Source organism: Eretmochelys imbricata, chromosome 8 (genome assembly GCF_965152235.1).
Source record: "Eretmochelys imbricata isolate rEreImb1 chromosome 8, rEreImb1.hap1, whole genome shotgun sequence".
In the NCBI taxonomy this organism is placed as follows: Eukaryota; Metazoa; Chordata; order Testudines; family Cheloniidae; genus Eretmochelys; species Eretmochelys imbricata.
Genome location: NC_135579.1, coordinates 82,817,666 through 82,878,613, shown reverse-complemented (window position 1 = coordinate 82,878,613; position 60,948 = coordinate 82,817,666). Strand labels below are relative to the sequence as shown.

Here is a 60,948-nt window from a genome sequence, read left to right as displayed (position 1 = left end):
AGCTCCCTGCTACTCATCACTAGCAGCCTGACCTTAAGTCAGGTGACTGGCCTGCCGTTGTTATTAGGGATGAGCATTGAATACTCAAGGCTCTGCCCTTCCCAGTTTTCTGTATGAGGCCATCACTGGGGATAAGCATTTATCGTTTCAGGCAGTACAGCGTAGTGTGCCTAATTTGGTTAATTTTATTTAAGAGGGTGCTATACACAGGGAAATGCATTTTTACTGTCTTCTCCTTGTTGCTCTTGTAGATCTGAGGCTGCCACCCCTGAGACAGGAACATAACACTCTCTGCATTTGCCGTAATTTATGGCATTATTGTGTTCCCATTATATAATACACTGGCTTGTATATTTGATTGTGTTTCCGCTCTTGAGGTTGATTCCACTGACTATAAACAGCCTGTGTCTTACTTCCAAGGGAAGGAATTCTCTTTTAGCTGACATAACAGGGGCTTATATTTTTGGATACTGCAGGTACCAGCTTGATCAGTGCTGATTACTGAGGTATCTATAGGTAGAGGGCATGGTCTATTAAAAATAGAATTAATTCATAATGGTAAAGAGTATTTGGCTTGATCAGTTTTCCATAGTAGTACCTTTTGAGCAGTAAAGCTCCTGTTAACATTTCTCTTCACTATCATTGTTTTATTTGAACTGGTTTACTGGAGGAAGGTTTCCCTTTCATAAACAGGTGGCTTAAGAGGCAAGAAGATTTGTCAAAGCTGCCTCAAATGGCAGTGGGAAGTGGCCCAGGCCCAGTGGTGAGCTGGAGCCGGTTCACACCTGTTCGCATGAACCATTTGTTAAATTTTGAAGCAGTTTTAGAACCGGTTGTTAACCCGCTTCCCTGCAGGGGGCGCTGAGGCTTTGATGGGCTCCAGCTGGGAAGTGATGTAATTCCTCCTCCGGCCGCCGGGGGCGCTGCACTGCGGGAGTCATGTGGGCTGCCGCCTGGCCCTGGGCACGAGCCCTGGTGCTGCTGCTGCTCCCCCCGACCCCTGGCCTTGGGGCTCCCAATGCTGCCTGGTGGGTCCCCGGCTGCTCTGCTGGACCTGGGCTGCGTCCTGCTGCTCTCCCCATGAGTACCCATCACCCTGCCCGCAGCCAGCCCCCGTCTCCAGCCACCCCCTGCCCTGCCTCTAGCCACCCCCGCACCCTCTGCCGGCAGCCAGCCCCTGCCTCCAGCCACCCCCTCACCTCCTGCCTGCAGCCAGCCCCCATCTCCAGCTACCCCCTGCCCTGTCTCCAGCCACACCTGCACCCCCTGCCCGCAGCCAGCCCCTGCTGCACCCCCTGCTCTGCCTGCAGCCAGCCCATCTCCAGCCACCCCCGCACCCCCTGCCCGCAGCCAGCCCCCGTCTCCAGCCACCCCCTGCCCTGCCTCCAGCCACCCCCGCACCCTCTGCCTGCAGCCAGCCCCTGCCTCCAGCCACCCCCTGCCCTGCCTCCAGCCACTCCCGCACCTCCTGCCCGCAGCCAGCCCCTGCTGCACCCCCTGCTCTGCCTGCAGCCAGCCCATCTCCAGCCACCCCCGCACCCCCTGCCCGCAGCCAGCCCCCGTCTCCAGCCACCCCCTGCCCTGCCTCCAGCCACCCCCGCACCCTCTGCCTGCAGCCAGCCCCTGCCTCCAGCCACCCCCTGCCCTGCCTCCAGCCACTCCCTCACCTCCTGCCTGCAGCCAGCCCCCATCTCCAGCCACCCCCGCGCCCCCTGCCCGCAGCCAGCCCCTGCCTCACCCCCTGCCCTGCCTGCAGCCAGCCCGTCTCCAGCCAGCCCCTGCTGCACCCCCTGCCCTGCCTCAGCCACCCCTGCACCCCCTGCCTGCAGCCAGCCCCTGTCTCCAGCCAACCCCTGTCCTGCCCGCAGCCAGCCCGTCTCCAGCCACCCCCGCACCCCCTGCCCTGCCCGCAGCCAGCCCCTGCCACACCCACTGCCCTGCCCGCAGCCAGCCCGGCTCCAGCCAGCCCTGCACCCGCTGACCTGCCTGCAGTCAGCCCCTACCTCCAGTCAGCCCCTGCCCTGTCTCCAGCCAACCCTGCACCCTCCTGTCTCCAGCCAGCTCCGCACCCCCTGCCCTGCCCTGCCCGCAGCCAGCCCTGCACCCCCTGCCTCCAGCTAGCCCTGCCCCACGCCCCTGTCTGCAGCTGGCCCCACATCCACTGGTGCCCTGCAGTTCCCAGGGCAGTAACCCTGCACACCTTCTTCAATGAGGGGTGCAGGGAGCAGCTGGGACCCACACATGTGCACACCCTAGGGTGACCAGACAGCAAGTGTGAAAAATCAGGACAGGTAATAGGAGCCTATATAAGAAAAAGACCCCAAAATCTGGACTGTCCCTATAAAATTGGGACATCTGGTCACCCTAGCACACCCCCCAGGGGGTGGCAGGGACCCACACATGTGAAATGGAGCTCATTTCTATTTCAGGCCCATCTTTTTAAAAAAGAACTTTAGGCAGGGTTAACATACACCTGTATTTTCCTGGGCAGGTCAGGCTTTTTGGTTCTTAAATCGCCATCCGGGAGAAATTTTTAAATTTTAAAAATTCCTCCCAGGAAAATACGGACATATGGTAACCCCGTTGGTACAAAAAATACATACTGGGGCACATCCCTTAAATCAGAACTTTTTATAGGGAACCAGTTGAAAAGATTTTGGCAGCTCATCACTGCCCAGGCCCAATAGAGGAGCTGACAGTAGCTCAGCTTGTACTTTGTCATTTTAATGGGAGGAGGTGTGTAAGATGCTTCATCTACCCTTTTGCAGTGCAACTCTACTGAGGAACTAGCAAGTAACATGGATTTGGCCTGAAGAAGAGGTTCTTCAAGGAAGAATAAGGAGCATCTTGTGAACACTGTATTACAAATAAAAATGTAGCAGGAGAACTGATGTTATTGTTCCTAGACTGAATGGAGTTGATGGGAAAACTGAGGATCAATATTAAACAGTTGTCTGAACAAATTTTTTGGTTACTACTACCACACGCCAGACAGAATCTGGCCCTTACTGTTGGACTTTATTTTAGATATGTAATGTATGGGTATTGTTATTTGTATCATATTTTTCTGTCATTCTTTTGGTAATTTTACTCAGTGTTTTACTAATTGTTTTCTAAAGTTTTTCTAGGCATGAATTTCATGGATGTACAATAGAAAACGATCAACCAAAAAAGTTCCTTTTTATTCTGGTAGCCTTTGAACTAACATCCCATCCTTTTAAATTCAAATCAAAATGGGCACTGCGTCACACACACTGGCTCTCTGGAAAGCTACTGTGGGAGCCTAGCAGTTCAAATCATTCTTTCATACTGTACACTAAGGCTAATGCTTTCGTTGGGAGTGAATTTTTTTTTTTCCAGAACAGTTCCGAAGCACTGGATTTTCCTTTATACTGGAAAACATAAATGAAAACAATTGTGTACTGTATCTTTAGTATGCTAAATTATGAAATCCTTTATACAATAGAATGTTAGAGATAGCCATAATCATGTTTGCCTCTCATCACCCAGTGAAAATACTTTTAAGAGAGGACCAGTGTAATTATATTCCAGATAAAAGGAACCAGAATATTATACTTGGCTTGATTGCTTTGTTGATAAGAAGCAGGGGGTGGGGGGAAGAGATCTGGATACTTATTTAATGAGCAACATATTTATTAAGCAGCATGTATTGTACATAATGCATTTGACTTTGTACGTAATGCATTAAGCTTACCTATTTTTAAAGCATATATTTTTTAATATTTTACTGCAGCTATTGCATTCCCTTTGCAGCTGTCCAACTATTCAATCATTTGGGAGAGTACATCTATGGCATATTGCTAAAGCATTAAGATGAACTACAGTCGTCAGTGCAGGAACAGTCAGTGTCAGCATCCACAGACGCCACAATGTCTTCGGCTGCATATTTCCTGTGACTGCTCCTATGCCAGTCAGACAGGCTCACAGCAGAATCTGTCAGAAGAGCAAAGCCACATTAACTAACATCAAGCAAATTAACACTTGAAAACATTTCAAGGCAATATTATTTTGATGGCTGCCAACTCTTTCACCAGACAAAGAATATGGGTCCAATCCTGCCTTCACCATTAACATCTGACTGACCTATTGACTTGGAGCAGGATTTTCATTCGTGGAGTAATTACTATAATACTTCCCTAAAACAAAATGAATTGCATTTCATGATGCACAAATATAGAAAGCAGGAGCTTGTAAAAGTGCTGGATGTGACCGCCCTTTAAATAAGAGCACTCTGTAGAAAAGCACATTAGCCATCTCTTTTCATATTATCACTGCCTGTGAGGCTGGAGTGGGTGGGTGGATATTTCATCTCTCTGTTTAAGTTCATTCTGAAAGATAAGCCCTTTGGAGAATTTTCAGAGGTTCATAAACTTCTAATTAAAGTTTTCCATATATTCTCAAAACTGGCAGAGCAATGTCAGTTTCAGTATTAACCTTACCAGGTTGCTTTATCAACAGCAGCTTTAATATATCATAAACCCCTACTGCTGAAATAATCGAAATGGAATAATATTCATCCTCCCAATAAATATTCTGAGCTGGTTGGAGGTTTAACATTGCATATGGAAGAATATTAGAACCCACATTTAGATTGTTTGCCTAAGTAGAATGTGCCAACCTTTCATAATTTTATCTCTAGTTGTTTTGTCAGACATATGGGCAATATATTTACAACATGCTATATTATATACCAAGAGAAAACCCAGAACTGTTTGTATGGGTTTTGGCTGTATCAGTCATTCATACTCAATGAATGAAATGTTAATGCACTATTTGGTGGAATTACACTTCTCTGACCAACTTGACACACAGGTTTTGCATAATAAACTATAAAATATATTATCCCAGCATGATGCTTGAGCTGTTTGTTATTAAAGATTTAATATTTTAAAGCTAGAAAATGAGAAACCCTAAAGTGCCTGGTTTTGATTTGCTTTTGCTTAGCTTTTTCTCATGCCTTGGTCTTCTAAATTGTTGCATACTAAGGGCCCAATCGTGCGACCCTTAGCCCCATAAGTAGTCCTCTCTTCTGCGAACAGTCTCAGTGGCATCAATGGAACTGCGTACCTGAGCAACTACGATGCAAGTGAGTCAGAGGTTGTAGGATCTGGCCCATCAGGCAAACTTGCCTGAAGTATAAACTGCAGTATTTGGCCATAGATGTCTAGGGCAATAGGGGAAAATTTTCCCCTCAGTTCTGCACAGCAGTAACTTCCCTGATATTATGCTCACCCTACATGTGTGGGCCTCCCATTGCTGTCAGTGATGTGGGCTCCCACTTCGTGAGGAGCAGAGTATCAGAGCTGAGTTCTCCCTGTGTGGATCTGAGAGAAGAATTCTGCCCTCATATATAGGTGTTCATTTTATGAACCTGCTTCTCCTGCTACTCATCTGGTTCATCAAACAAAAACAACAAAAAAAGGACATCTCTTAAAGAGTTCCACTGTAATGCTGTTGATTCCCAGCCTGAGGAAAAGCAATCATGTTACTGAAGAACACCAATGGCATCCTCTACCTTCTTCCTCCTCCTCAGGAAAATAATAATAATTAATAATATTAAAAAAACCCTTGATAAAAGAGCAAGAAGCAGAGGTGGTAGTGGGCTCTTTTGTCTGAGGTTCAATAAATGAACCAGAGAAACCAGCAGCTGCTGTGCAAGCATCAGTGACTACGATGACTGATTTGGCTGATTTTCTTCTTTTCATTTTGTGTGAGAATGAGACAAGTTTATTATAGTGTAGTATTCGGAAGCAGTGAGTGGCCTAGGGTGATGACACTTCACAGATATGGAACATGGACACAAAAGAAAATCTGTGGAACACGGATATGACAAGATTTTAGAGATAGCTTGGCACTGAAGGTCTTTTCTTTTCTGAAAAGGATTCATCTAGTCACATCACATGGTGCTGTCCATATGCTATTAGCTCACTGTGTTAGTTTTCTTATTGGTTGTGTGAGCTGGGATGCAGACTGAAGAGATATGTTTTGGTGAACTGCTTCGGCACATTGGGTATTCTAATAATATGAGCAAAGCATGATGATCTTCAGGAACATTGTTTAAAATCAGTCAGAGAACACTAGGTTCTTCTTCTGGTGTAAACTGAGTTCTATGGAGCTATGTCAGTTTACACCAACTGAGGCGCTGGCCCAGAAGTTTATCGTGCAGAACAGAGCTGTACTGTTGTAAATTGTGTTTACTTCTATGGTACATGTGAGTTGTGTGATCAATTCCTGTATATTTAAGGATTTGGAAGTAATGCACCAGAATAGAAGAAACTCTGTAGACATGAGGCCTGATTCTCCTCTCAAACTTGTGTGAATGCAGAGTATCTACTTTGTAGACAACGGAGTTGCACTAGTGTCAAGTTGATATAAGTGAAAACAGAATCAGGTCCATGCTTTTTAAAAATTTGATGTGTCTGAGAGTTAAATACCTTCAAAAACAATCTGTTTTCTGAAATAATCTGGAGAACACTTTAGCAATATGTTTTTTGTTGATGCATTGCACATGGGCAGAGCATGGCAGCCTAATCACACTGTAGTCATGTCACATTACGTGACTGACTTTCAGTTTTTTTACTCATCTTGGTCTATATGAAATAGCAGATTGCAATGTGACTAAAAGGACTTTTTGTTGCTTATCACAACTCAGTGAAACATCTGGAAGGCATGACACATTTTTATTGGTCACTGCTGACCCTTTTACCATGGCTAAGATTTTTTTCAGACAATACCATCCGCAAGATAATCCACTTTGGCTTCTAGCTACCCATGATTGTAATTGCTTATGTAAAATATTAATGGGGTTAGGAAATAACAGCTCTGAAAGCCAGGTGGGTAGTTGGGGGTCTGCGTGATGCTGTGCTATATCTTGACTAACTGATCTGACAGAGCTCCTCTGGTATGTGACAAAGAAAGTAAAACAAAACAAAACAAAACAAAAATCCTACCTTTTGGGAAACAGGAGAAGCCAACTTTAACTGAGGTTTTCTCAGTTGGAGTACAGCCTCTCATACACTGCAGTATCCTGTCAACAGAGTAACATGTAGATTCCTTTCCATCAATAACAGGATGTCCCTTCAGTTTCACATAGCGGCGTTGCAGTTTACACCCTAAGAGGAAAAAGAAAAATGTAGTTAAACCCTAAGGAATACAGAGGCTCTAATCTTTCCTTACAATAAGAAAAGTCCATATTTTCTCCTCAGGTTTTAAGTACAACTCCCCAGTGACCCATTTTCACAGCAGTAAAGGTGGCAAGAGCAGGACCATAGTTAGTGGGGAAAACTGATTTTTGAAAAGGGAGTTGTGTTTAAAAACTGATGGCACAGTATGGCCCAAATGAAATCCTGTAGTCCACTCTTTTAGAAATAGCACCTCTTAGGTCTGAAAGCTATTAAGAATAGGTACAGTGTAAGAATAGGGACTACTGAATTGCATTAGGAAAAATGGCAGTTGTTTGTGAGTAGATATGTTATGGCAGTGTTTAATGATGTCAAGACCAATTGTTGTATTGGATGATTTTTATAATGCTGCAATTATCAGCACTAAAAGGATAATTAACATTCACAGGATGCCATCTTGTTTCCTGACATGCTTATGGGTATGATCCAGCTGCCACTGAAATCAATAGAAAAAGCCCATTTGACTCTATTGAGACTCTTTACAGGACCAAAGTAAATGAAAAATACTGCACTGTTGGAGGGAGAGTAGTATTATTATAAATACATGCAAGGAGACACACTTATACAGAAAGAGTATTTCCCATTGTGGACCCCCCCTCACCCACGCTTTCTATCAAGATCCTCCGATGGGGTAAGATGGAATTGAAGTCAATGGTGCTATGACAGTTTACCCAGCTGAAGATCTGGCCCAATGTACTAAAATTCTCTGTGTGCTGTTTATAACATATGTAGTTTGTTTGATTAAATTAAGTCTACAGAGAGCGAGCTGATTTAGTGCCCACTACTGCTCCGAAGCAAATCAGTGGTGAAACTTCCACTGACTTCAGTGGGAGCAAGACTGGGTCTGATTTTGCCAGTCATAGAGTAAGGAACTACTTAATATGAGTAAATGTGGCAGAATCAAGCCTCTAATAGTAAACTGAATGTGAGAAACAGATGTCTTTCACTTGAACACAAAGTATTCAACGCTTCAGATTCATTGGGAGAGTTCTAAATAACAATTAGTTATATAAACAGAAAATGAATGATAACAATGGTCCTTTTTATTAACAGGTAAATGTTTCTCTTTTATTTTTTGCATTTTTAGGGGGAAAATAAAATAAAAATGACATTTTCTCTAAGTAGAAATTGTGTTCAAATCTACTGACCTTCGGCGCAGGTTTCTTCTACCAATACCCATGAATGGACAAAAGCTGAGCAGCTGTGTGCCAGCCTATGATTGGGCATGAGTAGTTCATTTTGCTTTTGTCCATCATTATTTCCACAAATACCACAGGTCCTTCCTCTCATCCATGAAACAACAGTAACCTATAAACATAACACATTTTTGCTGTCGATGCCGATGTGTTGGCCCATTACAGTGCCAAGGTGTAAAAGAGAAGAAAGCTAGTAATATAACAGATTCAGAAGTACCTTAAGTGTCGAGCCATCAAAAGTCACATTCGCCAGCCCTTGGTCTGGAGCTTCTACTACAACTGTTGTTTCATTTCTATAAATTTTAATGTTTTCTGTAAAAAGATACGACCGTTTATGACGTTCCTCTAATTTTGAAATGAAATGATCTAATCTCAGGGATAATGTAAATAATTATTAATTTACTATTTCCATCTGAATACATTTTTTGTGGAGAAGTAAGGTCAGAAATAAGAGTTTTTTCTTTTTATTTGAAAAATGCTTCTTCTCTAAATCTATATAGCTACCATTGACTTTTCTGTCTAGTCAACAGAGCTAGCCTGATTTACACCAGCTGAAGATCTGGTCCTAAATATTTAGCTTCCTCTATGATGTTCATCATCATGGCATTGCACCTACATATAAACAAGTACCAACATATTCAAGCAGCTTTGAATGCAAAATGCTTCACATTTCAGTAAGAAGATTAATCCTCATGCTTTACAGTGGCAAGCACACAATACAAATCAATATAATAATTGGCCGGATTCACTTATTAGTGAAAATTAACAGTATGTCAGTTGAAGTCATGTATGTAAAACCAAAATAAGTCACAGGAGTATCAGGCCCACAGCTTTTCTTAGTATTGAATTATTTTTTACATCTAGAAGTCCTCAGTAAGCTTGTCAAATATTTTGGTCTAGATAATACTTAGTCCTGCCATGAGTGCAGGGGGCTAGACTAGATGACCTCTCGAGGACCCTTCCAATCCTACAATTCTATGATTCTATGTTCCTGTAAATATGTAATTTCTAAATAATTCCTGGAAAGGTGGGTAACACACTGTACCTCTTTTATTTTGATACACCTTGCTGCGTGTTAACACTGGTCCATCATTGTATGACACGAGGATAGAAGAAGACGCAGAAAGATAGAGTCTGATGCTTCTTGAAAGAAGAAAACAAACATGTTTAACTGTGGGAACATTGATGTAAATGACCAACACAGACACAGCCCCAACTTCAGCATCCAGATTTTGAATATGCCCCCAAAGTTCAACATCGCTTGAGCTTAGGGCTCTGGTTCAACACTTTCCTCAAAATGAGAAGCGCAAGGAGGTAGCTGTGTGGGGGCTGTTGATAAGCATTACCTGAGAAATTGAAGATAGAGGCTGGAAGGCAGAAGAGGATTGCTGGTATTATGATTTAAAAAGTACCCAGCATTTTCCCCAATGCAATAAAATTTAAACGAACTGCCTAAAATTCTATACAGCAACTCAAGAATTATTACACTTACGATGAACTAATATTGATGTACACCTCCCTGGAGGAAGAGCGGGGATCGACTTTTCTCGTCATGACGATGAATTTGGGGTGAGCAGTGCAGTCTTGAGCTACCACGAGGTTGCAGTCTTTACTGAATGAACATCTGTACTTCACTTTGTCAAATGTTTTGAAGTTTTCTTCCTTCACTTCACATGTGGCTGAAAAATAACAATAAAAATAAATGGCAGATGCAACTGTGCTGTCGAGATTGTCAGGGAGATTTTGAAAGCTGCCCAAGAGGTCTGAATGGTCAGTTCCCATTAAAATCAATGGGAATTGGACAGCCAAAACTCCTTGGCAGCGTTCAAGATCTCAGCCTAAGTATACATACTTAAGAAAGGCATGGCAGCAACATAAAATGATCAATCTATGTAGAATTATACTGCTGTGTATCCATCACTTATTTTGATAAGCAGCTGAAAACAAACCATCTAGTGATAGTCTAATTTTAAAGACACTGTTACTATCACATTCCTGAGAAGCTAAAAGCTGAACCCCTGACAAAAACTAGTAGCATCTCCCCAAATTTTGCCACTGTTTGTAATAAGTATCATTAGAATTAGACAGACCCAGTCCTACTAAAAATCATGAAATCCCCCTTCTAAGGAAAATAAATAGGATTGGAAAACTCATGTCCCTGCCCTATATCCACCATGTCATCCCTCTTGTGGTGGGTATGACAGACTCTTGGAAGGGACAAAGAACAGGGCTTACAGTGCTTGTAGCCACTTGGGATCTCTGTGTGAAACCCATGCATTCCTAAGCATGTATATAGACCTGAACTCCCTACGCCCCTCTTCCAACAACTGCTGAGAAGGCATCGCCTATGGTTGGGGTAAGCGTAAAGATAAGGGTTACCAAGTTTCCCCAGAAGAACACTGCTGGGAAAGACAAAGCCCAAAGCTGACGGGAGACAGAGTCACTGGAGGGGCCAAGTGTTAACTACTACAAATAATCATTGCTCATTTATCAGATACTAGACCAGTACTGAAGTAACATTTACATTGATCTTCTTTAGCTATCAGTGAAGATATTTCTGGAAGGAAATTCCAAGCAGTCACTTCTTGAGCCTGAGAAGCTGGAGCTGGGCTCACAGGCAATGCAAATGGAAGTGGGAAAGCCTCATAGTAAAGGGTTAGCTGAAAAAGAAGTAATGAAAATGCTTTAGGCTATGTTTAGTCATACAATTTGGTCAATCATACAGAAAAAAAGACCCCCCCCTTGTTAAAAATTCCCTAAATATGTATTTGTATAACTGGAGTTATTACAGTCTTCCCAGGACACTGTAGGCACCCAAACCTAACATATACATTTTTATAAGCTCATTATCTTTTATTTTATTATCATTTGTACATATTCTTGAGAGATTATCTTTGAATGATCATTTAAAGACATAGGGAATTAAGATGCACAGGTGATGTTTATGGTATTGTTAAGTGTCTTCCTTAAAACGAAAAACCAAACCAAAGAAACCACCACACCACAGGATGACTGAGTAATAAGTTCCCTGTGCCTTATGCTGTCCCACTGCAACTAGGTACAGCTGATGAAAGAGCATGCACTAGCTGCCAGTCTTAGAGAATGAAAGCTGGTTTGATGTGATTTTGGTTGAGCTCACATACCATAGTGAAAGACACATTAAATATACATAGATAAACAGGTTATACACCACTCCCTCCTTATCACATATGAAAAACCCCTGGAAAATTGAAGTACAAGGGTAGGTTAAGGACACACTTATTTCCTTTATGGAAAGCCAAGCTGTTATTAATTTAAGCCAGACTCACTAGGGGACATTTTTCATAAAGATGCACAGGGATTTAGTGGACAAAGACCAATTAATCAGTTGGAGTCTGCAGACTACATCTGTGCAGGCTGCTGTGAAAACATAGCCCTTCTTGTTTGTTCAGAGGAGTGCTTCATTTGGGAATTCCAAGGTTTGATCCTGCAAATCCGTGAGTAATGGACTGCAAGAAGCTCTGGGCTGTAGGACTCCAGCACCAGGCAGCATATAGGTGCAAGTAAGGTTAAGCATTAGCCATAGTCTTCCTCAATGTATCCTTTGTAAGACACATACGCCATACTCCTGAGAGCCCAGGATAATAACAAGCAAAGTGTGTGGGCAGGATGGGCATATCTGAGGAGATATCAACTTTAGTGCCACCCTCGGCATAGAAATGAAGGATTTGGCTAAAGTCTTCCCCTTTGGGCATTACTCTGCAGGCTGGAGTGAGTTGGTTCTGTGCAGTTGGTGTCTCTTTCATTATGAAAGCATCAGGTTCCCAAGGACTTCCGGTCATGCTGATCACTTTTTTTATCTTGTGCTTTATGGCACACTACAGGATCAAGCCCTGTGTATTCAGGATCTATGGTAGCTTGTGTAGGAGGGAAGGGTCTGCATTTTTCCTTTCTCAGAATTAGCTTAGATGTATTACAAGTAGAAAGTATATTTGGAAAAACAAACAAACAAACAAAAGTCCCACATACCCCAGGAGCCTTTATGACTGTATTAATTGTCCGCGGTGAAGTTGCAACTGCTCTTAATACAACCTCCCGAGAAGGATTTTTCTGATACACTTCTGAGAAGCCCATCATGAGTGCTATTCCAGGAACAAATTCCATAGCTCTAGAGATAAACAAGATGTGACATACTCAGAACCTTCATAACACCAACCAATGTAACAAGAACAACACAACAAATAACTGCATACGTTATAGTTGTCCTCCTTATCCAGGATGGAAGTTTTGTCCAAGCCATCTTCACCTGTATGGCTGGATTCCTTGAAATTTGGCCTGTGGAAGCTCTTGCTTCAATTCTGTAGTCCCGGCATTCCTTGCCCCACCTGAACCTGGCCTTTATGAGGAACAGAAAAAGTCATTAGAATTTTGGAAATGAAATCATATCACAAAAAAATCTGTCATCATATCAAAATACATGATCTTTTTATGCAACTTCAGTGAAGTCTTCAATGCTCCTAACTCATTCACTAAAATATACTTGTGGAGGAGTTATGGCTACATCTGGAGGAATATGGGGGTGAACGCTAAGTGTGGTAGGCAAGGCTGAATGTTCCCATTTTGAATGTTCGGAATCTTGCACTGAAACATGAACTAGAATTCTGCAGTGTGACATTTTGCTGAGATTCATTACATTTTGCAAATTCATCATCAAGCTGTATATTTAAAAAAGACATGGTGTACTCTTCTAGAAATTTCACTTTTACAAAAATGTCTGGTTCTGCAAAGATAAACAATTTTCACTACTGACAATTCTGATGAAACTTTGAAACGGCAGCCACAAAATGCAGAAGTCTGGAGATCACTATACATGTACATAGCTCTGCAAATGAAGGCTTCCATGACTGGGGCACGTGGGCATTGCTGTACAGAGAGGCTTGAAAATAGAAACTGCAAACACAGTGCCCTAATTCCAATGCTTTCAGGCATCAACTCACCACCCAACATCACTTCAGCACCTATCTTATATGGAAAGAAGGAAACAAAATGTCCTTGAAGTGGCAAGGTGGGTGAGGTAAAATTTTGTATTGGACCAATTTCTGGTGTAAAAGACAAGCTTCTGAGCCACACAGAGCTTTTCTTCAACTCTGAGAAAGGTACTCTGAGCAGCATAGCCAAAGGCAAGATGGAACACCTTGTCTCTCTAATATCCTTGGACCAACATGACAGCTATGCATCATACAATACTTGAAGTGGCAGTCATCTGAAATGCACATATAAAGAAAGGAATGAGCCAGATCCTCAGTTGGTGTAAATTGGTACTTGAGCTGGTCAAACATTTTCAGATTTTCAAAATTTAGCTACAAATATTTTGCAAACAAATTTTGAAAATTTTCACAAATTTATTTTCCTGTTTTTCAGAAGGTTTATAAAGAGAGGTTGACTTTTTTTCAAAAATTCAAAATTTTAATGAAAAATATTTGTGAAAAATGCCAGGAAAATTTGTTTTCCTTGTTTGACCATCTCTAATCAGCATACCCATCTGGTTATTTGATAGCCTCAGGCCTTTTAAAGCTCTAACTTGGTTGAGCCAGTTCTATCTTTACCTGTGCTTTGAGAGGCAATACTACAGAATCAGCACATGCTTTCCAGTTAGTTTCAGCAAGCTGAACCACAACCACTTGCATATCGACTTTGGCAGCAGCAGAGTTAATATATGCTGTGGCTTGGTAACCTTGATTTTTGTTGTCACTCCTAACTGCCCGAGCCACAATGGTGAGTCCAGGTGGAAGTACGTCTCCCAGGAAATTGGGCTGAAAAACAAAACAAAAGTGGCCATGCTTAACTGCACATGTATAGTCAATGGTGAACATTGGATTCATTTTGTACTGCACTGATTCCAGTACAGCAGTACAGAGCCTGGGCTGGTTGAGAATGAACATAGTTCCCGATTCTTATTGTTAATTCAGTGTAATTTTGGTGGGTTATTCTCCTTTTTTATCTCAGTAGAATAAAGAATTTTAAAAGATGCAGTTGTCTTGACACAAGATCCACGGCTCACTTAAGACATATCAATGGACTTATTAAGATTTTGTGTATTATTTTTAATATTTAATAGATTTCTAGAACACTTATTGGATATTATTACCACAGCAATATATTCATTCAGAAGCAACTCCTTTGAGACATAATGAGAGTTGTGAGTTCCTTATTAATTGCAGTATTCACACAATATTATGAATCCTTTGGATATTTCACTATGTAGTTGCGCCAGGCTGGTATGCTATTATTAAGATACATTTACTTGGAATGGATTCAGAATACCACACTACAGATAGTGAACGTTAGTGAGCTAACCAGTGCTTAAGGAAATATTTGTATCTCCCTAAAAGTAATGGATCCGTTTTACGAGCACATGGCCAGATTTTGTCTCTGTTACACTGGACGTACACTGATGACTTCTGTGGCTCTACTCCAGACAGCAAGACTAGGATTTAACATTTAAATGTACAGGTGGGTTTTTTCATAGTTCTCACTGAATATGTAAATTATATAGGACACATGCCTAAGTTGTGTTTTTCAGTAGAGCTGGTTGAAAATTTTCTGTCAAAACACTTTGTGATGGAAAATACCCTATCAATGACATGGCAATTTTCCCCACAAATTTCAATTTTGGAGTTTCCATTAAAAAATTGAAAATCTTTCCATTTCTAGCCACCCAAAAATGAAACTTTTCTTTGAACGTTTTTGACTCCTGAAGACTCCAAAAAAAATAAATATTGAAACATTTAATCAAGAAAGGAACTTTTAACATCGTTGGTCACAATTTTTCACAGGAAAGAAATCATTTCTGGTTTCAAAAAAGATCTCCCTGTCGGGCATTTTCTGGGGAGTTAACGACTCATTGGGGTTAATGGCTGGAGGCAGAGGCAAGGTCAACAACTCCTCTTACGCAGTCTAGTTCCTAGGCAAAGAGAAAATTTCACCTCGTGTGCAAAGCTAGAATCGCTGCTGCTGCTGCTACTGCTGCTGCTGCTGCTGCTGTTTCTGCTGCTTCTGTCTCTGGAGCTGCTGCTGCTGCTGCTGCTGCCTGACGGAGGGGAAGATGAAGATGAAGATGAAGATGAAGATGAAGATGATGATGATGATGATGATGAGCTGCTTGACGACACCTGACCCGGAGTCTGGAAAAGAGAAATAGGTAAAAGACGGTGGGACAGGTATCTGGCCAAACCCAGCTCTTATCCTGAAAACTCCCTCTCCTAACTGAAAGCTCTTGCGGCAGTAATCAGCTACTACGTCACACGGAGGCACCGAAGCCGTGTAATGGATCATTATGAAACTAGAGCCGGTTAAAAGCGTTTTATTTGTACAAATAAGAGCAGGATTTTTTCATTACAAATTTCACAGAACAATTTTCCTATTTTGTGACCAGCCCTAATAACAAGAAGTTTACAGGAAGAGTCCATAAAGCCGTCACATTATCCTCCTCGTTTCAGGGCCTCCTTAGAACTCACCTCGGCTGTGATGCACACAGAATCTGCCTTCTGGTAACGTCTAGGCAGGTGGCAAGCTCTTATTACGGCTGTTGATTGTCTAAGAATTCTGCACATAGCTCATCCATGCTAAAATATCGTATTATTTTGTTATCCCTAGTTGTAGGGATAATTCTTCAGTGGTCACATTAGTAAAGTGACATACCATATATTGTTTTTCCTTTGCTTATTTTGAGTGCATGTCTCTCCTACACATCTCTCTATTTATAAAGATCCTCTTCTAGACTATCTTTCTCCTCACTGCGTAGAAACAACATGCACCAAAGTGCCTCCTTCTTTTGTATGTTCCTTGTAAGGGTATCCAGGATGAGGATAAATAAGAAAGGGCTCAATGCTGATCCCTGATGCACTCCCACCTTTACCGATAGTTCTTCTCTTTCACCACTACGAAGTTCTGGCTGTTGACATTGCACCTACATATATGGCTTGAACAAGCTGCTCACAAAGTTCTGCATCATTTTCTCCCTCATACACCTCCAGGTGACTTTCCTGGGAACTTGGGCAAAGATCAATGAACACTATGTGAATATTTTCCCTCTTCTCTCTGAATTTTTCTCACTCGCTGTGTCAGTGCAAAATCAGCATCTATTGTCAATCTTCCTCTCAAGATAATAGTATTCAACAAAAATGATTAGGGGGCTGGAGCACATGACTTATGAGGAGAGGCTGAGGGAACTGGGATTGTTTAGTCTACGGAACAGAAGAATGAGGAGGGATTTGATAGCTGCTTTCAACTACCTGAAAGGGGGTTCCAAAGAGGATGGATCTAGACTGTTCTCAGTGGTAGCAGATGACAGAACAAGGAGTAATGGTCTCAAGTTGCAGTGGGGGAGATTTAGGTTGGATATTAGGAAAAACTTTTTCACTACGAGGGTGGTGAAACACTGGAATGTGTTACCTAGGGAGGTGGTGGAATCTCCTTCCCTAGAAGTTTTTAAGGTCAGGCTTGACAAAGCCCTGGCTGGGATGATTTAGTTGGGGATCGGTCCTGCTTTGAGCAGGGGGTTGGACTAGATGACCTCCTGAGGTCCCTTCCAACCCTGAGATTCTATGATTCTATGATTCCTAGCACGGAGCCATATGGGTTTGCTCTAATACCTGCTTCACTTCTCAGTGTAATGATCATTAAAGAGAACACTTAAATATTGGACCTACCGAATGGGACTTGAAGACGAGTCGGTACATTTCTGGAACGTGCTTTTCCTGCAAAATTCCAAAACAAATTATTGCCGGCAATGATACAACAACCGCCACGCCACAGTCACCTGGGATACATTAAAAATGGTTACCCAGTCTGCAGAGGAGTCATAGCTGCTGCGACTGGCGTATTTAGACTTCGCATGTTTCTTCTCCTCTTTTGGATACGACTCCTTGGAACGCTTCTTGGCATCATAGCGAGTTTTATCAGCACTTTCGCTGCTGCTGCTGCTGCTGCTGCTGCTGCTGCTGGGTCCGCCGGAGATGGCTTCACTGCTGCTGCTGCTGCTGCTGCTGCTGCTGCTGCTTTTCCCAAATGGAGATAACGTCTTCCCTTTGGTTTTAGAACGCCCTTTGCTGCGGGGTCCTTCCTGCTCATATCCTTGATGCCCCTTCTGCTGTTTCTTGCTTGATGGGCCCAATGAAGAGTCAAAGGAAGCTGCATCCTTCTTCTTCAGATTTATCTTTGTGGCCTTAGGCTGAGCATCACTGCTGGACTGGCTGCTGGATGAGCTGGAGCTACTGTTGCTGCTGGAGGAGCTGGAGCTGCTGGAGCTGCTGGAGCTGGATGACGATTTTCTGTCTTTTCGGATTCGGAGTGATTTTCCCTAGTCGAAGACAGGAGCAGAGAAAGACAATTATTATTCTGTTCGCTGGCAGAAGTTTTTAAGTAAAATGCTCTGCTGAGAGAAAGAAGTCCTTCTGCTGTCCTCCACAAAGCAAGGTCGAGTCCCCCAATAGAGACTTCATCTCTGTTTATAATATATTTTAGTGATGTCCACACGGGATGGTTCTCTAAACCAACACATTTAGACGAGAATGTGTAGAAGGTATGGTGGATAGAATTACGCATGACTGAAGTTAATACGGTATGATGTTATTTCCTACACTATCTAAAGTACTAAGTTTGCCTTGTTATTGTCACTTTATTTGCTATTAAGAGTTTACCAAGTATGTGTATATTGTCCCCTGCAAGTCTAGAAGTGTATATATTATATAAGTACCTGGGTCTGGACTGTGGGATCATCAAGGATTTTCTTCATTTTTTGAATTGCCTCTTTGCCGGAAGCTAGTTCAGTTTCTGGGTCTTCAAATGTTACCAAACGCACCATTTTTGCAGCAGCCTGAGCACCTGCTTGAATTGTTACTTGTATTTTCTCAATTGATGACTCTGTATGGACTGACATGACATGGCAATTATTATCACTGTTACTGGTTATTGTTATTAATAGCAGGAGAGGATTACAATAGCCCAGAATGTGCCAATTTCGGCTTTTATATTGTATGTGGGAGATAAAGCAACAGTTTTTTGCAGTTCTATTTGCATTTGGTGAAAATGGCTATTTTTGGTATTTAGTGACTTTGATAGTGTGTCATGCAAATTGAACTTACATACATTTTTCAGTGTTGAGCATGACACTAGATTCATTTCAAGTAAATAAAAAATTGTAGATAATCCAGTCAGCACATCCAGATCACTGGAATAAATTGCTTTTTTGACCAGAGTTTATTGGCGCTGCCTTACTTGGCAACAGCTGTGATAAGAGAATTACACATTTGTTGCCATATGGGTCTTGACAAATTAACATGAATTTCTGTGTTTATATATTAATTAATTAGATATTGAGCTTGCCGCTGGACATTTAAAGGATTGTCCAGAGTTCATGCCACTAGCCTGGGACTTGGGAAATCTTTGTTCAATATCTTCCTCTGCTTCAGATTTCATGTATGACCATGGGCTAGTCATTTAGTCTCTCTGGGGTGTTGTGATGATAAATATATTAAATATTGTAAGGTGCTGAGATACTAAGGTAATAGGGGTCATGAAAGTGCCTCAGATAGAAAGACAAATATTTATTAGTTTCTCTCAAGACAATAGTATTTACCTGGTTTGCAGGTAAGTTTAAGAGCATTCTCCCCAACCAGATAATAGAGAGGAGCCTTTCTGATAAATGCAGCATTCACACTTTTTATTTCTGCGCAAAATTCAACTCCAAATGTACTTGCATTGAAGCACATGGAACGAACAGATGATACTTTCTGTTGGGATGATTGTCCAGCTGAATAGATGCTTCCTGTTGAAATGATTTCTGAAGACAGTCTGCCCTATTGTGTAATAAACACATGTCAATGTTAGATTCTCTGATGCTGATAATAAAAAATATAAACAAATTGTTAAATCTCCTGTTTTAAGAATAGATTCCTGTATGTTTTATAAGGTGACTAATTGATTTACTTGAGATTCTGGTGGTCTGATATGGAATGACCCTGTTGTCAGCTGGTCAAATTGGCCATGTCATATCATGGTCAAGTAGGCCATGTTATCTCATGTTTAGGGTATCTAGTTAGAATAGAAGGGTTTAAGACTGGAAAACGGAGTTCCACCTAAATGTGCTAATTATTTTATTTTGCTTTGTTTGCTCAGTGAGTCAAGCTGTGTTCACTGAATCCCAGTATCTCGGTAACCCTATAATGACTGTAGAAATGCTAGACAAAAAGAAATGTATAGTATGGAATTCTGTCCTACCGTAAACATTGAGCCAAACTGTGGGGCCCTTACTCAAGTCAATGAGGCTTTTGCCTTCATAAGGGCCTAGTAAGGACTACAAGTTCCATCAGCTAAGAAAGCCACAAAGATCTCCTAGATGGCCAAAGTGGATGCTTCACCTAAGCATTCCATATATGGCAATCAATGGTTCCAAAGGACCCACTGAATTACAGTTAAGAGGTTGGAACTAAATCTGTGCAATGAGATTTATGGTTTCCCTGAGCAATGAAACTAACACCTAAAGAGAGAGAACCATGAGTTTCCACCAGCCAGGTACATAGTGCCTGTTTAAATGTAGTAAAAGGGTTACAACCAATTTTACTTTTTCAGAAATGAGTAAATACTTCACATTTTTGTGAACAAGATTCCTCAGTCATCAGAGGCATACTCTAAAAATAGAGCTTTTAATGGTAACTCTTTCTTTTGTAGGTAAATTCCAACTATGCTGCGAATTGTTCAAGTTAGGGTCATCATTTAGTTACGGTTCATTTAGCGGCAGTTCAACAGTCAGGGCCAGATTCTGTGCTGCAGCTCTCCACAGACTCAGCGGAGAGGCACAGACTAGGAGGATTCAACTTGTTTTAGTGCCACAGGGGCTGCTCTATCTTATATACTCCTGGGGGAATTCTGCGCCACTGCGTGCATGCATAACTAATGAGTCATGCATATTTTTAATTTTTTTGCGCATAAAAAAGCTTCGGCTGAAAAGTTGCTGCAGTTCTGCCTTTTGTCCACCAGAGAGTGCTGTGGCGATAGAACACAACAGTAACTCCCAGAAGAAAATAACTTCTGCAGTTCTGCCTTTTTCCCACCAGAGTGCGCTGTGGCGATAGAACACAGCAGCAGCTCCCAGCCAGCTAGGGAAGAGAAAGAGCCTGCAGAGCCTTCTTCACAGAGGGCCAAGTCAGGAGACAGGGGCTATGAGGAGACAGACAGCGTGGGTGCTGGTGGGGTCAGACAGGGGATCATAAGGGCTAGTGGGGAAGGATCGACTGGGGCGGGGGCTGAATGGGAATGGAGGCACATGGCCACAGAGGAAAGGGAGATGCAGAGCCACATGGTGATGGGGAAGGGGGTGCAGAGCTACATAGGGACATAGGGTGTCTGAGTGGGGGTGAAGAGCCACATGGAGATGGGGAGAGTGGGTATCTGAGTGGAGGTGGGGGGACACATGTGCCTGAATGAATGGGAGAGGTTAGGGGTCAACCAGGATGTATATGGGGGAAGATCCCTAACAGTCCCTCTCCTCTCCCCCCCAAAAAAACCCCTGTTCCATACTTTTCCCACCCATACCCCACAACCCTCTAAGTTCACACCCAGGCAATTATTTTATCTCAGCAATTATTTTCCTCTCACTCAGATCCTCCGTTACCCCTGGCTCCTTCCAGCCTTTGCACTGCTTCTGAGGGGTGCAGGAAATATGGTTCTGTATTGTAGTTTAAATGAATTAATACTCAGAGTAATAATACAGACGCTCCCCAGGTTACAAAAGAGCCGACTTACACAAATTTGCACTTACAGAAAAAGCTCCATAAGCCAGAAATAGGATTTTCGAGTCGCGGAAATTTTTGTGTAACGTACGGGTGTACGTTTCTGACTTATGCAAAATTTGAGTTACACAAGGCTTTCCAGAATGAAATGATTGCGTAAGCTGGGGAGCGTCTGTATGCATAGTAAGTAATCTCTTTGTCAAAAAACATTTTCTGAATCTTTTTCTGTTGTCTGTTATAGACATACTTGCTAAAGGTATTTTGAAATAAATGACCAAAAATAATTGAAACTGGTGTGATTATATTGTGTTATTTTGACAAATAAAATATGCAGAATTGATTGCCTATAGGCTTTTTCACAGCAAAGCACTATGGCCACTCTCCTTTGGATCCCCATCCCACCCAGGAGCCAATTGCCAACATACCCCTCTGGCAGAGGCTGTGAGGGGTTCAGTACAGTGCTGTGTACACCATCCTGTGTTGCTCTTACACTGGAGAAATTCTCCATAGGGCCATTGTGTCTCCTATACGTTACTAGAGCATCACGAAGACGCTGGAATAGGAAGCCCTTACTGAAAACTGTGTCCCCAAAATGGAATTATATTTCAGTCATTTGACTTGTCACAAAAACAGACATTCATCCTGAATCAGAAATGCCCCATTCCTCAACATCATATTTCATTTCTACCTGTTGAATAATCCAGCCATCGCCTCGTGGAACATTTTGTAACCCCCCTGTTAATTTACAGGAAGGCTACATGAGAGTTATAATGCATTTAAAGGGTTGTGGGCCTTTCCCATAGGAAATGCTAAAATTAATTATTCAACAAAATGCTATAGTTTCTAAAAACAATTATTTTAGCCTGACACTGTGATTAAATTCCAGATTTCTTTACTATTGGGTTATTTTTGCCTCAATGTTGTACTTGACTCATTTTGAAAAAAATAACACCAGTCAGAAACCATTAATACAAAATTCACTTCTGGATAAAGGAGATAATCTTACACTGATCAAAAAAACAAAAGGAATGTTCAAAATCCAATATGTGTTACCCTTATTTTATCACTCTCGCCTGATGCGGAACCTGAATCGAAGGACAGCTTCATTATGTCAGGCACTGCCTCAGGTAGAAGAACCGGCGTCATCTTAGTGGCAGCTAAGTCTTCAAGATTTCGTGTAACAGCATATGTCTTAGACCTGAAGAATAAACATGAAGGGGAATGTTGTATCAATAAGCACTTCTGAGGAAAAAATCTGAATTACATCTTGTGGCATGTACTTAGCAATAAACATCCTACCTTGCAAATTACTTCACAGATATTTACAGCAGTCATCCTGCTAGTGAGATTGTCAAGCTCTATAAAGGCTGCAGAGAAATGTAGACCAACATTTTCAAAGTTGGGTGCAAACGTTTAGGCCCCTCTGTTCATACTTAGGCTCTTAAATATGTGGCTTGATTTTCAGAGGTGCTGCACACCTGCCTGCACCAATCATTGAAAGCAGTGGGATCTGTGCATGTAAGCACATTGGAAAATGGGGCCACTTAGTTTGGTGCCTAGCTATGGATTTAATTGCTTAGCTTTTGGCTCCCATGTTTGGAAATTATGGTCTTCTTTTTAATTTTCAAAATTTTACATAGCCTAGAAAAGACACACTTGGGATGCTTGTTACTAAATGGTTACTTCATTCTCTCTTTTTTATCATTAAAAATAATAAACACCAGGGAAAGTATGCCATGAAATGTAAATTCTTGTGTGACATATATTAACAATGCCGTTGAAGAGAGGCGCCGAGAGTCACCTGAATAAGACATCCGCAACTTGCTGCAACTGCATTATTGCTAGAATCACTGCTTTCCCCAGATCATCAGAACTTTATTTACATAGTAATATTCGGTACAGAGGTTCCTAAGATGTGGTCTATGGACTGCTGGTGGTCCATTGGCACTTGGATCTGGTACTAGTAACGTGGGATGAGATTCTGTATTGCACCTTTCAGAGGCTCAGAATGAGAGGGGGGCTGAGCTGGCTTTAAGCCACCTTTGTGCCTTCCCAATCCTGGGCTGCTCCATGACCGGGAGAATCCTCCTCCACCCAGATGTGGGGCTTTTAAAGTCTCTTTACACCTCTCCAGCCCTTTTACTTGGTGTAAGGGGGCTCACACAGAGATGAGGATCTTACCTCTGGTGCTTGCTCTTTATTTCTAGCTGTTTAATAACATTAAAATACAACTAAAAATACCTTATGTATGCTCCTAACGTTTCTTTTTCATGTCAGCAATAGCTGTAGCTACCACAGGGTTGTTATGGGATTGTGAATGAGAGGAGGTGGCCTGCCTGACTGCAAATGGAGAGATGGCCTATGAGATGATCTCTATTATAATGAGGTCCACACTGTGTGAAAGTCTGAGAGCTCTCAATCTCCCCTATTTGAAAGGTGAATTTGTATTCATTTGATGGTGCTCTCTTCCTCTTGAAGACTCTTGCCATGCTGCGTGCACTGTAAAGCACACAATTGCACTTCATGTGGAACACCTCAATAAAACATGTGTCACCCAGGGGGGCTTTGTTTGCTTTTCCTGCTCTTCAGTTTTAGATAAGGACATGACAGCAATGCTCCATGCCGAGAGTGAGTAGAACCTTGAAGAGTGGAATCTGAAGTGAAATATTCTTCCTAACAAGCGGAGTGGATAAAAGAAAATACAAATCAACATTCAATTCAGATGGCTCATCTGGATAAGGGGGACAAAAGAAAAAGCAAGTGGCTTTTATTTCAGTCCCATTCAATAATTTAAATGACCACTGAACAGCAGGCTGGGTCTCCAGGCACAACGCTCTCCTATTCCTTTTTTTTTTTTTTAAGTATTATTTTTTTATGCCAATAGTCTACTCCTGCCACCTAATGAAAGCGGCGGATCAATTCCTCCCTGTTGTGCTCAGAGAGCTGACAATGCAGCTGCATCAGAGGTGACACGTGTCAATGTCTGCAGAATCACACAGCACAGTAAAAACAGGCTGCAAGAGCCAGCTCTGGCTCTTTAACAAGAAAAAAACCAGTTACAAAGAGGGCCTACAGCTAGGGTATGAAAGAATCTGTTCTCTGTGATCCTCACACAAGGGAGAAAATAAAAGGGAGATTTTCCAATATATGTATTAGTGTATTCTTGGATAAGAGAAGAAGCTGTTCATTTATCTGTGATATAATAGCAGCCAAATTCAATATGTGTGTGTGTGGGGGCTGGGGGGGCGGGGGCACAATTCTGTTGAAGTGGGCCCGTTTATGTCAGCAGCGAGTGTTGTCCTAAGTACTTAGCATAGGGGGAAAAAAGAGCTATATATGAATACGTTTCATTATTAAAAAAAGTCTTTATTAATTTTAAAACAAGGTTATGACACTACCTATAAGAAATACAAAAATGATATGCAAGTAACAAACCTATGGCCAAATTCTGATCTCATGTGCACCAGTGAAAAGCCAAAGTACCTCAGTTGAAATCCACAGAATTACTCCTCATTAATACCAGGAAAAATTAATTCAGAATCTGGCACAAGAATGTTACAAAAATAAAGTCTTGAACAGGTATGGCACTTCCCTCCCACACGCGCACACCACATCTCCCGAGCAATGTCTTGCACCACACATTGGCATACTTGTGTGCTCCTTTCTAGGAGAGTGAAATTATCCCATGTCACATAAACTTCTGCAATTCTGTCATTAATCTTATTTATAAGAGGCTCCTGTGAAGCAATGTCTGCCAGGCCAACATACAATTTTTTAAAAACTGGGACACAGCATTATTCAAGTGAATGTATATATTTCAATAGCTTGTCATTATGAATATGAGATACATTTTCAAAGTGTGTAGTGCATTCTCTGGCATCTCTCCATATATATACTTCAAGCACAAGGCTCTGATTTCCCCCAAAGCTTATTTACATTTCTTCCTGTAAATGTTACAGGAAAAAATATGTTTTTAAGTGGCCATTTGCTGGCAAGCTGAATATAATACCAATAAATATGCAAAGCCCAATAAGTGTGTGAAAAAGGTTTTAAAAATACCTAGGATTTGTATTATTTCTCAAATTCAGTTTAATTTTGATTGGATTGGATTGAAGCAATGCTTTGTATTTTTCATGTAGTATTATTAATGGGTAGTTGTGATATGTGTTGAAAAGGGAGTCTGAGTCCTAAATTTACCCTCTTGTCTTGGGGCTTCAGTGTCTTTATCATCAACACTTTCAACCAATTCTTCAGAAGTCAGTGATTTCTCATCTGGGTTTTTATTTGCTGCTGGAGTCTTATGCATCTCACAATTCTCACAGATATAGTGTACCAGCCTTGATAATATTGAACCAGATTTTCCTCACAGTTACATCCGCACGGAAGTCTGGTTGCTCTCAAAGCATGGGTGCCAGGAGATAGTAATGCTAGCTTCCCCATGCAGCCAATTATCTTGTCACTATCTGTAATGTCACAGTAAGGTCTCAGTGCAGGTTGGTTGGACTAACTGACCTTTTAAGGTCTCTTTCAGCCCTGTGTTTCTATGATTCCTAGTTAGCTCACTACTGTGAAGTCCATAAAGGATGAGTCAAAGTGCCATATTGTAAAACATAGTTTAATTATGAAGGCCGCTCAAAAATGGTCTAAAAAGCAAATGCTTCCAACTTCTCAGCTTCCCCTTTAGAACCATTCCCAGTGGTTTCTTTAACAGAGGCTACAAAGCTAACTAGGTAAACAGTGTCAGAACATTTCCAAAATATTGAATCCAATAGATTTCTTATAACTTGACAGGAAGCATTGAATTATTCAAAATATCATGCAAAACAAATACATATTAAATTAAGGTTTCCTGCTAATTCTCCATATATTGGCTTAATATTTATCCTCTTACCTTTAAGATTTTACTTTTTTCAGAAGTACTTTGGTGACATGGTTCAATGTTCTGTTCTCTAATCATTCCCCTTATGTGCACATTGTTTCATTCTGAGTGCATATGCCATTACTCACTTGTTTTGTAGCATAGTTTTGAAATGCTTTTATAAGCATAAGAAAAACTGATGGTGGTAAAACTTTGCTCATCTTTGCTAGAGTCTATACCATTAATTTAAATGTTTGATTAGGCATTATCTAATTATTTCTATCTAAGATTATTTCAGGTGACATATAAATTACTGTGCTGTGATACTTAGAGGTGAGCAAGGGGAAGTGGTTTGAATAGGAATTCTAATCCCACAGTCCTAATGCTGGCTCACTTTCTGACCTGGCTCACATTTCTGTGTCTCAGTTTCCTTTTCTGACAGACAGGAAAAATAACTTTTACTTGTTTTGCAGGAGTGTTGTATGTTAGTTAAAGTTTGTATAACAATTTGAAGCTCCAGGTAAATGTTTAGCATTATTATTAATATTCATTATTATTATTTATTTATTTAATATTCCCTTTAACCTGTCCCACACTGGGACCTACTGAGCGTGTTTGGCATAAATATCCCTTTCTAGCTGATCTCAGGAACAGACATGTGGTCCATGCAAGAGACTGAACAAATAACTTTGTGCCATGGCTCCTTTGAAGCTCTTGCACAGATAACTGATGATCTGTCAACTGTGGAAGAACTCACCCCTCTGTTTAGGCACCTGGAGTGCTTCCTGAGCATGTTCACTGGAACCCCCAAAGTCATTGTGGGGAACCTGGTTATGATCACTCTTGATGGAGTGAAAGATTCATCCTTGGAGGAGGGTGTAATACAGAATGCCTAAGAAGACAGTTTGTGATCATAATAGGGACAGGGGACTTTTAAGGGCAAATAATGATCAGCCTCCATGGCTGCTAAACTGAAGAGGCCTGCAGAGCTTCCAGGAGCCAGCAGCCATGAATGCTAACTTCAGGGGGGTCAAACACTGAATTCTTTTGTCGCTGCCATATTCCTAGAACAGAAACTTGTTAACATTTCTGGGCATTGTAGATTTCTGTTGGTGGTGGCACTTTTTCCTTTGTGATGAATTTTCAGCCTGGCTTTCTGTGTTTTTTGAATGTGAACATTTTCCTAAGCTTTGGTCTGCTGCTTTGATTCCTTGGACACACTCTTTTTTTATTCCCTGCCTCTCTTTGTATTTCTATCTGTTTTTGCTTCTTTGGCATCGGGCTACAATAGTTTTCCAGAGTGTTTTGCAGTTGCATGCAATGGTAGTAAATCAAGTAGACCTATGAGGCAAGAAGATCAAATGCCCACCACAGGAAAACCAGATTAAAACACAAGAAATGCCAAATGCTGGACAATTTTAAAACACTGAATGTGTGTGTGTGTGTATGTGTGATTAGCAATGTGTTCCAATTATAATCAATGGGATTTATTCTGCTTAAACCTAACCTTATATTGTGTAGTTATTTGAGAGAAAAATGATTAAATGAATGTTATAAACAGCTTGGGCCTAAAGGTGGTTTAAAAGAGAAAAGCAAGTGAAGACCACTGGAGAGAAGTGGCATTTATTTAAGCATAATTTTTGATTCAAGGCATTTATTCTATAATAAGTAAGTAATGCCGGAGAGTGCCAGTCAGCCAAATTATTTGCATGGGGTGATTCCTAAAAAGGAAATGCATTTTATTTTCAAAATATTCCTTTCTGCATTAGTACATAGGAAGATAATATAATATCACCAAAAGCATCATAATATGACTGATATAACCTGATATGAGAAAGTTCAGAAATCCCAATTGTAAAACAGATGCAGCTTACCTTAGAGTAATGACATCAGTTTCCTGGCTGCATGGTGGGATTTCCAATTTGAAATTTTTATCCTTAATATTCACAGTAGCTGCAATGTTCATAGGGAGATTTACATTCACTTTAGCATGTGCCTCCAATCCAGCTTGGAACAGGTGTGTATTAGTTCCCATTACAAAGATCATGTCCTTGACCATGCTGAAAAATTAGAAGAACATGGTGAAGTAGCATGCATACAGTAAAGAGTTAACAGATACTTACAACTGCCCTGTGCATTTGGAAATATGATCATTTTATTTTCTACTAAATTTTTACCTTAGGGTCAGCTTGGATCGCACTTTAATATTGGCATTAAGTAAGTCAGCCAGTTTGAAATCGGAACTTGGAGTTGGTGAAATCTGTGCTTGAACTATTGTAAAGAAAGAAAAGAAAATGAAACCATGTAAAAAATACCTAGAAGTCCTGCATGCCACTTGCTTTTCAATTTGCCTTACCACTTCCTGCAACATTTGTGAAAGAAGCATGATACAAGCTTGTCTCCATTGGGAATCCAATACACGTAGGCACAATGCGACGGATTTCTGCAGACAACAAAGCTTTCGACCACTGGATCCCTACACCACTTTGAAGATGATTTATGAATTTTTTTATTGAGGGAATTTTTTCTTCTGGTCCATACAATGCCTGCAATTATAGATTTGCCCTGTTTAAATAAGTAGAACTTGAATAACATAGTACATGTCACAAATTATGCTCCAGGAGAAAATCTGCCAGCAGTGATAATAATTACTGTTGATCAAAGTTTGAACTTATTGTACACGATCAAATCCTTAAAGCAAAACATCTCATGAGTGTAAAGTTAAAAAAAAAAAAAAAGGAAAGAGAAAAAAAAAGAAACAGTATTTTAAGCCGTTTGATCATGGGTCTGATGGTACTATCAAAGAGCTACCTGCAATAGAGTTTGCATGGAATCCTTATCAAGTGCACCAAAGAAGATTTCTTGTCCAAACATCTTCATGTAGCCTGCCGCAAGAGGTTTATCACTGGTCTGTGCCTTCCAGTCAGAGAGCTGCGTGACAAGAAGTTTGTTAGAATGTTCCTGGAGTTGGCAGGATTAACCCCTTACTACATTTTTTTCCTGCAAACGCACCGTTTTCAGAACTTCCCTCACATCAAATGCACTGTCAGAATCACTGTCAGGTAAGTGTCTTTTCGCTAACATCTCCTGCAGTCTTTCAGCTCTCAGTCCCACCTGTGTAAAGAAGTAAATCATAAATGAAAAAAGAAGTGTGGGAGGGATAACAAAACAGTGATATTAATCAGAGAAAAATTGTGGGAACGCTCATTTACCTCCAAAGGTTCAGCAATGTGTCCAACGAAATGAGCCCTGAATTTGGACAATGCTATTGATGGGAATATGCTGCCTACGTTATTCAGTGTCAAAAATTGGGCTGCCATTCCAATCATAAGAGACTCTAAAGAGAAAGGAAAATATACAGTAAAACGCAAGCTCAGTTAGTTTTTAAAACCACAGAGTGCAGACTGTATCAATTTACTTATTGCATAATATGAGCAATACAGCATGACATGAGAGAGGCCAGAAATCCCAGTAATAAAACTGATGGCATAAAACTGTCATAAACAGAATATTCTGCATATCTGAACTATTAATGGACAAAATTACAACTCCCCTGCTCCTTGCATAGCAATTATTCTATTTTTTCAATTGCTTCTGCTATATCATTTACATCAGGTCAGACTCTGTAACATCAGCTTATGAGGTGCATTTACAAGACATCATTCAATGTAACTTGACAATGGGGATCAGGAATTGAAACAGATTTGCCATCCTTTGCTAACAGTTCAGGGAAAGTGATATAGATGTCCTATCAGGACAGATGGTGAGGTGTAGATGTGTCTCCCAAATTACTCTAAGGCAGTTAAATACATCTAGTAATAAATGTTGTAACTCCTTACATGAAGTGGCACTAATTGCTCAGTAATTGTTAACTGTCTAGTAAATACAGAGCAATGTAATTTATATGTATTTCCTGTTCTTTAGGTTTATCACGCACAATGGGGCAGATCCTAGGGCATGGTTAATCTGTCGGATGGTTCTGTGCTAAGGTGGTTTAAAGCTCATCTTTGTACTCCCTTGATCTTGGTGCAGCTCTGTCCAGTTTAGTCCCTGTGCTGTGTGAAAGCAGCCTCAAGGCTCTTCTAAAAAAGCTGGGCTTCAACCACAAGACCAAAACCATATGTGAGAACCAGGATATCACAGGAGCATCCCTACTACACCTCCGTTCCTCCAGCTATGTCCACTCTTCCCTTGTTACACCAGCAGCGGCTAGTATGAGTGGCTGAAGAACTCCTATGTTAGATCTCTGCCACTGGAGGATCACCCTTACTTTGGAATTATACTTGACATGCTGGTTAAACTGGCTTTAGGACCAGACAACACCAACAATGTAGCACAAAGTTGAATAAACTTTACCGAGACCCTATGTTGCTGCAATCCCACTACATAACACAGGAATCTAATGGAGAAAGGACTGGAGGCAACAAACTAAGCCATCAGGAGCTATAATTTTCATACTGTTCTCAATACAGCCAAGAGATGTCATTTTAGTGTGTAATGATCCCACATTGGATCACCCACTAAGGAGTAAATCTGGGGCTTTCAACGCCAGAAACACAGGTCTCTACCAATTGAGATAGGTCCATTAGCTAGTAGCATTAGTACTCTATTATCCTTTATATGAACCAGCCACTGATGTAGGACATGACACTTAGCCAGTGTGTTACAGGTGCATATTGTCTACATTCTAGGCCATGAAATCTTGTTGTTAATCCAAACATTGCTCCTACTGACGCTTAATAAGAATTGCTGCTTGTAAATGATTAGATGATTACACAAAATGTATTAACTTGAAGAGAGCATGGACATTTTCCATCAGTGTGTGTCAGTAACTCATACAGCTTGAGTATCAAATATTTTTAGTTTTCTGAGAAGATATTTACCAATATTTACCAATGGAAAATCGTGTCGGCACAGTCATATGATGCACTGTAGCCATTATAGCTAGAGAGATGTGGATACATATAAATTCATCTGACTAGATGACATATCTCGAGGAAGACTGAGAGACTGATAGAAAAAAACAGTTCTGACAAAAAGCAATGCTCAAAAAAATGAAACCCTAAAATATTAATAAATGTGTTTTATTTAATTCTGTAATAATTTTTAGAGTATCTCCCTGAATGCATTTTAAAAAGTACAAAAGTTCACATAGCACGTATTAGTGACTGTATTTCTTCAGCCACTCTCTGGCTGCATCTCCAAGGTAGCAAACATGTGTATCATATATTACTGTGGTCGCTGTGGTGTGTACTATACTTATTTTCATTGTAGAGCAGATTAAATGGTCATGTAAAATACATGAAATAAAGGCAGAGCAATAACAAACACTACCAAGGCTTTGCAATAAAATAATAACATAATAATAATAATAATAAATTAATAATACTCAATAACAACAAAATACATCTACAGTTATCACTCTAGGTTTAGAATGTTTCAAAGACTTGTTTTTCATTGATTTTTTACAAAAGTAGCTTTAAATATCCTGATGAGTTACAAAAGTGATAAAAACATCCAAATACAGAGGGACTGTGTTTATAGATATAAGCCCCCTAGTCTGCCAGCTACGTATGCCAAATTGTTGGGGCTGTCATGGTCATTTGTACAGGGGCACCACTTAAATAATCGCCATTATAAAATATAACTTGCATGAAAATAGCTAGAATTTGGTTGAGCAAGCATGTGTCTTCTTATCATGCTCTCTCTTCATACAGCTAACGGCCATACATTGCCTATGACCTGTGCATGAAACTCCCATGGACAGGAGTGGCATATCAATAGGATTCCATGCATGGATCTACTGTATTGTACAGGAGAATTAAGGGTATGATGGTGCAAGCAAAAGCTGTGGACGTAAATCTTAGTTGTTCATGGGAAAAAGAAATGTTTGTGTCTGAATATTTTCAAACTTGAATGCTTAAATATGGGCACCTATTTTCAGAAGTGTTGAACATTCACAGCTGCATTTGAATTCAGGGGGAGTTGTGGAGGCTCAGCACTTTTAGAAATCAGACCACTTATATTCAGTTTTGGTGCCCAACCATGGTTTGAAAACTTGGCCTATGTCTGCATTGTTCCTAGCCCATCATGGAAGCTATATTGGGCTGGCTGTGTATAACGTAAAATGCACATGTATATAAATTTCTTTAAAAGGAAGATCCTTAGCTATGGCATCATATTCCTGATGATGGAAGAATTTGCAGGTGCAATGTGCAACTGACAAGCAGTTCAGGAATCTATAGAACTGGGCCCATGGCTTGTATGCTTCCCCCAACCCTTAACTTATGTGTATTTTATTTCAAAGCCTACAGGTGATTAATATAGTTGGAGAAATCGGAGCCTTACCTCTAAACATACTAAAGCGGAAAACTTTGCTGAACCGATAGCCAGGTCTGTCAAGTTTGGGGCTGAGTATTCTGATAGCCATTCTGCAGGCAGAAGCCCTGAAAGATTCAGTGAATTGTACCATATTAACGTCTCTGTTGCAGTTAGCAGGAAAGCAAGTTTCTTTTTTAGAGAAATAATGTGTAGTCCCCTTACACAACTTGGAGATCCGGAGCTGTACTTGTGCCCAGAGCCCTCAGGGAAGTAAAGATGAAACTTGCCACTTGCATGCTAGGTTCTTTTAGCATAGCATTAGCTAAAGTCACCAAGACAGGAAGACCTGGTTTGGTTTGAAGCAGAACAAATGCAGCAATCATTCGGACTTGAGGATTAATTTTGTGGTTTAGGAACAACTCCAGGGTAATATCTTGTACCTGAAAATAGGAAATAGAATTTTAAGTTTCTGTATGTTTGAACATTTGCAATTAACTATTCATCTTTTCCCATCCTTTACCATAACTGCAGTACAAGTCTTGTGTTAGAAATAAAATCCATGCTTTATTTTTTCCATTTAATTCTTGCAAGTAATGTGGCAACAAAGTTCATAATTTTAAGTTCAGAAGGGACCATTATGACCATCTAGTTTGACCTTATCGGGCCAAAGGACCTCATCCAATGCATTTTGCATGAAACCCAGAACTTCTGTTTGAGCTATAGCAATTCCTTTAAAAAGCTAGTCAATCTTGGCTTAAAGACTTCAAGTGATGAAGAACCCACCACCTACCTTGTAAGTTGTTCCAGTGGTTAGTTACCCTGAATGTGCCTTTATTTTTAGTTTGAATTTGTCTAGCTTCAACTTCCAGCCACTGGATCTCATTATAGCTTTGTCTGCTAGACTGAGCAGCCCTTCTACTATCAGAAATCTCTTCCCCACATAGATACTTGTAGATTCTCAGCTTGATCCAAAGTACTTTAATGCTCAAGCTCTAACTGACCTGATGTTAACTCAATGATGTGGATTAGCAAATGTTAAAATAAAGGTGACTACAAGGATGCAAATATTTCCAAAATGTACACAACTATTTCAAATTAAGCAATGAAATGAAAGGGCACTTGGTAGGAATGATTAGTGCAAATTTGTGTGTGTAGTAAACCACAAACCTGGGATCCCATTGTTTCTCATACAGTGGAACACCCAGTCATGGGCATTAAAATACGTCACATTAGGGTTTTTCCAGAAAGTGCATAATAAATGTAATGAAATAACTGCCTCGGCCACATGAGGAGTGCTGGGCTCAGGGGGAATCACAGCCACAGTACCGCTTTGAAACACCAAAGCAGCTTTTTCTTTTCCACTGAAGAAGAAACCACGGCTCAACCCCCATCTCCCTGCTTATATATCTCATGTAACCTAGCAGCTGTTTCCTTATTTTTTCTGCTAAAAACACACTCTGGAGCGGCTAACCCTGGAGCCAATATATGGGATCAAGACAACATATACAAAAATTGGGTATAACAGAAACCCTGATAAAGCCTCAGTGGGATGTTGTGAAGCTGACGTAAAGATTAATTAAAACCATATAATTTTTTTTTTGTTTCGAAAAAGAAAAGAAAACAACAATATTCCACCCTGAGTGATTAAAAAGGAATCTTGAACGTAAGTAAAACTTGAAAACATAAGGTTTCTGGTTTAGAATAAGATGTCAAGAGTAACAAGAAGGGTTTCTTCAGGTATGTTGGCAACAAGAAGAAAGCCAAGGAAAGTGTGGGCCCCTTACTGAATGAGGGAGGCAACCTAGTGACAGAGGATGTGGAAAAAGCTAATGTACTCAATGCTTTTTTTGCCTCTGTTTTCACTAACAAGGTCAGCTCCCAGACTGCTACGCTGGGCATCACAAAATGGGGAAGAGATGGCCAGCCCTCTGTGGAGATAGAGGTGGTTAGGGACTATTTAGAAAAGCTGGACGTGCACAAGTCCATGGGGCCGGACGAGTTGCATCCGAGAGTGCTGAAGGAATTGGCGGCTGTGATTGCAGAGCCATTGGCCATTATCTTTGAAAACTCGTGGCGAACCGGGGAAGTCCCGGATGACTGGAAAAAGGCTAATGTAGTGCCAATCTTTAAAAAAGGGAAGAAGGAGGATCCTGGGAACTACAGGCCAGTCAGCCTCACCTCAGTCCCTGGAAAAATCATGGAGCAGGTCCTCAAAGAATCAATCTTGAAGTACTTGCATGAGAGGAAAGTGATCAGGAACAGCCAGCATGGATTCACCAAGGGAAGGTCATGCCTGACTAATCTAATCGCCTTTTATCATGAGATTACTGGTTCTGTGGATGAAGGGAAAGCAGTGGATGTATTGTTTCTTGACTTTAGCAAAGCTTTTGACACGGTCTCCCACAGTATTCTTGTCAGCAAGTTAAGGAAGTATGGGCTGGATGAATGCACTATAGGGTGGGTAGAAAGCTGGCTAGATTGTCGGGCTCAACGGGTAGTGATCAATGGCTCCATGTCTAGTTGGCAGCCGGTGTCAAGTGGAGTGCCCCAGGGGTCAGTCCTGGGGCCGGTTTTGTTCAATATCTTCATAAATGATCTGGAGGATGGTGTGGATTGCACTCTCAGCAAATTTGTGGACGATACTAAACTGGGAGGAGTGGTAGATATGCTGGAGGGGAGGGATAGGATACAGAAGGACCTAGACAAATTGGAGGATTGGGCCAAAAGAAATCTGATGAGGTTCAATAAGGATAAGTGCAGGGTCCTGCACTTAGGACGGAAGAATCCAATGCACCGCTACAGACTAGGGACCGAATGGCTAGGCAGCAGTTCTGCGGAAAAGGACCTAGGGGTGACAGTGGACGAGAAGCTGGATATGAGTCAGCAGTGTGCCCTTGTTGCCAAGAAGGCCAATGGCATTTTGGGATGTATAAGTAGGGGCATAGCGAGCAGATCGAGGGACGTGATCGTCCCCCTCTATTCGACATTTGTGAGGCCTCATCTGGAGTACTGTGTCCGGTTTTGGGCCCCACACTACAAGAAGGATGTGGATAAATTGGAGAGAGTCCAGCGAAGGGCAACAAAAATGATTAGGGGTCTAGAACACATGACTTATGAGGAGAGGCTGAGGGAGCTGGGATTGTTTAGCCTGCAGAAGAGAAGAATGAGGGGGGATTTGATAGCTGCTTTCAACTACCTGAAAGGGGGTTCCAAAGAGGATGGCTCTAGACTGTTCTCAATGGTAGCAGATGACAGAACGAGGAGTAATGGCCTCAAGTTGCAGTGGGGGAGGTTTAGATTGGATATTAGGAAAAACTTTTTCACTAGGAGGGTGGTGAAACACTGGAATGCGTTGCCTAGGGAGGTGGTGGAATCTCCTTCCTTGGAAGTTTTTAAGGTCAGGCTTGACAAAGCCCTGGCTGGGATGATTTAACTGGGAATTGGTCCTGCTTCGAGCAGGGGGTTGGACTAGATGACCTTCAGGGGTCCCTTCCAACCCTGATATTCTATGATTCTATGATTCTATGTTTTCAGGTGAGAGGAGCCGTAAAGCCAGATCTGTGGAGTAAGAGACTATTTTGTGCTGTCTGATCAGAATGTAATTCAAAGACAAAAGTCACATTTAATAAATGTTCTGTTTATGGCTTAAACACACACAATGTCTATACATTAATAATTAGGATTCAAATCTGCAATATCTATTAGATATCAATATCTATCTAAGATATGGCCCTGATTAATGATTAGATGTGACACTTAATCTATAAAAAGAAAAGGAGTACTTGTGGCACCTTAGAGACTAACAAATTTATTTGAGCATAAGCTTTCGTGAGCTACAGCTCACTTCATCCAATGCAGTGAGCTGTAGGTCACGAAAGCTTATGCTCAAATAAACTTGTTAGTCTCTAAGGTGCCACAAGTACTCCTTTTCTTTTTGTGGATACAGACTAACACGGCTGTTACTCTGAAACCTGACTTAATCTATAGTTAATATAAATCTTTGGAAAACCTTGCTTTGTGGGTTCTCTCTGACACCAGTGTTGAAATAACACTAAATACATTTTGATCTGTAACTTATCTCTCATGTATCTTTGGAAAATAAGATTTTAAAATGCAAATGCTGACAACAACCCAACAACAGAATAATGAACGTATCCATATACTAAGCTATTCCGTGCATTCTGAAATACTGAAGATGAATGTGTCATATGGAATTGGAGGTTCCCACTCATGAATAATGGAACTAATGTAAAGAAAACCACCAGATGTATGTATGAAATGCCACCCCTGTCTTGCAACAAATAGAAACAACACGTTGAGCTTATAGCACATGCTAAAGAGGGATTCTTTGTTTCCTTACCTTTCGTGGGTCTCTCTTGGCCAGGTTTGTCAGGGCCATCACTGCACTAATTTGAACCCTGACTGGGAGATCAGAAGCACCAGGTGCATATCCTGGCATAAACTTCATGATGCGCTTTAGAATGGCTGGATGTCCTACATTCCCAAAGGCCTTCAGGGCCAGGACCATTTCTTCCTCCTTAGCCCTGCCAGATGCTTCAGCTGCAAAATCATATAGTGGCTGAAAAACAAAAAGAGGGTTTAAGTTCCAGTTCGGTTCTGTAGACATACCCTGAGGGGGTGGCTGAGAAGTTTTAGTGTGTTCAGATAATTTAATGAAAGTATTTTAAGTTGCATTTAGTGCTCATAGAAATTGCTGGAAGTTTATCCCTGAAGACTGAAGTTGTGAATTTGTTCTTGGAACAAGTACAGCATAGACAGCAACAGTGCACAGTCCCTCACCAATATACCTTAAACATGATGGGTTAGATGTATAAAGGCAAAAATGGCAGTTAGGACCCAATTCCATTGACTTTCAATGGGAGTTAGGAACCTGGCATTGGTGCATTTGAAAATCTTTCCTTACCTGGTTAAGAACCCCCCCTAGATGCAAGAGGACAGGCTAGTGTTTGGGCCCATTCTGTCATTAGGCTCTTTTATGAGATGGTTAATAAATGTTCCAATATCTACCAACTGGAGTGGCAGTTTTTGTAACATGGACTTATAGGGAGACCACCAGGCCATTTCATTCTGCTGCTTGTAAAGCAAGAAAACCCTAACATTTTTTAGGGCACTGGGCAGCATTTGTACTTGTGGTCTAAACAGCTGTCATTTCTGAGTGTGTGGCTAGAACTAACTCTTGCATGGTAGATAACTCTTCTGACTGTACAAACAAGGGCTGAATGAAAAGAGCCAAAGTATCATAGAATTTTTTCAATACATCAGATAGGCCTAAAGAGCAACTTTTGTTTTTTAAGACATCATATTTTTAATCTATTAATCTAGCTCAAAACTTGCACAGGATAATACTAATAGGCAAATCCAAATTTAAAACATTTCCTGTCTGACCCCTTGCTTTGCTTTAAACACTTCCCATTTCCCAGTAACATTTGTCTTAATTAGCTGGGAGGCAGTGTAGCCTAGTGGAGAAAGAGTGCTACACTGCAGTGCAGGACACCTGGGTTCTATTCCTGGCTCTGCACTTGGCCTTCTGGGTGACCTTGTGCAAGTCAGTTTAGCCCTCTATGCTTCTGTTTGCCCATCTGCAAAATGAGGAAAATGGTACTTAACACCTTTGCAAAGCACTTTAAGATATACTGAGGGAAAACACTGTATAAGAGCTAGATATTATTATTGCCAGTGGGCAGTGTAGTCTATTGGTTTAAGTAGATGACTGGGTGCCAAGATTTCTGGGTTCTGTTCCTAGCTCTACAACTGACTCACTGCATGACTTTAGGCAACGAATTAACCTTTGTGTTCCTTAATTTGCACATATCTTACATGGTTATATTTATCAGTACCATGGAAGTGTGTCATGAGACTTCACTATAAAGCATTTTGAGAGCCTCAGATAAAAGGTGCCATGAAAGCGTCCAGAATGATATGCTTTGTTCTTCCAACCTTAATTGTCTCATTTACAATTTTTCCTTTAAAAATAAATAAAAGAAATTCAGGCTGTGTACCTGGAGAGCTGACTCAGGGCAGGAGTCTGAAACGGAGCAGTACTTGTGAACCAATGAGCCATAGGCTAGATAGGCAATTCTGTGAAGGAAAGTATCTGAGCGTGGATGTGTCTTTTTCAGGATGAGCTAGAGAGAAAATATTTGGACATTACCATCACTAGCAAGAAATAATTTAATTTTTATTTTGCATTTATGTACATTTTATATAAATCCGCATGCAGGAAAAGGCAATGCATAGCAATTGACATTCCCTGAAAGGTTGGCTTCTTAGCTGATCAGTGGCTGTTACTGTATTTCACATAGCGACCATGCGGTATCTCTGAGAAATTCCAGATTTTGATCTGGGTATTAAGTTCTTGTTGTAATCCAATGGGTGAAAAATCACCCCAGTAGGGAATTTTACTGAGAACTGAGGAGCACATAGTATTCATAAAACTATGAGTGTTCTTTATGGTTTTATAATTGCCTGAACTGTAGGGACAAAAAGCTAAGATGAATACTAAATATATCCCAATAATTCAGACTGATGGGTATATTTACCATGAAACCATATGCTAACATCAGACTTGAATCCATCATTTTCTGCCCCATAGGTGAACATCTAATCACTGGTCTGTGCTGACATTCATAGAGGGCCAAGTTTTGCTCTTAGAGGCATGGCTCTCATTGAAATTAAGAAGAAATGACTATATGCTTCTAAGGGCAGAAATATGTACAAAATTTTATAACGAGCCTGATTCTACTCTCTCTTACACAAGTTCATTCCAGACTGGCATAATTCCCTTGACTTCAGCAGAATTACTCTGATTTATACCAGTCTTGATAGGACAATCAGACCCAATATATTCCGATAAAGCAAAACATGTATTTCTTACTGTCTAGCTGGTTGTGAGGTCCCTGAGTTACCAATCTTGATCTAACTATAAAGTTAATTTGGACAAAAGAATTCCAGAAATCAGTTTGCAACATTAAAACGACATCACTTAAGAATATTCAACTGTTTCATTCTGGCTTCATCTATGTCCCTTTGATTGCTTCCGCCCTGCCAACACAGTCAGGAAATAAACGCTTTTCAACCTCACTAAGGGATATAAAAGCTTTGTATTTTCACAGCCTTTGCAATCTTGCCAAAGGAGTAAATACAGTGGATGCTAGAATTGATGAAGAAAGAACAGAGAGTGTAAAAACATCCTACCACAGCTTCCTCTATCACATCACGGGTTGGTGTACTTAAATGGAAGCCCACAAGCACTGCCTGAGCTCCTTCCAAGTCACTGAGTTCTTTCCTTTCAATTTTATGCCTTAAGAATCTGATTGCACTCTGAGTGGAAATGGCAGGAATTATATCCAAAATCAAGCGCCTGCAATAGGAAAGACAATGATCATTTTCCAGATCTGCACCCGAACACATTAATTTCAGATCTTCAATCATAGTTTTAAGAATTAAAGTTACTATTACCTATATACAGGCCGGCTAGAAAACTGTTTCCAAACTGACTCATAGATATCACCATTTGCTGCCCGGAAAAGCTGTACCAGCTGCAGGAATTTTGGTGGAGCATCACTAGGAACCCGCTCATGTGTGTGCTCTACCAGATACCGCAGGTTTTCCACTATCTGCAAGAAAATTAAAATATACAGTAAGATCAAATATGTTCCCTTTCCCACATGCATCAGCACCAATTTACAGCAAAATATTTACTTCCAGCAGTTAATTTTACCTGACTTTCCAAGTTTTTGATTTTGAATAACTGGAAGGGAAGCTGAAGCAATTCACTGCCAAAATGGTACCGAAGTGATCCACGTTTCTGGAATTCTGTTGATGGGACTTCTGGGGAGTGTTTTTCCACATCACTCAGTACCAGCTTCTGCCTGCAAAGGAGAAACCCCGTGAAATAACATCATGAGACCCAGTGTGCAAAATGAAAATTTTGCTCTTAATATTATTATGTATTTTTACAAAAGTGTTTTGTTATCAAGATGCAAAGTTATTCACAAACATATGCACTGAAATCCAGAGAGAGCGCCTTATCCTGAGAGAACCTGCAACTCCCAATACTCAGAACCTCTCAGGGTAAGATCACAGGACATGTGTGTGTTATATGTACATTTGCATACTGAAGTTCAGACAAAAATAACTGACTAGATCCTTCATCAGAAATCATCACTGAATTTTAAGCCTGACTACAGGTTTCCTGAGAGTTCTTACACACCTCTGCACTTTCTAGTTTCAAATGGAAGTGAAAAAAGTGAAATACTGCAAGAAATATTACAGTCTCTTCTTAAATTATTACTGACCCAACTGTAAGCAGAATGTCCTGGGGTTTTCATAAGATGAAATGTTCTCACGAGATTTCCAACCTGATTTCTCAAGCAAAGAGATTCAGATACTATGGAAAAACATCCAAACATCTGGTAGCTTTTCAAACTGAGCCGAACCATCTCCCTTCATCATCAAGCCGTTTTAACGAAAGGCTGTGTTTGTAAACATTTCTTATCCTTGCCATATTTGTGGCTAAAGGGTTGTGTCCTATCCCGCCAATTACATTTAAATAGTCCATTTAGGACAATATAATACTTTTAGGTATTTGAGTGAACATCTGAGAACATTCCAGTAGATATATGATTGTACTGAATAGTCTCTAAAACCTCCATAGAAAATTGGCATGTTCACTTTGGAATCTCTACAGAGATCCTTGGTAACATTCCACACACTGTTTCTATCGGACTTTCATAAGATCTTTGCAAAATTATTATAGAATCATAGAATATCAGGGTTGGAAGGGACCTCAGTAGGTCATCTAGTCCAACCCCCTGCTCAAAAGCAGGACCCATCCCCAATTAAATCATCCCAGCCAGGGCTTTGTCAAGCCTGACCTTAAAAACTTCTAAGGAAGGAGATTCCACCACCTCCCTAGGCAACGCATTCCAGTGTTTCACCACCCTCCTAGTGAAAAAGTTTTTCCTAATATCCAACCTAAACCTCCCCCACTGCAACATGAGACCATTACTCCTTATCCTCTCCTCTTCCACCACTGAGAATAGTCTAGAACCATCCTCTCTGGAACCACCTCTCAGGTAGTTGAAAGCAGCTATCAAATCCCCCCTCATTCTTCTCTTCCGCAGACTAAACAATCCCAGTTCCCTCAGCCTCTCCTCATAAGTCATGTGTTCCAGACCCCTAACCATTTTTGTTGCCCTTCGCTGGACTCTTTCCAATTTATCCACATCCTTCTTGTAGTGTGGGGCCCAAAACTGGACACAGTACTCCAGATGAGGCCTCACCAATGTCAAATAGAGGGGGACGATCATGTCCCTCGATCTGCTCGCTATGCCCCTACTTATACATCCCAAAATGCCATTGGCCTTCTTGGCAACAAGGGCACACTGCTGACTCATATCCAGCTTCTCGTCCACTGTCACCCTTAGGTCCTTTTCCGCAGAACTGCTGCCTAGCCATTCGGTCCCTAGTCTGTAGCTGTGCATTGGGTTCTTCCGTCCTAAGTGCAGGACCCTGCACTTATCCTTATTGAACCTCATCAGATTTCTTTTGGCCCAATCCTCCAATTTGTCTAGGTCCCTCTGTAACCTATCCCTGCCCTCCAGCGTATCTACCACTCCTCCCAGTTTAGTATCATCCGCAAATTTGCTGAGAGTGCAATTCACACCATCCTCCAGATCATTTATGAAGATATTGAACAAAACCAGCCCCAGGACCGACCCCTGGGGCACTCCACTTGACACCGGCTGCCAACTAGACATGGAGCCATTGATCACTACCCGTTGAGCCCGACAATCTAGCCAACTTTCTACCCAGCTTATAGTGCATTCATCCAGCCCATACTTCATACTTTATAAAAATACTCTATAGACAATCCAGTAGGGAGCTCAATACAAGGCTATACAATTAACAGAGATTTTTCCTCTCCAGAAAAGTTATACAATATTACTGGAAGGGCATTGGGGTCAGGAAGTATAATGCCAGGTACACTCAGACAGGTTTCTCTCCCGCTTCCAGGACATGCCAACTCTATAATATACCTTCAGTTCTGAAGTATTGGGAAGAAGCATATGTGCATATATGGGAAAATGAATATCAAGGCTTGGTCTACACTTAAAACTTATATCAGCATAACTATGTCAGCTGGGAGTGTGAAGGGGGAAATAAATCTAGTGACACAGCAATGCCAAACCACCAATGTAGATGCATCTTGCCAGCAGACACACTCCTCATTGGCATTAGCTAATGCTGTTCAGGGAGATGGTATTAGTATACTGGGAGAACCCCTCAACATACGCTGAATCTACATTGGAGACTGGCAGAGGCTGGCATATGCTTTGTAATGTAGCCATGGCCTAAGAGTGGGGTTAAAAGTTAAAATAATAGTAAAACTCCCCCAACTTCAATGGTTGCAGTGTTAGGCCAGCGGTGAACAGTTTTGAAAATCTGACCCCACATGTGTTACATTTTACTTCTGACTTATATGAAAAATGTATTTAAATAGCTTTAGTTATCTGACAAATGCTTTCTAGAGACCCAGACTGCAGGCCCTCCTCTTACTACCCCTTATGTGGTTGGCCAATTCTGCTGGACAGTTCATGGAGAATAGGAGCAGGGAGCAGAGCAAACCCACTGCTGAGTCTCTTTTCCACTCTCTGGGGGCATCAAGCAGCCCTTGAGGAACAGGAAGGAAGCAGTCTTTGCTCTCCTGAAGACAGAGGGCCAGACCCAGAGGGCCAGACCCACTATAGCCTAGACCCATAGGCTATAGTGGAGGAGCCAGTTCCTCACGGAATTTTATGGAGCAATGCCAGTTGATGTAAGCTAGGATCTGGCTTGAGGTGAAATATATCTAAGTGATAAAAAGAACTCTCTCTCTTCCGTACTTTGAGACATGATGCCTCTGTATAAAAAGCCCATAACTAGAGCTGGTCATAAAATAATTTGTTTCTGTGGAAAATTTTGTAGAAAATGAAAAAAATTCAAAAAGAAAACATGAAACTTTTTGGATTTCAGCTGAAAACTGCAAGGTTTAAATTTTCAGCCAAATATTTTCAGGTTTTGGCCACAAAGTTTTTGACATAAATTCAAAATTTTCCACAGACAGCAAACATTTTTAGTGTAACATTTCTTTGGTTAAAACCCCAGTTACCCATCAAAAGCAGTTGTGATGGAAAATTATCAACCAGCCATACCCATAACTGCACTGGCAACATGGCAAATTTCAAACTGCTGTGAATATCCACATGGGTCTCTTTCAGTGACGTGGTTTTCTAGGGATCTTCCTTTTAGTGAGTAACTGTGTGCCAGAGTATTTTACTACAAATACATTAGTTTGCATTTTTCAGATCAAATTGCATTTATCTTGGTTTTTAAGGCATAAATCAAATATCCCAGAGAAATAAACTCATCAAATACTGCCAACTTTAGCTAGCAAAATTTGGATAGTGATGCACATGTTTCAGATTTATGACCAACAGTGAATGTTGATTTTTTTATTATCTGGTTGAGGCTTTATATAATGTAATATTGCCAGTCAACATGTGGTAGGTGCAGAGGTCTCATTTCAGTTAGGGAATTTGACTAGATGCTGAATTAGTGAATTAAAGGGATATGTAATTTTGGATCAGCTATGCAAATGCACAGTACCTTGCTTCTACGACAGCATCCCCTCCAGTGACCTCATTGAATGGTGTGAACTGATGGACTTCTTGGACATCAGCTTGTACAATTAAAGCCTCCTCATGGGAAGATTTGATTTTGTAATTGTAAGTAGTGGTTGCCCGGGAATACTTGTTTTTCTACAGAATGAAAAAGTGACAAATAGAAAGTTATTTAACCATGAATAGAATTCATAGATAGTAGGCTCAGAAAATATCACTTATACCATCCAGTGTGACCCATTTGTTTGCAGGGCTACTCTCTATACCAGGGGTGGCCTATATATTCATTGTATGCACTTCTCTTCAGAAGTTAATATGCAGCTCCTTGTAGAGGCACTGACTCTGGGGCTGGAGCTACCGGTGCCAACTTTCCAATGTGCTTGGGGGTGCTCACTACTCAACCCCGGCTCTGCCACAGGCCCTGCCCACCTCACTCCTCCCCTTCCCCCCCACCCCGAGCCTCCTGCACGCCACGAAACAGCTGATCGGGAGGTGCTGATCGGCGGGGCTGACGGTGGGTGGGAGGCTCTGGGAGTGGGGTCGGGGAGCTGCTAGGGGGCTGCTGATATATTACTGTGGCTCTTTGGCGATGTACATTGGTAAATTCTGGCTCCTTCTCAGGCTCAGGTTGGCCACCCTGCTCTATACTATTCCCATTAATGTCCTATGTGAACTAGCATATTTACATAATGGAGTTCAATCCCATTGCTCATGCTGCTAACAATTTTAAGCATAAACTTTTCTTTCCTTAAATTTAAGCAACTGATCATTTTTTTGAGAGGGCAGAATTTTGTTCTGAACAGAGACAGCATGAGAGATATGTACCCCTATTCTGACGGCATAATGTGATACAGAGGCTTTGCATTGGCCAATACACATGAATACCATGCAGAAAGCAAATATAGATAATTAAATATAACAAGCCTGATTTGCCTTCTGCTTAAAGTGGTCTAAATCAGGAGCCAATGTCGTTAAATGGGTGCAAAATGAATGCATGTGAGAGAAGAAACAGAAGAATCAGAATGTGTTTAAATATAAATCCATCTTACTTACTTCTCTGCAGGCTGGGCACTGGCAAGTGTATGCAGCACCAGTGAACATCTGAGCTCTCTCATCACAGCTGTTTAGGTCCTTGGATTTTGTCACGTAGATTTGACTTGCTCGCCTGTTTTCTTGAATCACATAGGTTGTATTGCAAACACCATCGATCCCAGCCTGCCAAAAATTAGAACCAATCAGCTCTCAGAGAATGCTGCTCTTGATGCAGAATTGCTGGATGCCTAACATGGAGATCTACTATGCTCTGACCATATTTAAAAACCATGCATATACTATCAAAGGGCCAAAGCAGGGGTCCCATTGAAAGCACGGACAAAATTCCCACTGATTTCAGTGGGACAAAATTTCGGCTCAGTGGGAGGTTTGTATCAATTGCCAATTGTGTTCAATATGTGTTGAAATAATGTGATCAGTCAGAATTAAACTTCAAAAGCAAGAGATTTTTGAGTTGCGGCCAATACTTTGCCCTTAAAAATCCCATTATACCTAATCTCCAGCTCATACATTCCTCTATTAGAGGCTTCAGAATAGCAGATAATCTGACACACAATGTGAGCAGCAATAATTACACATTAGTTAAGAACAGTGGAGCTTTAACTGTGGATTTTCTTGCATTTGAAGGTTTAACTCAGATGTTTAATACTACTTTAAGATTTTATATGTATAAGGTGCATTGGTTCTCTTCAGTCAGTGAACAGGACTTCTACTAATGTTAAAGGGAGATAAGTGAATGTATTTTGGGGAGGAATGGTTCATTTCCTAACTTTTCATTGTTAATGGTACTGTACAATTGCTCCAGGGACTTAGAGGTATGGGACCTGATCTTGTAGACCTCAGTTAAAACTCCCATTAATTAAGTGATCTCCTGTAAGCCATTTATCACCTGATTCTGCATTTCTTAAATACCCCACACTCTTATTGACCTCACAGGAGTTTAGGAGGCACAGGAAATACAGAGTAACGCTCTGCAGCTCAGGTTTACCTTCTGTGTTCTGGGATCTATCGTGATGCCTATCTTCCTTTGTAAAGTGCTTTGAGATCCTCAGGGAAAGATCCCAAGGTTTATTAATCAGTAAATGACTGAGTAAAATAATGAAAACTCAGAGAAGATTTCAGTAGCTAACCCCATATGCGCAGGTTGGCAATGGACTACCATATGTAACGAATTCATTTAGAAATAATGAAGATGTGCAACTAGGCATTGCAAAATACGGCATATACTACAGCTGCAAGGTCTCAATATGGTGCTGCGGGTAGAACAAATATTGTGAAAAAATGAGATCCTGAAGCTCATTTCCAAACCTTTTTCTGATCATATCAAGTAAACAAAAGTTGTTTTGATCTACATTTGCAATACAAATATTTTGAAAGCACAATAATATCAATGAAATGAAACCCAACCTCATCAATGTAAATATATCTATGCAAAACTAAATAAATTTCAATCTGTGTGGTGAATTTCAATGTGGGGAGACTTAAAAAGGTATTAAAACCCATAAAACACTGGAAATTCCAACAGAACATTAAGTACAGCTGTAAATGCTATTATAATAACACAACAGCATATGTACTATATTCCTTCTCAAATAGGACCTAAAGGAGATTAAAGTATACATGATTTCTTAGAGACATCAAATTGCTATTATTTCTAGATGAAATGTTAATGATATGCTGAGGGTTTAAGCTTATTTTAATGCATTATTAACATTTTTTTTAGGCTAACATTATAGCTTTCAGAGTGGTTTCCTTTTTCCTTTTACCACCCAACAAGCCATGTTTTCTTAGTTTCTAATGTTGTTAATGGACTCCTGAAATCATTTAATCAATTAGATTAAAAATCTATACATTTCTCTGGACCATTAAGGTACAGATCTACCAGTGGTGGTACAGAATAAATGAACAACTTTCCTCTAAGTCAAGATGTTGCTTACTAGTAAATATACACTTAACACTGAATTCAGACAAATGTGTTAGAAGAAGTGTATCCAGAAGTGTATCCTTATTCAAATTACACCCAAACATAATTACCAAAGCAAAGTGCTCACCTCCTGCAAGTTATATGTATTCTGTGACTTCTTCAGGGTGAATTCTAGCACATTCAGAAATCCTCGATAGAAATTAAGCCCATCATCTGAGAGAGAATCTGGAGCCATAAGATTTCCAACACGGCCATTACTGTATTCAAATTTGATGGGGTTTCTGAGTTGTGCTGAAAATGCCTGGGTCAGTTTAGATGACCGTGCGAACGGATCTCGAGGCCAGATACCATTGTATTCTGCTGCTTCGAGTGAATAAACCTGGGAGAGAAGGGGAAATAGATTTCCTATTAACGTTTTTCCATTAACTTTTCTTCTTAGGATTTTAGGAAGCAATACCTCAAGATGAAGCCATGACAGGGACTTGCGGATGTGAAAAGTGGCTGAGTGAGATGTTTCCGCACATACCCATTCTTTGTCTCAATTCACAGATCATCTGTCTGGCCCAAAGGTTGGCCTGTGTACAGAACTGAGCCAGAGAAGAGCCACGCTAAGCTGAACTCGACCATCAGAACTGCGGAAGACCTGCAGTAAATTGTGGGGAAAGTCAACGCTGTATGAAGGAGCATTAACTTTGGTGGCACTTGCTATGATCCCCCTAACTGAAGTCACAAAGCACAGCCAAGGGTAGAGCTAATAGTGACGTGGCTGCTGAGCTATTCTTAGAGTCACAATTAGTGTGGGGGTTAGAAAGCAGAGTGGAGGAATTGTCCCTCCCTGTACATTTTACTGGAGAACCTTGCGGTTGGAAGCTCAGAGAGCTGTAGATCTCTCTTCTCCACTTCATATTGTAGCCCTGCTGCAATGCAAAACTCTCCCCCTCCCCTGCCTCCCGCGCAACACACTACCCCATCAGTGTGCTTCTGCCATATAAGTTCAGTCTCCAGGGCCCATTCAGTACTTGGGCTCTCAGTGGAGACTGCCAACATGGGTGAGAGTTATGCTGGTGGTTTTATGATGAAGACACTTGTCTACTGGGAAGGGGTCTGACACCATTAATTTTGACTTGAGGTGGATATGAACCACTGGCCTACAAGTCAAAGGTTAATCTTCTGTACCGTTCACTTCTCCAAAACCACATGCTTTAAATTTAACAGCATAAAAATAAACTTCCCCAGTAGCTGAAAGGGCATACCATGTTACATAACCAAAGAGAGAAATTTCCTGTTGTCTTTCATTATATCCTATAAGAATACACAACAGCAGGCAGCTACTTCAGTTAGAAAGTTCCTGCACTTTTCAGGCACTTATTAGGAGACAGCCACTAGTCTTTCCTATCTAGAATTTAAATTTGCCAAGTGAAATCTGTTAAAAAGATGATTTTTCTTCCACACACATACAAGACTAAATGGAACCAGTCCAGATCAAGGGGTATGTTTCAATACATTCATTGGAAGGACACATAGGCTTACATTAAAGATCAAAATCATTTTCATATAATCAGAAATCTTTAGTAATTACTCAGAAATGTTAATGTCAGCATACAATAAAGGAATACAATCTCAGTGTAGCACAACATGGCACTTCCCCACTGAAGCTAAAGAAACAGCCAGAAAAAAATACTTATGCCAGATATCGAAATACATCCAGCTGCTATAATATGTTCATTTCTGTTTGTTTGCTAGTTGCAAAATCAGTTGATTAAATAATCGTAGGTTGTAGAGTTTGGGAACAATTGAATTGATCCAGTAATAAATTATTATGCATTTGAAATTACATTCTGTTGTCTCCCTGACCACAAAGCAGAAGAAATCCTTCAAGCCCAAGGTTGGCTTGAGCTGAGAATTACCTGGCAAAGTGCAAATAGAATATAGAAAACTGCATAAAAAAATAACAGTGTCAGTTACATTCTGCCTGAGTAAGCAAAACATATGATGAAACTTAATTATTTCCCCAAAGCTTGGGAAAAAGAGTCATGTAGGAAGATAATTTCAGCTTTCACATTGGATACATTTTCTTACCCTAATAAGACAAAGTTTTGGCCCGATACCACTGATTTCCACTTTACATTTTACTTTTATTCCAGCTCTTGCAAGTCCTCTGTCTGGAAGTCCACTGAGAAATACACTTTCATAATCATATGTGTAAGCCTTGTTTTCTTTGAAACCAGGTTCTGTAAAGAAACAATGCTCCGTAAACATTATAGAGAACCTATAGGATATATTTTATTATACTAAGCTCCAAATAGGAAAGATCAATTTGTTCATTTTAATATTACTTCTGAAGCACATTAGCAGTTGTAAAACTAAATTAAATATTCATACACCTTTCAGATTATATTTCAATTGCACTCATTAGAATGATATAATCTGATAGGAAAAATACTTACCATAATTAAGATGCTGACTCCCTGAAAGAGAAAAAAATATAGAAATTATGACAAAGAGTAATTTTACAATTTTTTTTAAAAAAATTACTGTCCAAATTTTTATCTCAACCTGTGAAGTACATACTGCATAATACTTTCTAGTTAATTATGTTAATTTTTCAATACAGATTTTTATTCTAAGCTCAGAATATATCCAAATTTTCCTCCCCTAGACAATGGAGAATTTGCAATCGGGTTTTCTTTTCCATTTATGCAAATTTGAAGTTTATATTTATAAATGAACACAATTAGTCCCTTAAGCCTTATTCAAAAAAGTCTCTGCTAGAAACCTATCCCGATAGATAAGGTGCTTACTTACCCACAAGGGTTAAAGTCAGAGCTAGAATTAAGTCCCTCATTATGAAGGATAAGCTAAAGGTGAATGTGCCGGGTTCTCTTTTATAAAGGCATAGTGTATCACGTGTTCATCAAAGTGAGGTTCCAAAATAAATAAGCATATTTCAGAATCAGTATTGATCAATCAAAAACCAAACATTTCTTGGGGTAGGAATGCTGTTAATGCAAACCTATTGAAAATTTAGACCAAGTGTATCTTTTCTATGAAATATGGAATCGATTTCTGATATTTCTTGTTTTCACCCTTTTTCCCATTTCCACACACACATTTCTACAATAATTCAACAACTGGCAATAAATATTTGGGCTTACTTTAAGAACAGTGGAGCCAGATTCACAGCTGATGTAACTCAGCCTAGCTCCATTGAATTCAGTGAAGTCTTGATGATTTACACCTCCTGCGTACCTAGACCACAAACTCTTTGGGACATGCATCAGTTCTTCAAAGTGACACAGTCTTAAAGGAGGATTAGTGCATGATTTAATCTTCTAGTGACTTAGATTTGTGCATGCTGCTTTCGGTCACAATCCTGCAGAGAAAACCATGCAAATGCAGAGCCCCACTGAAGTCAGTGAGGCTAAGTGACTGCGCATGGCTCCTCCTGCAGTTCTCTTTGCAGGAGTGGGGTCTTATTACAGACTTGTGTGAAGCTATCTGGGGAGAGCAATCCCCTCAGTACTCTCTTGCTGGTGACGTGCGTATCAATCTCGAATAAATGGGCTGGCCATTTAGGTCAATGGCATCACTCTAGATTTACACCATAAAAATGAGAGGAAAATTCACCATTTTAATGGGAGCACAGAATCACAGGGCTTGGAGAAACCACGAGAGGTTGTCAAGTCCATACCCCTCTGCTGAGGCAGGACTGTGTATACGTAGACAAGTGAACCTATTTTGCTGTGTGATATCTTAAGAGGAGACTGTAAGAAAAGGCAGTGGGTAAAATTTTCAAAAACATCTGTGTGTGTTAGGTGCGTTACATCCCATTGACTTTGAAAGGAATGGCCACTAAATCACTTAGGTGATTTTGAAAATGTTACCCACTACCTTCCACTTGTCTTATATAACTTTTTGATGCCCAACTTGTTGTAATAATGGCAATTATTTTAATCTTCCTTTGGAAAAAGTTCACAATGTGTTGCAAATCCTATTTCTCCCAAAACTAAGAGAACCTCATTTATGCACATTTTGAATGAGCTTATGTCCATTTTGAATGCAACCTTGCCTTAAGGGCAAATGTTTTATGTAAATTACATATCAAGTAAAAGACATAATTTTCAAGTGGCTGGGTGCTAAGGTTGTTCTGTGCAGAGGGGAGGAGAACTCAAATATACATCTAGTATTTTTCTTTGAGGCTGTGAAAGTTTAAAAAGTGCTTGCAAGCTAGATGCACATGCAGGCAGCTAAAATACATCCTTAAAAGAAGAAAAAGATTTCCTTAGGATGCTACTTCATTAAGAAGAAGAAGAAGTAGGAAAAATGGTGCTGGATTTTTAAGGCTGATTCTGGGCCTAAAAATCTATTCTGTGGAGGCCCCATTGACTAATTCCCTCTTGACCATAATGATACTGTACATTTTCTTGAGTATTGCTACCCGAATGAGGGAGTAACACAGTAGAGCTGTGCCAGATCATCTGAGGAGAAGTCTTTCAGTGGAGTGCATGGAGCAGTCAACTATGTAGAATAACTTGATGCAAATGCGCAATGCACGATCATCAGTGGACAATCATTGTGCTTAGCAGTGGCAACACCAGTTACTCTGTAGATGGCACCAAGGTGCACAGATGAAGCAGCTATTGCACATCACTTTCGGAGTTGAACAGATAATCAATGCGGGAAACCAGTGGCGGAAAAAATAAGTAGGATGAGGGCAAACTCATCTGGGGACCCTTATTATTGATGCTGCTAGAAGTCCTGGAAATCCTTAGTTCACATCTGTCTTCCATAAAACAAAATATATATACCTAAATATCTCCATTCCTGGAAATCATGCTGTTCTCTAGTAAAAAACCAATGAAAATATCTCCTTTTATTGAAACACGCTAAAATTTGCAAGATATATGCATGAGTTGTTATCCAGATCCATATTTAGGTCGTTGGTTCAGTGCCAGTTCAGATGGTAGAATACCACCTTATAGAATAATCAAGAGTAAATGGGTTTTCCTTAACATTTTCTCGTCAGATTGTTAACTAGACCCTCATGTTTCCCATCTTGTGGCTATCTGATGAGATCACTGTGTTTGCAGGCAATAGGGGTTCAGTGGCATCCATTTGCAGGTAGCATGTATATTGCCATAAGTGGCTTTATTAAGAGATGGATTTCAATGGAGTTACACCACCATAAAACTGGAAGGACACAGTGGCGAATCAGGCCCATAGTGTGCATCAGTAGCTTCCAACTTTGAAATTGGAACTGTCATTTGGTCTTATTAACTGCTATCAACTCAGCCTTCAATTTTCAGTAGGGCCTAAAGGAGTTTGATGCCCAACTATCATTGACTTTCAGTGGGAGATGGGACACCTACCTCTATTGAAAATGTCAGCCTAAAAGAATGTCCCATTCTGCCTTTCCAAGTATCACCATCTTTCCCAACTCACATGTTCCGTCCACTTGATGTTTCCCCATCAAAGATGTAATCTGCATAATGTGGAGAAAGAGACAGAAAGTTTGCACATCTCTAAATAAAATGCTACAAAAATATATTAAAGAGGTGGCAGTGAATAGCCCAAGAAGATCTTTGAGACCTGGAGTTCGAATATTAAATGTGTAAGTGCGTACTCTCTCATTAACTTTCTTTTAAGAAACTCTAATTTAATTTCAATCCGATTTAGTTACTGTTAATGAGAAAAGTGTGAGAGACATGAAACATTCACTGACTGGTTTCAGAGTAACAGCCGTGTTAGTCTGTATTCGCAAAAAGAAAAGGAGTACTTGTGGCACCTTAGAGACTAACCAATCTATTTGAGCATAAGCTTTCGTGAGCTACAGCTCACTTCATCGGATGCATACTGTGGAAACTGCAGAAGACATTATATACACAGAGACCATGAAACAATACCTTTTCCCACCCCACTCTCCTGCTGGTAATAGCTTATCTAAATGGCCCACCTTGATTATCATACACATTGTAAAGAGAGTGGTCACTTTGGATGGGCTATTACCAGCAGGAGAGTGAGTTTGGGGGGGGGGGGGGCGGAGGGTGAGAAAACCTGGATTTGTGCTGGAAATGGCCCAACTTGATTATCATACACATTGTAAGGAGAGTGATCACTTTAGATAAGCTATTACCAGCAGGAGAGTGGTGTGGGAGAAGGTATTGTTTCATGGTCTCTGTGTATATAATGTCTTCTGCAGTTTCCACAGTATGCATCCGATGAAGTGAGCTGTAGCTCACGAAAGCTTATGCTCAAATAAATTGGTTAGTCTCTAAGGTGCCACAAGTACTCCTTTTCTATTCACTGACTGTATAGTTTTCTTACCCCTTTGCCTTTGTTGATTAGGGCATTAAGTATACAATGGTGACTGTTGGAAGTATTTGATAAAATGCAAGTCTATTACTAATGAAGGAAATACTTATTTTTTTTGCAACCACATTATTTGCAGACTATAAAAGTGGCTGTATGTATAATATTTTCTGAGTGGTAACATTCAGAATTCTGCTGCTTCTGTTACTGTTCTTTAATTCTACTGTAATCAATGATATAACTCAATGATATAGCCTGACCGCTGCAGTAATATTGTGCCATCATGATGAACTGGCCAGGCTTGCATAGTACAAAATGTTGAAACACTGTAAGTAAGGCTATTCATGTGAGACTATTAACACAGTATTGGAACAATGTGTAAGAGGCAATCATACATTTTAATATGGTGCTATAAGATGTTTCTATTTTAACAGTAGGTTTTATAGTTCAGTTAGCCTTGTTCTAGCATTACTTTAGTGATGGGTGATCCTTAAAAGGATTAAAGTTTGTGATCAGCGTGTATAAGCACCCAAATATTGGATGCTTAAAGGTATGTCTACACTGCAATCAGAAGATATGATTGCAGCACATGTAGTCCTGCCCTCCTAGGGCCCTGGGTACATACCCAAGTGGCTGCCACCCATGCTCCTGCAGTTTCACTGCTATTATTATTCAAGCTAGCTTTGCTATCTCAAGTATGTCTCATGTGCTGAAATCACACCTCCTGACTGCAGAAGAGAGACATCCTGAGATAACTGAATCTACGTAGTATCCCTATGTTCCATTCATCAACAGTTCCTGCAAAATTTTGTCCCTACCTCACCATAGTTCCTGAATCCCCACTACCTGAGTTTGTTTTCCTGGATGTCGTGAAGAAAAAGCTACAGGAATTTGTTACACCTTTCATTATTTTCAAGGGGGAGCCTGGTGGACCATTCCCCACCCCTCACAAATTCACTGGGTACCTGAAAGACAGCCCTAGAGTTTTGCCACTGACTTTGAGGGGAGTAGCACTGGGCCCTAATCTAGCTTTTCTGCAAAACATCCAGGTCAGAAGGAATAAACAACCTACCACTTTAAGAAATCAGATTAAAAGCAATGAACACCACTGAAATATACCTAAAATAAATATAGCTAAAAAACCCCTACAGTAACAAGCTAGTGGGTACATACTTTCACAATGGAGGAAAGAATTTGTAGTCTGGCCACAGACTTCATTTGCAAACTGCAAAGGTATTGCTAAAATACAAACAATAAGCAAAGCACAATTTTTAAAATGATGGGAGCATCTTAAAAAAAGGCAAATGAAAGAAGTTCACAATGCTGCTATTCAATGCCATTTCCACAGCAACACATGTAATAAGGACTGTGATGTGCACTATTTCAATATGTGGGGGTGGGGAGAGTTCCAGAGAGCACTATGGCACCATATACTTACAAGGGCTGCAGCATGATAAGGTAGGATGCTTTGAATTTACAAGTACGTGTACCAAAAATGAAATATGAATACAGGCTAATTAACCCAATCAGAACTATTGCTTCCACGCTGCCATTGTCTTTCATAACAGATTCCACTCAGGTAACAGTCTCTTATTATCTGCTGTTGGACTGCTGCTGATAGCCCAACATTCTCCTTGCTCTGTATTTATGTTGCTGAATTATGGTGCAGTGATGCCACTTTCATCCTGCTAATATATTGCCTAACAACAAAGAAGGGATTAGCAAAACAGCTCCCAAGCAACCACTGTAGGTTAAAATGGATGCAATCGCGTGGCTAAGATTTTTGCCTTTGAATTGTACACAGCTTCTATAGCTGGAGAAATGTTAAAATGACCAAACAAATCATATCTAACATTCAGTCACTGAGAAATTTTAAAAAATATTCAATAGCCACTGTTTCAGTGTGGCTTACAAGACAATGTTTTGTACTCCCTCTGCTGGCTCTGGGGCAGTGGATAACTAACAAGGAATGTTCTCTAGTTTGGGCCGGGCTGCCAGATGCTGATTGTCTTGCATTCATCTAGAGACTTTGCTACATCAGTTTGCTTTAAAAGTTTCTTTTGTTGTTCTAAAACAACAAAAGCCCTGGCAATTCAGTCCAATGTACTAGAGATAAAGCTGCAGGCCCAATTTTCTATCGTGTTACCCCAGTTTAATACTGGTTAGCACCACTGATTTCAGTGGAGTCATACCGGTGAGACCAGACGCAGTGCCTTCACAATGATATTGATGGCAAAATTATTTATTATTTCTGTCTTTCTTTTGGAATATGCAAAAACTAAAAGGGGGCATCAATCCAAAGCCCGCAGAAGAGCTGGTTGGAACATTTTCAATGAAATGGTTTGTCATTGAACTGTGTTGTTTCGTTGCAGCTGAAATCTTTCGTGGAGATGTACCAGTTTCAATGATCTTTTCAACAGGAAAGCTTCTGAGGTCCAGGGCAGACTCTTCAGTCATTTCCACAGAGAGAGAGAGAGAGAGAGAGAGAAAGAGGGAGGGAGGGAGAGCGAGACATAGATAGATAGAGAGAGAGCCCTGAATTGAACCCCAGCCTTTTCGAAAATGGATGCTTGAACACAATTCTTTGTCACAAGATTGTTTGAAAGGTTTTGTTTTCAAAAATAAATTTCAAAATCTCAGATGTTGTCAATAAATGGAATTTTCCTCCAGCCAGCTCTAGTCCTCAGCTCCCCTGACAAAAGCCATAAGAACAAATGATACTAATTATCAGCTAACCCCACAACAGCCAACAAAACTCCACCCCTCATAGAATGCCCACCTCAGAACAAAATTATATTTCATTTTATTTTTGAGCTTCTACAATGGGATTAAAGATAAAAAAGAGGAAAATAATTTTTGAAAAAAGGCAAATTATTAAATTAGCTGGAAATTATATCTCTACAGAAACGGCAAGCACTGATTCATCATCATCATCATCATCCGCATCATCAGCTGTCAGTTGACTAATTACTTGGCTTCAGCTTTTTTTTTTTTTTTACTCGAGACAGTCTTTGGATAGGGAAAATGTCAGTCAACTTAATGTAAGAGTGAGGTCACATCTGAGTGCTAGCAGATATCTGCTATAAATTCATCTTGCCCTAATTCAGATTTCATGGTCAGGCAGCTCTTAATTTATGTGGCATTGGTATCCAGACACAGCATCAAGTCGTACTGAAATTTAGCCTTTGCATAAAAATGTGTCTTCACTTAACTCACCTCAGTGAGGAAACAGTGTCTGTACAAACAGGATGCTCAAGAGATACAAACAGTTAGTGTACCTAGCTTTCAAACACAGTTCTTGTATAAGGGGCACTGCATGTGGTTGTATTCCTGGTTATAGTAACAGTGGACAATAAGGAGAGAAACACCAGTATAATGTTTTATGCTGATACGCTTTGCCTGGCTGCCAGCATCATCACCCTCAGTAGGTATGTATGTATAGGATTGTGGAGGTATTCTGTCTACCTTAACAATAAGGCACACAGAATGTATCTGGGATCATCAGAAGAGTACATGCCAGAATGGCTATTTTTATAACCTTTCACGAGAAGTGCTCTGGGCCCCCCACATTTACTATAATCTAAGAGCCATTGTAGAAGGGAGCCCACGTTTCTCCATAATCTACCACCTTCATGAAGTTGTCGAATGTGACTCTCTCGTGCTCTGGGAGCACAAGGACTGAGACCTTTTTCAGAAGTGCCTAAGGAAGAGGAGAATTCTCCATACACCCTCTCTCTCCTCTATTATATCCCATGCCAGGCCACCCATAATCTGGCTCTAGCCTTTAAACTCTCCTGGGCAAAGATTTGATTTTATGTGCTTTTTAAAAAAGCATTGTGTACATTTATGGTACTATCCAGATAAATACTCATTAATAATTACATTTATGTTATGGTTCCACCCAAAATGTGCTAAGAGCTTTCCAAATGCAGAGGAAGCCATTGCCACTGCTCCAAAGAGCCTACAAAAACAATAGTATTTCTCAGGCAAGGAGTTTACAGACTTCTTTGTTTTATAGACCCAGGGTTTGATTCTCCATTCAGTTATGCTATAAAACTAGCGTAACAGAATGGTGAATCAGCTCATCCTGTTGCCATATAATTTTAAGAACATTCCTGTATTATTGACAGCTAAATAAGTTAATGATAACAGGTTATAAATTCAATATAAACTCTCTTAGGGGCAGAACATATGTGGAGCATGATGCCTTACCACTAGGTCACTGTGACATCAGGTCATACGCCAGATAAGATAAGCGGTTTATAACTCCCAAGGAAAAAAACACTTTTCAGCCAATACAAATAACAGACATTGACTTTACCCTCAAAAAATGCAAAATCAGCTATCAGTATTTGATCAACGACTTTGACATTGAAAGACTCAGGGATCTAATCACATGAAAACATGAAAACAAGGCAGACTAACACAGTTTAGTTTTAAAATTAATCTAATGGCTAATTCAGTAATGAATTAAATGCCGTATATTTCAACAATTTGGAAGAACTTTGTTACACTTTATAAAATAGATATTTCTGCTATATTTTAAATGGATCATTATTCCTTTTTCTGTTTTACATAATTTCACATTAGAATGTTAAATGGAGAAGTGACATTCATATCTATTAACCAAGCGACTTAAACCCACCTGGACATGGGGTATAGCCCTAAAGTCTTGAATTTTAATTGACCGTGGATGTACTGTATGCACAGGGCTACTTCTGGGTTCTGAGTTTCTCAGCAACATTCAGTGATATCACAAAGAGTACTACTTGTAAACCATTTGGGAAAAATATACTTTTGGTTCTAATTCATGGACTCACCTGGGGCTGAGATCATCAAGGATGAATTTGATTCTGTGTTTGTGAGAGAAGGGCCTAAATAACTTTCCCAGATCCATGTGTTTTGGAATCAGGACTGAAATCCACATCTGTATTTCACAGTTACCTCCAGCTAAAATATTTCATAACTTGTGTCCTGGCCCTTTTACATTCCTCTTATACTGCAGGGCATTTCTTGTTCATTAGAGTGAATACCACAAAACAATGCTGCATATTTGTAGAAAAGATCTTCCTTTCCTACAGGACAGGAGGACTTTTACGTAGCCAGCACCGTACATTTTCCCCCATGCGGTATGTTGCACGCAAAATGTATTTTTGCATGCAAATTGAGTGGTTTAGCCACTTGAATTGTATTTGCACTTTCACATCCTAGTTTATGCATATGTAAAAGATAAGGGCCAGATTCTGGCAGCCCTGTCCACACAGCAAAATCCAACTCCTACTGAAGTGAATGGAGTTATTTCATTCACTTTAATGGGTGTGGATCAAGCACATACTGAGCAGTACTTTACTCCTTGAGTAGTTATTTTAACTTTAATAGGAGTGCTCTAGGAATAAAATACTCCTCAATCCGAGCAGGGCTGGCAGCATCTGGCCCTAACTCACAAACACATTTCAACACATTTTTACAGGCCCCTTAATGCTGACCCTTATTTCAACAACCATCCAGTTTCTTAGTTTTTGGTACACAGTTGCTGTGCTGTGTAAATTCATTTCCTTTTTCTCATCTCTGGGGAAAGCAGTAGCAGGATTACTCTTTTCATGGCCTTTTTAGAAAAATTACTGGGAAAGCAACTTCTGAATTGTTCTGTAGCAGCTCCTGCACTGATCAACAAATAACAATATTCATTCTTGAAACCAAATGTGACATAATGACCAAACTGAACAATTCTATATGGCCTGTAGTAGAATAAAAGAAACACAGGGAGATGCCCTGCTATATAAGGTTTAGACATTTTATGCACTTCGCATTTTCCTTCACCTTTGACAATAGGTATCTACTGTTTATTGTATGAATCAGTAAATGAGCTAGAGTTTTGGCTGTGGTAACTTGGCAGAGCTCATCAAAGTCTATGGACTTATGCAAATTTACTGCAGTTGACTATCTAGCCCAGTATTTCTAATCTCCCACTGAGGATGATCTTGGCTAATGTAATTTATTTTAATTACTTTTTTCTGGTAGGGTCTATACCAATCAGCTGAGATCCCAGTGAGTGGGAAATTAGAAATACTGCATGAATCTATGCATATCCCCTACATACCAAGTTACAAAAGACAAAGATGGAAAATACAAAAAGCCTAAATATCTTCCATTACATTCTTGTTGGATTAATAATTTCTTTCCCAGAATCTTTGGATATTGTGACATTAAAAACTAGGAATGCAAGAACCAAAGGAAATCAGAAATTTGACTCATTTTAAGCTAGATCCTGAATTCTTCATGTTTTAGAATAAATCTGATCTAAGGACTTCCAGATTTTTCGGTAGTTGATTTTCATCTGTTATGAATGATGACGCAGTATGCATGAAAAAACAAAGTCCTCATACCCAATAAAACCACTCACATTTATGCTTTCCTTTGTGAAAAGGTAAAATATTGAATTTTCCATCTCCATCTACTCACAAAATATGCAGTATATCAAAAGTACCCTTTGACATCTAGTAAGCACTATTTCAATAAAATTTTAAAGACATCTTGATATGGATTCTGTTGACCCTCTGAGCTCTCTCATTACCTGATTGTCTAGTGGTAATGCTATTGCCCCATGGACTATTGAGCACTGTCTCACAAGACTCTTGTTGGAGTAGAATTGGCGATACTATTAATAAGATCAGCAAGAGTCTTACTAAAATTTGACTTTCATGTGAAGAAAGATGCATTTTATCAATGGGGCTGTGAGTAACTCCAGAGACCTGAACAGGCTGCTGGAAATCCATCAACATGTGGGATTGAGAACGGGCATCTTGCTAGATTTCCACTACCAGTGCCTAACTTGTTGTTCTGGTAGCTTTACATACTATTTTGGTGGTGCTCATTACTAAACCTGGAATCAGGAGAAGTTCACATTTCAGGTAGAAGCCTGGAGTTGATACGATATAATTCAGTAATTTACTGGAAGTGAAAAGAAAAGGAGTACTTGTGGCACCTTAGAGACTAACCAATTTATTTGAGCATAAGCTTTCGTGAGCTACAGCTCACTTCATCTAAAGTGCCACGAGTACTCCTTTTCTTTTTGTGAATACAGACTAACACCGCTGCTACTCTGAAACCTGTCATTACTGGAAGTGCTGACTCTATAATCTTTCAAGTCTTCCTTCCAGTCAACCCACAAAGAAATGTAAGAAGCATTGGAGGAGTCTGATAAATCTCATCTCCAGGCATAAAAGTATCTGCTGTAAGAACAAAGTGAAATTCAAATATGAGACATGCCTCTCAAAAACAACAACGCTTCATGTAAAAGCACATCAACAACTCCACCTATAAATTCTCACTTACCCAGTGCATTGGGAAATGTATAGAAAGAGATGAAAGGGAGTTGTGACAGTGTATGCACCAATACTTAGTCAATGTTTGAAGAAAGGGTAACAAACGCACTATGGTAATGAAGCATGGTAAAGATACCTATCTGAGACTACTGCTGGAAAAGCCAGCCCAGTCACCTGGGAAACAAGAAAAAAGGAAAGACAAGCAAATAGGCTTCCAAGGGAAGCACCAAAAGAAAATGTCCCCAAAAATGTTTCCCTTGTCTCTTAAACATGCTGTTCCATGATCTTCCAGACCCTTCCAGTAGC

At 40.4% G+C, this 60,948-nt stretch overlaps 1 protein-coding gene across 1 annotated transcript; it reads right to left on the bottom strand.

Annotated features, from left to right (window-relative positions):
• Positions 1–3,829: 3,829 nt before the first annotated feature.
• On the bottom strand, positions 3,830–49,853 carry LOC144269194 (vitellogenin-1-like). Its single transcript, XM_077824699.1, has 36 exons — positions 49,814–49,853; positions 49,456–49,476; positions 49,088–49,239; positions 47,136–47,387; positions 45,085–45,246; positions 44,018–44,169; positions 40,089–40,239; positions 39,827–39,984; positions 39,563–39,728; positions 38,368–38,493; positions 36,708–36,926; positions 32,570–32,787; positions 32,375–32,472; positions 29,239–29,363; positions 29,039–29,140; positions 28,838–28,957; positions 28,383–28,572; positions 28,204–28,297; positions 27,901–28,086; positions 22,222–22,366; positions 19,017–19,236; positions 18,135–18,310; positions 17,584–17,738; positions 17,089–17,155; positions 15,473–15,549; positions 15,364–15,406; positions 13,984–14,190; positions 12,631–12,773; positions 12,407–12,545; positions 10,923–11,058; positions 9,891–10,077; positions 9,444–9,541; positions 8,616–8,710; positions 8,351–8,510; positions 6,972–7,133; positions 3,830–3,954 (listed from the first exon to the last, which is right to left on the bottom strand). Exons 1-36 carry the CDS (start codon positions 49,851–49,853, stop codon positions 3,830–3,832), a joined length of 5,067 nt encoding a protein of 1,688 aa, XP_077680825.1.
• Between the last annotated feature and the right edge of the window lie 11,095 nt (positions 49,854–60,948).

Coding starts and splice junctions, on each gene's coding strand:
- LOC144269194 (XM_077824699.1), bottom strand. CDS start 49,853: ATGAGGGACTTAATTCTAGCTCTGACTTTAACCCTTGTGG. Junction 14,191..15,363: donor ATTCTAGCTTTGCACACGAG/GTGAAATTTTCT, acceptor TTTGTTTTTCAG/CCCAATTTCCTGGGAGACGT. Junction 12,546..12,630: donor ATAAGGAGGACAACTATAAC/GTATGCAGTTAT, acceptor GTTTATCTCTAG/AGCTATGGAATTTGTTCCTG.